The sequence below is a fragment of the Sinohyriopsis cumingii genome, chromosome 5 (genome assembly GCF_028554795.1).
Source record: "Sinohyriopsis cumingii isolate HCF-2022 chromosome 5, ASM2855479v2, whole genome shotgun sequence".
Lineage (NCBI taxonomy): Eukaryota > Metazoa > Mollusca > Bivalvia > Unionida > Unionidae > Sinohyriopsis > Sinohyriopsis cumingii.
The window spans coordinates 79,808,010-79,880,098 of NC_142965.1; the positions used below are offsets into that span (position 1 = coordinate 79,808,010).

Here is a 72,089-nt window from a genome sequence, read left to right on the forward strand (position 1 = left end):
AAAGATTCAGGTCAAACTGAATTTTCTGGAAAATATCAAATTCATATTAAACCAAATTACATTACATTCACATGTAAAGAATATAAAAAGATTCCAAAACCCACAAACAATCAAATCAAATACAACACAAATTAAATAAAATATAAATTAAATCAAATATACGTAACAAGATGATATTAGGAACATATTTCGCACCAAAAATATCAGGAGTCCATGCATCTCTCTTCCTTCTAAAGAAGCTGTAATAAGTAGGAGATTAACTCCATGCTCGCTCATTTCTCAAGCGAGTCTATTTGTGGGTGTCAAAACAACCATATCAAAATTCCGAAATAATTCAATCATGTGTGTTCTTTTACCAGAAGCTCCAGCTCCATTGAGATGAATTGCTTATGTTTGGCCACATGATGATATACCGATGATGCTGATGAAAATTTTGACATCTGTTTATTTTTTAATATGTTTCCTTAGATTTTACGTCGGCGGAATCAGAATAACTAAGAATATTTTTTCGTTTTATTCTCCATTCGTCCCAAGATGGAGCGATGTCACTCTTCAACATCTTGTGTAAATTAACCAATTATGTGTCTGCCAAGATCTTTTGCAAATTTATTTTCGAGATCGGTATCCGGATTTTCATCAGGAGAATATTTCTTCTGTAGTGATAACCGATCTTGTTTCCGCGGACGATATGATATAATTGCTTCACTTACAACCAACGATATCACTATTTCTATATCAAGCATATATCGTAATAAAACTATTGGAGCCCAACCGCGGTCGATAAAATGTCTTCAAAACGAAAGTAAAAATCTGGTATGGGTCCAATTATTGCAGTTCTAGTCATCTCGTGTGTTGGATGTCCAAATGGCCTAAAATACTCAGAACACTCTCCCATTCCAAGAAATCTTCCAAGATAACATGCGACCTTATCAACTGAGATAACATCCTTATAATCGCGCATATGGAAAACTGTTATCCCTCTTTACCTAGTGGAGAAACTTTGGACATGGAATGTGAGGAGACCATGAAAGGAGAACCCCAAGACAAAGACGAAGAAGTCATAATGATGAAGTCCCGATGACCAGAACAAGAAGCACATTTAGTCGGCTGTTTTGCTACAGTCCTGGGAGATACAATTAAGGAATTGATCAAGAAAGATTGCTATGGATGTCACAACGATCATCCCAGTCAAATTCAACACGATAAATGTCTCATGCTCAATCAAGAAGAAAAATTGGACGAATATCTGGACGAAGCTTGGAGTCTCATCTCGGAAGAAGACGTGTTGCAATAGTGGTATAAAGACTTGCGTGAACATTCTTGTCCTCCATTAACAACTCAAGAGATCCATCGCATAGAAGCTCCCTTGGATCAGAGTTGGGAGACGAGGCGAAGAAACGGCTACTTGTCAGACATTTTCAAGCAAAAAGTCAGGATCGAATGGATCACTTATCATTACCTGTGAAGACAAAAACACACCAAAAATGGATACCTGGAAACTTTATTACCTTTATTGAATCACAGTTCGTACACTGCTTCTTGGAATCCTGTCGTATGTGCTAAAGATGAACTCTCTCATCGCAAACCTCAAGACCATCAAGCTTATGTAATCAACACGGACGACAGTCATCTCCCAGGAACCCAATGGGTAGCTGTCTACGTTCCTCAAGAAGGATGTGTGGAATATTTTGATTCGTATGGATTTCCCCCTTTGGAAGACGATATCATTGACTTTATGGGAAGAAATACTCAGACCAGACGATTCAAAAATGTGAAATTACAAGGCACAGATTCATTGTTGTATGTATGTTCTGCATCATCGCAGTCTGGGATATTCTTTAGAACATTTAGTGACTTATTTTGATCGTCATTCTTCTAGAAACGATGAGAAAGTAGATCGATGGTTTTGTGACCATTATACTTAACTTTTGTCTTTAGCTAGGAAACGTAGTGTACATCAGTGACCCAGTGACTTCCAATCACAATGTTGTCAGCCATGTCCAAAATAGATAGTTAGTTGGAAAAAAATGTTTATAGTTGATTGAATGGTTAATGTTAAAAAATGTTTGGGAATTGTTAGTGGTAAGTTATTGGAATAAAAATGTTGTGTTTTGAAGAAAAAAAAAATGTGTTTGTCGTTTGTTTTGCTATGGGTATCATGATTCATGCTCTTTGACTTCTCTCTATTCCTCACATGACACTAGCGTTCAGACTCGAAACTGTGTAGGGATGTTTTCCTTTGCGTCCGCGCTTTCACAATAAAAACGGGGTAGTCTCCAGTCTGACCATCCACTGTCGACTCATCCTCCTACGAAGATGTGCTCAAGATTAGCCAAGGTGAACGAAGCCTACTGAATTTTCATAGGGTCATAACAAGTCTCATACCGAGACCTGAAGAGAGAGACAATGTTAGAATGTTGAAAGTCACTGAAGACCTGATAGAAGAGCTCTTCAGCGAGGAAATCAAGAAGGTGAAAGAAGAATGGACGGAGAAGTACAGACTTCAGAATCAGCAGAGAGAGTAGCAACAGCAGCAGCAGCAGCATGAACCTGACAGAGGTTTTGTCGACTGTCGTGTCGACACCAAAGAGTTCTCCTTCTCTTTCCGAAGAAGCAGACTTTATCCTGTGAGAAAGCCTGTCGCCAGAGGAGGTCGCACTCTTAGATCCTAAAAGATTGCCATAGCTCCTCGTTCACACAAAAACAGCCCTTTTCAGAGCTACCCCATACTTTCGAAATGAAATAACATTCCATTGCCAATGATATGTTAGTCAGTTAGAAAAAACAACAGAAGTGAGTCTATAAGCACATGATTTCTTTATGTTGGTTAGAACGTGTGACTCTAAGCCGTTCGTTTCCGTCGCTAATCAAAAATTTTAAAATAGTGATGGTCAGTAAAACGTGAGTGAGTGTTTCTTGTAGGTCCGCGCGTTTTTAGGTGATAATATGGATAATGTAAGTTCAGATACAACGAAATAAAAAAGAATTAGGCCCAGAACTCGGCGTGAAGGGAAGAAATATACGCAACAGCAGCGGGAGCAAGAAATGCAAACCCAGCCAGTTAGTACCCCACCCACCTCGCGACCACAAATAGCATCTAGCCAACAGCCGACTATACCTAACAAACAATACACTCCGAAAAGAGTGGTGGCAGAACAAAGGGCCAATTATGTTAGATAAGCGGTATGGCAAACTCAAACTCAGTTATTGGAGGCGCTACGTTCTTTTCTCACTCCGATACTACAGCAATCCCAGCTGAAAGAACAACCACAACAACAATAACAGCGACTGACACCATAGCAGCGGATTTGGAACTATCTACCTCAACTGAAGAATTAGTATCAGAACGAGAAGAGGAAATAGAGGCGGCTGAGGAGGAGAGGGACACTGACCCCCTCGTTGAGAAGTACACCGAAATGGGGCTAGATCAAGCATTGTATGAAGTCAACAAAGCAGGGCAATTTATAAGAGCCATACAATACATTGCCTACAGATCTCTACAGACCTTTAAACCAAGACCTTCTCAATGGGGATTTGGAGTCAGAGTTTTCCCCCAATTCTACAGACTAGCCTAGACTGGATAGCCCCTCAGTCAATTGGTAGAAGCCGCTGCTTACATTGCCGCCCATCATGGCTAAGCATTTCCTGTTATCAAGAATCATGAGACTAGGAGTGCGGAAAAGATCGTGAGGGCGGAAGAGAGACGTGATACCTTCTAGCAGAAAAAGACAGCCCTTTTTAGGGCTCAAAAAGATTGCCTTTTATTAAATAGGCAACCATATTTGGCTTGGTATCCCTCCTTGACTAAACTATTCTCGAAACAAACTTGACCCATTGGAACACCGCAACAAACTTAACTTGTTAAACCTAACAGTGACAAAATTTTATATGTCGCTTAGACATATTAATTTAAATAGGACCAGTATTGCTATTTTTATGTACACTAAGTACTAATATTAGATAGATACGTTAGGAAGTAAGAAATTTAACAGACTCGTAAGATTTGAACTAATTGCAGAGGTGGCTAACACATTATTGGTACTTTTTATTGTCCATTAGCAAAAACTGGACTTGATTTGAAATAAGTACGGGCTGGTGTTTTGGGGAGTACTTAACATCCATGGCTGGCTTGCTGAGCACCTTTTTCCTCTTTTATCACGTTCGGGCATCGTACACGTGGCAGAATGTGGAACGAGTTCTACCTGCCACACGCCCAGGTGTCCTAATGTGACGTCATCGCTGCCGACCAATCGTAGCGGCCGTAATATACTGCTTGGGTTGACACCTGGGGCATTTCAATCCAACTAAGAAAAATGAGTGTGTGGTGAGACTATTCCCACTCATGTTTAAAGCCTTTCAGTCAGGTTGTTAAGGGCTAGTTAGTCCTACACCTGAGTGGCTAAGTTTAAAAGTACTCTGTGAGTACATAAAAGCCTGGGGGATGAGGCTCTCTTTCCTTCCCCCAGGAGTAAGTAAAAAATCACGCGGTGCGTGATTAAACCAGTGATACATGTTCCATTGGAGCGAAAATCACTTTAATTCAAGTAAGCAAGCAAGCAAGTTCGGGTACTGTCTCTAGCACTCTTGATGACACCAACTGTCTGGGTTTTTCTTAGCCCCTATGTTCCGCTTCTGTTTGTGATAATAACTTGTGATACTTCACATTTTCTAAAGTGGAAATCTTTACAAGCCGTACAAAATACAAAAATTATATGACTTTGGCTTTTGACACTTGCACTAACTCTTTCACTTTATAAGTGTCATGATAAAATTGTATATCCAATTTTTACCATTTTCCAAAACACAAGTTCAAGCATATATAGGTGGTTAATAACGTTAGGGTATTTCCCCTCATTTTTTCAAGGAATATCAAAGCTTTTATGTGTATTTTCCCTTTTCCACTCTATATTAGTGCTTAGATCTGTTCCAAAATAGAAAAAAGAAACGAAACAATTTTGAAAAAACTTAATTTTGAATTCAGGTTTTTCTCTGTTTATAATTTTTTTCAAGTTGATGGTGCATGGTTAGATTACATTCGCCTACCTTTCCAAAGTGAGAGTCATTTCTTCACATGTCATTGCCTTTGTTAAATTCAGTTTTGTTGGTTAGTGATCGTTAATCTTTAATTGTATTTTTTTATGTATTTCTTTTTGCTAGAATATTTAAAGCTTTCTATTGTTGTAACAGTATTTATGCTGTATAGTCTGTTGCTGCAAAAGGAAATATCTTGAGCAAAGTGCTTAAGTTTGTTCAGTTTTTTATTTCAAACCCTAAAAAGGATACAAGTTTTTCTTGAAAGAGGATTGAAACTCGAAGTTACACCGACGTGAAGGAAAACACCCCCTTTGTTACTTCAGTTAGCTGTCGTTGTGTTCATTCTAATCATGCTTGCCGTGTATCTTTGTGTTTCAGAGGTCATATTTCTTCTTAAGTAAATACACGCATCAATAGACAGTCAGCTTGGGTCATCATCCTTGAGGTTCACTGTACTTTATTTTTTTTTACTTCATAAAAATCCCCGAGTCACAATTTTTCAAAACAAAAACAAACAAAAAACCATGCCACTCAATACTGTAACACTTCTGACTCTACCCATGTGAGTGTGTATGTCAAAATGTGTAAGTGAAGTAAAAATAAGTTGACAGTTTCAGAACGTGAACCAGTACTGTGACCTTTCAGTAGTTGATGTGGTAAGAAGAAATGGTACATTACACAACACAGGCTTGCAAGTTCACACTCCAGTCAGTCTGCACTGCAATGGTAACGACGCAAGAGCGTAGGCATTATTTTGCCACACTAACTTGGAACAAAACAATGCATCACTCATCATAAACGATTTCATTGGCTAGACTTATTTTCTGACCGCGTTCACTACGAATTGACTTCAGTAGCTCTTCATTCTAATCATGGTTGCCGTATATCTTTCAAGAAAAACTTGTATCCTCTCACTGCTAGGCGATTTATAAAATAATTAAAAAAAAGTAAACCTAACGCAAGAACAATCGTACCCTGGGTGATCCCACAGAAATTGTGCCAGTTTTATAGTCAAATACATCAGAGCATATTTGGATGAACTATTCTATGAGAACTTTACATCCACGTTATCAAACAAGGAGGAATTTTTAGTTTCCATAATCTTCAGTTCACTCTGATGATATTTAATAATGGTGTATTTTTTCTATGGCTGTGATTATCTAAGTGGAATATGTGTTTCTTTGAATCTTTCTTAAGGAAAATATACCGTAAAAACAAACGTAGGTGTCGTGATATGTTCTACAGTGGAAATAACACTCTCTCTCTCTCCGTCATAGTAGTTTTGATTGAAATCCTAATGGTATCTGTGCCTGTTTGAAGATAGCTCTCCAAAATTGTGATCAGCAGTCACCCTATTTCTGTGAACTGTTCGTTTGTCATGTAATTTTTTTCAAACACTTACATCCTTACAAACTGTAAATCAGTAAATCGTTGGATGAAATAAAATCTTGAGTTGACGAGCTTGTACAATTCAGATATCGTAGCTTTCTCTTTATTTTGGCACGGAAAAAAACTCTAACATTAGATCTACTGTTTTTCAAGAAAGGAAACAAACAGAAGGCTTTTTCAAGAATGACGCTAGTGACATTGCTCTGTATAACCCTGCCTATGGTTACCACTGAATTCTAAAACCAAAACACATGTTCGGAAAAAATGTAACAATGTTCAAGAATGACGCGAGTGGCATTGCACTGTACAACCCTGTCCACGGTTAACTCTGAATTGTAAAACCAAAACACACGTTCAGAAAATATGTAACAATATTCGGCCTATTTTCTCCCAGTTTAGACTGTGGATAGAACAAGGAGCGTTATGGTGCTGCTTTTTTTCTCTGCCCTTAGATTTGTGAAAACTTTGCAACATTGTTTGTAGCGTGTGCTGCTAAACACAGGACCAATCTTAAATGTGAGATATGTTAAGCAAATGTTAAGCAGTTAGTCGACAAAAATATCACATTACCTTTTTGTGAAATTGATGAATGAATGAAAACAAGGAACATATTTTACATGGAATGTATGGTTGTCTCAATAATTATTAGTCCTACACTACCTCAAGAATAACGGAACAAAAAATGGTGTCCTACGTTTGTTTTTTCTTTACCATTCTTTGTTTCTTTCTCTCTCCACTGTAATGTTAAGTCTATCTGTCCATCTCTCAAAACACTCCAAACTAAATTACTGTCCTGTTCTACTGTCACCCAATGCAGTAACACTTGTATGAGTGTGCGTGCGTGTGTATTAGCTTTTGCTTACACACATATCGTTTGTACGAACATTTAATGACAAAGAAATAGCAACTATTGACGTAAACCATTTAATGTGACCGTGTAGGTGTATGTCATCGTTCTAAATTTTTCTATAAGTCACTTTTGGGTCTACTAGATTGTACAAAGTAATCTTCATGAAATATCAAACAAATTTATTTCTTCACTGGACGTGTTGGTTCTGTAATCCTACTGGATTTACCACCGTTGTTCTCTCAATCTCTCGGTCTCAATGAGTGATGCATTGTTTTTTCTAAGATAGTGTAGCAAAATAATGCCAACGCAAGAGTGTTGTTACCATTGCAGTGCAGACAGATTGGAGTGTAAACTTACAATCCCTTTGTTGCGTATTGTACCATTTCTTCTTGCCACATCAAATATTAAACGGACACAGTACTGGTTCGCGTTTTGAAACTGACAAACATTTTTAATCTTACTCAAACATTTTGACAAGCACACTCACATCAATAGAGACAGAAGTGTAAAATATCGGTTAGCCAATGAAGTCACTTACAATGTGTAACACATTGTTTGGTTGTAAATTCAGGGCAAGTAGTGTAGCGGCCAGTCGCAGAATAAAAAACACGTCCGATCTTGTCCCTCTGCGAAAAGGAACTGAAGTTAATTCGAAGCGAACGCGGTCAGAAAATAAGTCTAGCCAATGAAATCATTCATGATGAGTGATGCATTGTTTTGTTCGAAGGTAGTGTGGCAAAATAATGCCAACGCAAGAGCGTTATTACCATTGCAGTGCAGACAGATTAGAATGTAATCTTACAATCTCTTTGTTGCCTATTGTACCATTTTTTCTTGCCACATCAAATATTAAACGGATAGTAAATGTGTGTTTAGCTGTATGCTTCTCCGCGTGTGTGGATAGTAGAATCTGGGTTTAATTTGGCTTCTTCCCGTGTGTAGATAGTAGATTATGGTTATAATTTTGCTTCTTCGCGTGTGTGGATAGTAGATTATTGGGTTTTGTAACCGCTCACGTACGTTTGTATGGATAGTAGAGTGTGTGGTTATTTAACCTTCCCTTCTGTGTGGATGGTATATTTTGGGTTTGATTTGGCTTCCCCGCGTGTGTGGATAGTAGATGAGTGTTTAGTTTTGGCTCCTTCGCGTGTGTGGATAGAATATAATGGGGTTTGTGGATAGTAAAGTAAGAGTTTGTTTTGCTTCTTCGCGTGTGTGGATAGTAGATTATGGTTATGTTTCTGCTTCTCCAGTGTGTGGATAACATACTTTGGGTTCGATTTGGCTTCTCCGCGTGTGTGGATAGCATATTTCGGTTTGATTTTGCTCCTTCGCGTGTGTGGATAGTAGATTATGGTTATGTTTTTGCTGCTTCCCGTGTGTGGATAATATATTTGGGTTTGATTTTGCTCCTTCGCGTGTGTAGATAGTAGATTGTGGTTATGTTTTTGCTGCTACCCGTGTGTGGATAGTAGATTACTGGGTTTGATTTTTGCTGCTTCCCGTGTGTGGATAGTATATTTGGGTTTGTTTTTGCTGCTTCCCGTGTGTGGATCGTAGATTTGGGTTTGTTTTTTGCTGCTTCCCGTGTGTGGATAGTATATTTGGGTTTGTTTTTTGCTGCTTCCCGTGTGTGGATAGTATATTTGGGTTTGATTTTGCTGCTTCACGTGTGTAGATAGTAGATTATGGTTATGTTTTTGCTGCTTCCCGTGTGTGGATAGTATATTTGGGTTTGTTTTAAGCTGCTTCCCGTGTGTGGATAGTATATATGGGTTTGATTTTGCTGCTTCCCGTGTGTGAATAGTATTTACTGTGGTTAGTTATTTGTCTCCTCATCACTGTGTGGATAGTAGATAATATGTGAAGAGAAAAGTAGGGGATGTTTTCCTTCACGTCCGTGCTTTACATATAAAAACTCACAGCGTTCGTCGTTCGCGCCATTCTATGGAATTAGCGCAAAGAAGATACCTTCAAACCAACTTGACAAAATGAAAATATTGCAAGACGTCCTTGACAATTTGGGTATGATTGAGCAAATGTTAGTTAACCTAAACGAGGATCACTATTCTTATAGTCCCCATCGAGTGAAGATGGAGATCAACAACTTAAGAAAATCAAAGGAAATGATAAGTGATCTACTTAAGGAAGAAAAGGAGGATGAAGAGGAAAGAATAAGAATGAGGGTCTGGAACGAAAAAATTGAAAAAAGAAGAAGAAAATAAGAAGATAAAGAAAGAGGAGGAGAAGGAGAAGAAGGATAAAAAAGAGAAAGAAAAATGGAGAAGAAGAAAATAGTGTTGGAGAGAAAATAAGAAGTTGGTTGGAAAAAAGAAATTAGAAGAAGAAGAAGAAGCCAAAGGTCCTTTTCACGGCCACTCCTATATCTCGAAAAGAAATTGACTTTCTTGCCTAACTCCCAAAAAATGTTTTTTTTAAATGTTGTATCAGTGTTTTGTCTGTTATCTATTGCCTGTGTTATATCAATCTCCCATGTTAAATTTCCCTTGACGCTATACAGTCCCACGATATATTCCCATGTTAAATTTCCCTTGACGCTATACATCGATGTTAAAATTCCTCATGTTAAATTCCCCTTGACGCCAGAGTGCCTGTTCAGTCTTCCCCATGTTAAATTCCCCTTGACGCCAGAGTGCCGGTCTAGTCTTCCCCATGTTAAATTCCCCTTGACGCCAGAGTGCCGGGAAACTGTTTGTAATGGTAAGTCCCATTGACGCTAGGGTGCCCCATATTACTACTCATAATGCCCCAACTGCTACCACATGAAGAATACCAATTAGAAAACACGAGTCAAAAAGCAGCTACTTCAGCAGAGAATAATCTCACTCATATACCTAATTGTAATTGCAGCCTGGCTGGGCAAAGCATTATTAATGCCATTAAACAAACAAACATTAAACAAACATCAGGTCTGATGATACAGCAGATGATGTCAACAACAACAAGGCCATTGAACTCATCAAGACCTCTCTGCAAAAACAAACAGAAAGTATAAGAGACCTCACAAAAACCGTACAGGAAGTAAATGCGAGAATTACTATGAGTGACCAGACACGAAGACGGTCACGGTCTAGATCACCATGGGACGCACCACGCGCCATCACCAGGGAGAATATGAGTCACAAAACTGAAAGAGAGGGCAATAAAACGATATAGTGTGAACGTGTAAAAGAAGAAATTTAGTTTATGTTCGGAGTGCTATAGTGTCGCCAATAAATAAAGAAAGAAAATTTACAATGAAAGGTAAAAATTTCCTTTTGTTTATTTTTATTATTAGAGCACAGTTTATGCGAGGACGCTTCACATCAAGCAGAGGGTAATGTAACAGTTTTATAGTCTTTACAGTAATCGATGAAAGTTCGCGAAATACTATAATCAATGACACATAAAACCACCAGAATTACTACACAACTGATGTTTGTTATTCAGCAAAAGCATTTTTCAATTAGGAAGAAAAATAATTATCAATACAAATATCATGGTTGCTGCAAGTATCAGCTGATCACGGTGCATACTATGTGAACATATACGTTGACCTACTGACGATTTCATAGGATGCATTTGCATAGTTAGCAGGATAAAGAGAAGTTTCATAGACCTGGGGTATTTGAGGAGATCATATTCGATTACAGGAGATGATATTTAATAGATGTCATCCATCCTTATATAAATACAACTACTGGACTTCTTTTGATCCATCAAATTTAGCTTTCGTAGGTCGCAGCCATTGCTGTTTATAATTCACTGAGCATGCGCAAGGTAGGTCCAGTATAGTACACCCGTACGGAGAGGGATATGAGTTACCAAATTACGGTTCAGCGATGGATTTTGGATAAATTTTCAATAAAGTATTTTTTTGACGATAATTTCAACAAATATATCATTTTTTTTTAGGAAATGATCATTATTTTTGCGTAGATTTAAGGCCTCAAAACTAGTTGGGATTTTCCAATAATTTTCAACTTCTCCAACTTTCAACGCATTTCCAGCAAATTTCGAACTATATGGCATTTAAAGCCCGGGAAATTTCGAATCAAGGGCCAGAACGCCAGAACGCCGGTGTGCAAGCAAGGAGACAAGACACCATCCAAAGTCCAAATTCGTTGGGTTTGTACAGCAGTATGTAATAGACAGATTTAAGAGTCAATATAGCAAGACATGGATGTCTCCTTTACTTTATTTTAGCTACTTATAAAAGTTATTTAATATTTATTTTGCAATTATATTTAATTTCGTATGTTGAAGAATTTTAAGATACACATAGTTAATGTTGTAATTTCAGTATTTAAAGTAGAACTTAAATCTCTTAGTATTCTAAAATAACAATTTCTTCACTTCTAATGTTTCATCTAGGATCCATTTTCATGAGTTTGAAATATTTATATATGTGGCAGTTAGTTCCTGTTCTTTGAGAAGATTTGTTTGCAAATCCCAGCTGTGTAAATGTAAAAGAGTTCGCCTTGACGTCAGGATACATTGCAGTAAGAAAACTTCGTTTAGGTGATCATTGGTGACGTTTTCTCACCACATATCGCCCCGTTCTAATTAATCGTGTGTGGTTATTGAATGAGTCCAATTTCTCTTCACATATCACACTTTTGCTAATATTAATTATGCGTGGTCATTGAAAGAGCTTCTTTTCTCTTCACATACTTCGCTTTTACAAGTATACATTGTGTCATTATTGGATGAAAATAATTCTCTCCTCATATCACACTTATTCAATTCTATAAATGTATGTGTTTTCATTGAATGTATATATATCTATCTTCAAATATCACACTTTCTTAGACTAAAACTCTTGATCTGATGAACATACATACGTTCGTCGGGCAAACATAATCCCCCCCCCCCACCACCACCACCACATCCAACTTCAAGTAGTCGTCAGATGGACATAGAACACAATTAATTTTACTATATGTTCTCTACATTTGTTTCTCAGTACTGACCTTTCCACTGTGTGACAATCAATACAAATCATATGTTAATCTAAAATACATTCAAAGACGACTTCACGGTGAAGTTCTTGTCAAAGGTTGATGTGCTCCTTTTTGAGATGCTGGACTGTCAACATAGCAGCATGTAAACAGAACACAGATTTCACTTCTGGATCATCACCAAGGCCTTATTACTCACTGTGCACTGTCGCCGAAATACACACAGACAACAACACCCTGAGCTCATATTCTCAAGAATAAACAATTACCTTTAAATCCCTACCAAAAAAGCATAAATAAAACTCTTCTATCATCACCAAAATGAGAGAGGGAAAAATGTTCTAAAAATAGACTAGAACTACATTCGTGGGTACTGAACTGGAAGTATTAATTGTGACCCGATTCCAAATCGGACGCTGTCTAAGGGAAACAACTCTTTTCTGTCAGTAACATGACAAGTTGTCTCCCTTGATCTACTGCAGTCCCGTTATCAATATTATCTATTAGAATCACAAGTCGTTTTCTTCCCAAGATTGTGTATTATATGAATAAAGACAATCTTCTCAATAGTACCCCCCCCCCCCTTTCAAAGCCAGTAAGTAATAATAAGCTGAGAAGGAGTCAAGTCACACAGATAAAGAAAGTTGGTGATATTTTCCCCTGTATACCAGTGACTGCAAGCAAGGATAAAGGTCAACGGTGTGGGAAGGATACCCGAATGCTAGACCTGATGCCAAAGTTTTCATCTTCAACATTGCGACGCGATTCCGGGAATCTACGTGATTGCTGGATATCCATTATATTGCTATATAATGTGTTTAAATCTTACATCTTGAATACATATGTTGGATAAATATGTTTAGTATGCATACAAAAGTCTGACTCTGCCATGCTTTTAATCAAGTTTATTTCATAAGGCGTCTTTACCAAATAAAGTGTCAGTGGTGCCTAGGGTTGTCATATGAAAAAAAGGGATAGAGAACTAAAGTACTTAACGGTCATAAACCGTTACACTTCGCATCCCATCGGAAGACTCCGAAATAGCATATGATTGTATTTGCATGTTTACGGAAGGCTGCACTCCACTGACCGCATTGTAGAGAACATTATCTATGTGATATAAGACAGCCTCCTCATCTCATCGAACAAAATTAAATCATTTATATTTTGGATAATTTAACTGCATGCAAGTTAATTAATGTTTTCATGAATTAATTTATATTACATGGATAATATCTTGGAGGAATAAAATACCACACCTTGTGTATATCATTCAATTGTCTCTCTTACGCTATACATAACATTTCAAAAAATAAAAACTCACATTTTCAGAAATTGTTTACGAAAATAAAGAAAAGATGCGAATTTAAGTACAAGCGATTTAATAATTTCTCACAGTATTTTTGAAAGTTTTAAAATTTATAAACTGTGTGCTTGTTTGATTTGGTTATTTTTGCACCCTACTTAAGCCCATTATTGTTAATTTTATGGGTAGGAGACATATAAATTATTCACCCTTTTATTTCAGATGGAAATGCAGACTGCTTCACCTGAAATTTTGGTGCTCGCAAGGTATGTTATAGTGCACTATAGTAAAATACCTAGAAAATGAAATGAAAGCAATGTGTATTTATATTGACCCAGTATTGAGTGAAGCATGTATATGAAAAGCAATGAAATTTCGTTCAGTTTATTTGCTCATTTGTCATTCTACTGCATGTACCTGGACATACAATGTACATACTCGTTGTGCTGTAGAATCCATGATATGTTGCTATATATATATATATATATATATATATATATATATATATATATATATATATATATATATATGATAGGCTTCCTCTAATTGCATACAGAAAAACATTATAATTACCGATCTCGGTCTCTTCACTTTGAAGGCTGTCAATCTGGCTTTCTAAATCATTGCCGAAATTGCACTGTGCAATGTACGAGGACAACAAACTGCGACTTCATTGATGAAACGGTACAACACCTTATGGTTGCCCCATTACACTCAATGCCACAATCTCAACTTTTTGAAATAGGAAGTATCGCATTAATTTTTACCGTATGAATAACCACTTGTCAAGAACAAATTATAGTGGCTGTCGGTACCTCGTTTAGATCTTGGTTATGCTAAGAAAATGTCATGGGTGTTAACAAAATGCTATTAAAAGTATGCCACTAACAGCTACATTTCATCAGTAGAAGGAGCAAGGAACGCTTTCATTAAGTTATCCGAAGATACCACGCATAAACATGGGCTAGAGCAAGAAAACAACTGGGTTTTTTCTGTAGGTAACAGAGTTGCTCCTCGTTCGCTACGTAACATGCACAATAGCCGTTTTTTATTATGCTTGGTATACACTACATCTATGAATAACACACACATAGTACCTATCTCTGTGTGTGTGTGTGTGTGTGTGTGTGTGTGTGTTGCAACTGTTCCTTCTGTCTTTTCTCAGCGATGGAACTCTTGTTCGGAGATTGTCCCTTTCATTCAAACATGTAAGATTCCATATTTTCTCTTTTGTGCGTATTGTTTGTACTCTTTATGTAAATTGTTGCTTCCCATGAGACTGAATAATTAAAAACGTTTTAAAACTGTTTACTAATTGAACCGTTCCCAATTTTTGTGCCAATATGTGTATCCACATATATAATGTAACCAAATATTCTTCTTGCCGAATTGGAATACTTGATGTATGCAATGCAAGTAGTTCAATGTGTACAGTTCTCTTAGACTTTCTGTTTCGTATATTAGTACTAAATTGTATTATTTTAGTTTTTACCCTAACAAAACAGGATGTAAATACGGTTTGTTTACGTTTTAGTCTTTTTAATTGTTCTTCGTTGCGCTCACTGCCTTAAAAGCAGTATCAGTGGCTTTCGAAATCCTTTGTGTTAAATTTTTCTTACCTAATGCACATTGCTCTTCAATTTTGATATCTGTCTATAAATACAAGCAAATATATGCATTATAAAATCGTGCTTACTCTTAAACATAATAACCCAATGCTTTAGCAAATGTAGCAAATGTTGACTTCATTATGTAGCCTAACCGCATAATGTATGTATCCCATTCCTTCTTTTTTTTGGCATACAGAGTTTCAGATATTCATTCCCATCTGGGTTGTTTGGTATTTTCTGTATAGTTTACAAAAAAAATGCTTAGAAAAGCAGCATGTATGTGAAAAGTAGTTATTTTCTGTACAGCTTACAACAATCGCTCATAGTGATATCCATCTGCAACAATCCGGTGTAATGCAAAGGTTTTTGTGTGTCGTACATTGTTCTCATATTTCTAGGGATACCTATGTGAAAATGACTTCGCTTAGATTCCAGTTCATTTGCCCATTTCATCCTTTAAGTTCGTTTGTTTGTGTTTGTTTTTGACAAATTTGTTTTCCATCAGCAAGCCAGCTCCAGTGGTCCTTTTATTGGATCCTGTATGTATATGACCAAAGTTGATAACCAGGCTTTGTGGCAGGTGGGGTGAGTAGATAAAATCTTCGCTGTTGTAACCTTTATCATAGTTAACAAATATGCGCTTGAGAAATTTGATCATTTTTTTCTGGGCAGCTGTTATTGTTGGTATACCTCTTCTTCAAAATTTCTCATAGCAACGTAATCTACAAAGATACAATATATTACTAAGGTTACTGTGATATATATATATATACATAAGGCTGTTTTAAGGAATATTGACTATTTGACTATTCCTATATCAAACACTACTAGTTTTGATTTATTCCTGAGCTTCCGCATGATAACAGGTACCATATTCACACACACACACACACACATATATATATATATATATATATATATATATATATATATATATATATATATATATATATATATATATATATATATTAAATCAATGATAGCTACGGAACATGTATTTAATGATTCAAACTCTGGTGGAGGAGCATGATGCAGATTTTTACTATGCAATTTTTGCTGGTTAACCAGCAACACCCCAGGCCTCATCACGACGGTCCGTTTTAATCTGATATTACCGCTTCATCAAATCATTCAAATGATTTGAGACAGATCTGTCATGCAGCAGATTTTACACACGCGATTTAATCAACGTTTCATATAAAACACAATTTATAGAAATTATAAAAATTTCATCACGCAAATTTGAAACAACTTATGATCAGGAACACGCTAGATATGGACAATATACCTTGAAGTTGAAGATCCTACTTCTCAGAATTCCAATTTCATATATTAGAGTTACTTATTTAGTTTGGTCTTATGATCGGTAATTTTCTTACATTTCAGAATTTGCATCAAACCTTGGTTGAATCGTAAATAGTTACTAGTATTGAGCAATAAACTTTCCCTTGGCTGGGGTCTTCTTCCTCCTCGTGTGTTCTTGCGTGTGTTTGCTTGTTTGTCCGTGTGTGTGTGTTTCAAATAATTCTAAGACCGAGCCATTGCAGTTACACTGGATAGCACAAGTTTTCTATTACTAACACACAAGCACGCGCAAATCATGAACGGAATATGCTTCATTTGCGATTTATTTTACTTTTCTAATTTAACCACAAAAAAACGTTGTGTTTTTCTCTACATCTTCACAGAAACGTTTGCATCTATTAAAAACATTTCAACGATTTTCTTCTTGTTTTTGTTGGTTTTTAATATTTGAATTTGGTATAAATTTGTTCCCTTTTGGTTCTAAATTTAAGATTTTGATTTTAAAAAATCTTCCTTTATGTCTACTTTAGTATATAACTGAAAATTATTCGCGTTTTCTGTCCTTCTTATTTTACCCTTTATTGAATAGCCTGTCGAAAAAGGATGTAATATTGTATCTTTGTACAGTGTGTCATAGCTAACAAAGGCGAGGCTAAACATTATACATGGTATTATTCAGTTACCTGTTTGTTCATGTTTATGGTCATGCGCATACATCCAGGAAGATAATTAGTCTAAGGGTTTCTTTTTGTGGAGAAGTTGCGAATCATGCTGAAAAACTGAAGATTGGACCCTAAAGTACTGAAGGTTGAAATAAGATCAGGTACGCCTTATATAACTCAATTTTCATCGATTCTATCGAAACGCTATAGTTCTTTACATGCTTAACATGTGTCGAACCTTGGTAGATCAGCTGTGATAAGAGCATGAACTAGGTATCGATGAAAAGGAAGACAAGAGCAATTGTGCAATACCTTATTCAATCTGGCCGAACCCTTTTATATGCAGAAATCGTGAAAATGTATTGTTCCTCAGATCTATTTTGTTCATATCAGTTCAAATGTATATTAAGATACATTAGTGGCACATCGGTTAGTACATGTGCTAGAGAACTTGCTAGTTTAGTGGGGCCTATCATTCAGTTACTTTTACTTGCCGTAGCTAATTATGATGCGTGGGACAACTCTGTTCAAGCATGAAGGCACCACAAAAAGAAAGTGCAAATCTTGAACAATAATTATGACTTCTCAATATTAAAAGTATATGTGAGAGAGACAATTTCTCGATTTCCTCATTATTGTCCCTAAAGCACGTTTTATACGAAAGGCATTATAAATATTGTCTCTCAGTATCTGTGTATGTATGCATGAATGGATAGATGCATGCTTGCATGGATGAATGGATGGAAACATACATGCATGCATTCATGTATACATGCATGCATGTGTGTAGGTAGGCTGGTGTGCGTGTGTGTGTGTGTAAATGAATGGACGTGTCCTAGGTCCCAAAATCAAATAATATTTTGTAGTAGCCAATTGTTACGCCTTGGAGTTTAAAATTATGTAACAGGACATGACAACCCAAGAAACATTAAAGTTTCTAAAATATAAATGTACTTAAATTAGATAAATAATCAAACAAAGTGAAATAATACACAATAACATGCAGCATATGAATTCCTAGTATGTACACGATAATCTTACTAATCCTGAAATGTTCTATCAAGTTCTTAATAATCCGGAACCTTTTTAATGGATATCCGAACGTAGCTTGTACAGTGATTGTGTGTAACCCTGGTAACACTACTGATATTCAACAAAAATATCAAGCTTGTATAGTGCTTGTGTGTAGCCGTGTTAACAATACTGGATTCAACAAAATAATCAATCCAAATAATTTTGCTTCTGTGTAATATCATGAACGTAAACTATCACTGAAGTCCGTGAAAGTTAAATAGTAATCCAATAGGAATTAGATATTCAAATCCTTGTATAATTTTCACAGAATTCCAAATTTATGTCTGTTTAAACCAATGTTTATTCATTCTGCTTCGTCCAACACATATATTATCAATGAACCACAAGTTCGTCTCTTAACGACTCTTAATAAAGCACTCGTATAACTGCATAAGAATCCATATGGTGCGTGTATCTTCATTATAGTTTTGTTTTGCACTTCAAATAACCAATCGGATTCACTTTACTTATCTTAAATATAACAGGTCGGAAACAAAACAGTCATGTTCTGACTTTTAAATCTCATTCAACCAATCAAATGCTAGAACTGTACTTTCAATTCTCACGCTTGTTTATGCGACCTACAATCAATACTCGCGTATAATCTTTACATCATTCGGTTATTTATTTCACATTAGAGCCACCTTGTGAAAGAATTCTACTACATAGTATAGATATACTTTTGCGATAGTACTAACCATTGGATTAACATCAAATATAACTTCATAGTCTCAAGAGACTTACATAAAAATTATATTATAAACTCAAAAGGTGATTCCGTAGCACCTTTTCCTTAAAAGAGCAGAAATAGTTATATCATAAATCTTTCTCCTATGAAATATCCAATATGTAATTGATATTGCATAATAAAAAAATAAATGAAACAATATTGTGTAAAAACAATGAAATACTGAACTTCTATGAGCGTGAAAGTGCCTTTTCTATCAAATTTTCGTTTTCCCTGATGTGCCTAACTTTGATGTTATATGATTGTAACACCAGACTCCATCGCAATAATCTTTGACTCTTATTCTTCATTTTATTAATGAAATTGAGGGGGATGTGCTCGCTGAAGACAACGACTGAAGATGGAGCAGCACTAACATGCACTTCAAAAAGTTGCGAGGCCATCATCATGGTCAAACACTCCTCGTTCGTGGAATAATTTATCTGGTGCTTATTCAATTTCCTTGAAAGTATCCCACAGGATGATCCGCACCATCACCACTTCTAGTGACAGTACTTCACTAGCCCCTACGTCTCTTGTATCTACTGGCATTTTGAATGATTTAATTTAGCGAAATCTGGAGCTACTATAAATGCCTCTCGTTTGAGTATGGCTTTTAACTTATCAAAGCCTTCCTAATATTTGTCTGACCAGTAAAACTCGGTTTTCTTACTCAGCAAATTGGTCAGGGATGCAGCAATCATGGAAAACTTAGAGCAAAATTTCTGAAGCAATATTTCCGATAATATCCAGCAACACCCAAACATCGCACCAGTTGCATGTTACTGATAAGCACAGGGAACCCAGAGATAGCTTTAACCTTAAACTTAACTTCTACAAATTTTATTTGACCATGTCCCAACATGTCCAAAAATGTGAAGCAAGCATAGCAAAAGTCACTTTTACTCAAGCTCTTTTATCTAAAACCTTTCGAAGTCTTTCCAGTTGTCGTTGGATATGAGACGTCATCGATGGAAAGAACGTGTGGAACCTTGCGTCACAAATGGCATGCCATCTGGAATCACAAATGCTGAAATTTCTTTTGCTCTCTCGAAAGTGAAACTTGCCAGAATCCCTATAAGGGGTCAAACTTTGTGACGTACTTGGCATTTTCATTCTTAGCAATACAGTCATCCGTCCTATGAATTGGAGATAAATATGTCTTAGTGAAACTGTTATTCTTCTGTAATCAGTACAAATACAGAAGGTCTGGTCTGGTCTCAGCACTAGAATACAAGGTAGACTCAAGACACCTTTACTTGGTTCGATAAAGTTGTTTCTAGCAAATGGTGAACTTCTTTCTTCAGAGTCTTGTTTTGATGGATTCATCCTGTAATAATGTTGCCTTACAGATCTTGAAGTGGCTATTTCAAATACTACAACTCCATGGTCTTAAAATAATTTATAGAAAAGAGAATCAACCAGCTTTTTAAATCCTTATTTAGAATTTCACTATACATTCAAGTCTCTAATTTCAAGAACGTTATTTTCATGAACACTTTGTATTTCCAGTGAAAAAATAATCTGAATAAATAAAAGTCCAGCCCAAATGCCTGCTGACACAATATAACTGATTCCGCTAAAATCATTAAAGCACGAATAATTAATTTCTCCAGTAACAACATTATATAGCCCTCTACTTTACCTCAGGTCGCAATTATCATTTTCTACAAACAAATATTGCCTAACGGAAATGTTACTTCTATAAGGTTCGTAATGTTTACAAAATAAAATCTTAATCATAATTAGAAGTCAATTACTAAAATTATAATATAAAATATAGTAAACAACAGGTAGACCCGACATTCCATAAGGAATTTTCAACGTGTGTGGCTTCAGACTCAGTTATAGCCATCTGAAGAAATCTTCTTCCTATAAGACAACTATTGATTGTCTTTTATCACCTAGAATAGATTTAAGAGAATATGTGGCCCAAACATTCTACATTCTGTATTAGAGCACTTTCGCTAGGAAAAGACTTCGTAGAAACGAGTAAAGTACTCCACAAGAACAAAATATGAGAACCTGCTGAATCTTCTGATATCTTACTAAGGGTAGCCTCACCTGAATCACTAACAAGCATGTATATTTGGACGGGTCATATCAACTGATTTTCTTGACTTTTAGCCCTAGTAAAAATACAAACTTTTTCTTCCAGACGAATCCTATATCGCGTATCAAATGCAATGATACATAAAACCCTATCTCGTCTCAGGTCCACTTGTTGCTAGAGGAAAGAGCACGGTATTTCCGATAGATATAGGGTACAATATAGGCAACACAATTCTAACGGAATAGTTGCAGTTGCTCTTGTTTTTAAGAGGGTAAGGTCACTGTCATGTATTCAAAGGGATACTTGTGTGGGGTTAGCTTACCCCAGTCTGATTTTCTTATGGAGATTTACGAATCATTCGAAGTGACTTAGAAACACAATTTGGTCATTCACATTATTTGATAAATTGTTTGCAGAGGGCCAAATGCATGCAAGCAGGATATGCATATAAACATGCATCGCTAAAAGGATGAAAATAATCCATTCCTGAAAAATTAAACCTTTTGTTGGAGTCTTGTCGCGTTACAGTAACATGTAATGTATGTGATGGATAGCCACTGTATTGGAACATAAACATTACGACATGTATTACTACTTACTCATTAGTACAATCACATTAATACATCCGTTAATGCATACAGATTAGAACTTCAGTAATTGAAAGCTTTAAATGAATCCTGATTTTGACAAAGCTGAGCAGTATAGGGACTGTTGTCTGTATTACAACAGGAATATGTGAAAGCAAACCAATATACTGAATATGCAGAGATCAGATGTAATAATACACAAATGAAGAACTCATTTATGCACATACATTATATACATCTAACGGAGTTGTACAAATATTTAGTATGAAAATGTATAATATGCGTTTATATCTGTTTAGTTAAGTCTGGCTCGGTTTAAAAAAAAAATCCCGAGATACATTCTTCATAAGCTCAAGGTGACAGACGGTTATCATGTCGTGTCGCATTGTCACCTTAAAAATTCAATCATCTTTATGGGAATTTTTAAAGGCATTTGCGTTTCAAATTAAGTCAAATTTGGTCTCGTAATATTGACGTTAACTTGCTTTCAGGCAGAAAGGCTGTGTTGAGCACGAGATATTGCCTTTTGACCATCAAGCCTCAGTTCAAGTTACTAGAATCTGTTTGTGTGATTTTGAGGCGTCGCATTCGTGTAGCAATATTATATATTGTTATGTACAAATGGTGTCATGTATAGCAGTTCAACTCAACAACAAAGTGACAACGACTGCGAAACCGGTAATCAAGGAAGAAATTCAATAATGTCAGTCGGAAAACGGGATCATTTAAATGAATATACTATGTCAAAGGAAGCAGATGTTTATACTCATGGCGACACAGATACATTGTCATCAGTCAAATCATTATGTGGTAACCTTAATCTTATATGAAGTGAGATATAAACGTTGAAACAACTTAGGGAATTATTATTATTATTATTATTATTATTATTATTATTAGAACTGGTAGCGTATTTCAACGACAAAGCTTACATAGAACAATGGTCAATGAAACATTGTCATCTGAAAGTGGTTGCAGAATGTAAAGAGTAAAGACACTCCCTAACAGTCAGAATTTAACAGTGAGAGTAGTGAAGGGGGGCACTTTACGGTCAATGGGAATTAGCATTACAAGACCCCTTGGGCAAGATTACCGTCAAGGGAAAATTAACATGGAGAAAAATCGTGGGTAAGATTACCGTCAAGGGAAATTAACATGGAGAAAGAAAAAATCGTGGGGCACTTTAGCGTCAAAGGAAATTAAACAGGGTGGGCCTTTATAGCGTCAAGGGCTTTTACTAAAGTGGGCCTTTATAGCGTCAAGGGAAATTGAACATGGGATTTTTATATATTTTTTTAAAAAAAGGGGGTAGGCAATTCAAAGACTATCTCTTTTCGAGAAATATGGCTGGCCCTGAAAAGGGCCTTTGGGTTTTCTTCTTCTTCTTCTTCTAATTTCTTCTTTTCCTCCACCAAGTTCTTATTTTATCTCCTACACTCTTCTTCTCTTTCTTTTTTTTCTTCTCCTCCTCTTCTTTCTTCTTCTCTTCCTCCTCTTCTTTCTTCCTCTTTTCATTTTCTTCTTCTTTTTCAATTTTTTCATTCCATTCTCTCATCCTTATCCTTTCCTCTTCATCCTCCTTTTCCTCCTTTATTTCTTTCAACAGATCACTGATGATTACCTTCATTTTTCGTAAATTGTTTATCTCCATCTTCACTCTATGGGGACTATATGAGTAGTGATCCTCGTTTAGGTTAACCAACATTTGCTCAAACATTCCTAAATTGTCCATGACGTTTTGCAATTTTTCCATTTTGTTAAGGTGGTTTGAAGCCATCTTCTTTTTTTATTCTTTGCAGAATGGTTTGAACCACGAATACTGTGGGTTCTTATACAAAAAGCGCGGACGTGATGGAAAACATCCCCCTAAAAAACATAAAATGGATCTTACCTAGATCATGACCCAATAACGCGCGGACGTGAAGGAAAACATCCCCACTTTTCTCATTTCATATAATCAAGCCCAAACTATACTCTCCACATACTCTAAGAAACAATAAAGAAACCCATAATCTACTATTCACACAAACTTACTTCATCATTTACAAACACAAACACACAAACACTTACACTTCCACTATTAATAAAGAGTTAGTGTTTATATTCACACTTCTCTACCTACACACATTGGCAAATTGATGGTTATTTCTTTTCTAGAGTATTGGGTAGCCCTGAAAAGGGCTGTTTTGTTTGGAACTTCATGGGCACCTGGTTAATGGTGGCACCTTCCAGGCCTGGCGCCACATACGCATCTTATCCCCCAGTTACTTTTTACCTTTTGGGGGGAGAGAGCAGAGGCAGGATATGTCGCTTCAGAATCCCAATTTTCGCTCTCTGGGATTTTGAAATTTTTTCTTCTCTCCTTTTCCTCCTCCTCTTCTTTGTTTCTTCTTTCCTCTTTATATCTTCTTTCTTCTTCTTCTTTATATCTTCTCTCCTCCTCTTCTTTGTTTCTTCTTTCCTCCTCTCTTATCCTTCCCTCCTCGACAATGGCTTCCGCGGCCAGTTCATTTAATATGCGCCTGGCATATTCCAGATGCACATGAAGCTCCAACAGTTTCTCAAGTCTCGTGTTCATTTTTTTTGGTGTTGATCAATCAACAAGGGTAGCTGGACTGCCGAACGAGTTTCAATTTATACTGAAAGCGCGGACGTGAAGGAAAACATCCCCTAAAACATAAAATTCATCTTACCTAGATCATGACCAAAAGAACAACAACGCGCGGACCTAAAAGAAACACTCACTCACTTTTTTATGCTACCCATCACTATTTTAAAATTTTTTATAAATCACTTCAATAGACTATCCACATAAGCAAAGCAATCCAATCTAACCCCAAATATACACCTCAAACACCAAAAAAGACATAATTTTAATCTACTATCCACACCATTCTACTTTATCACTTACAAACACACAAACACACAATCCTATACACAAACACATACCCTCAAATTTTTTGAAAATGAGTTAGTGTTTATTTTCACACTACTCTACCTACACACATTGGCAAATTGATGGTTATTTCTTTTCTAGAGTATTGGGTAGCCCTGAAAAGGGCTGTTTTTTTTTTTTTTTTTGCTATGGCATTCATTTTTAGTTTCTAAGAATGCGATGTCCTCTGAGGATAGACTTTCTGGCGATAGGTCTGCTTCTTCGGAAAGAGAAGAAGAATTCTTTGGTTTCGATACGACAATCGACAAAGCCTCTGTCAGCTTCAGGTTGCTGCTGCTGCTGTTGCTGTTGTTGCTGCTGTTGTTGCTGTCTCTGAAGTCTGTACTTCTCTGTCCATTCTTCTTTCTCCCTGTTCATTTCTTCTCTGAAGAGCTCTTCTATCAGGTCTTCAGTGATTTTTAACATTCTCACATTCTCTATTTCTTCTGGTTTCGGTATCAGACTGTGTCTGACCCTATGCAGATTCACGTAGGCTTCGTTGAGCTTAGCTAGTTTGGAGCACATCTTCTTAGGAGGATGAGTCGACAACGGATGGCTAGACTGGGAACAACCCGGTTCTTAAAGTTAAAGCGCGGACGTGAAGGAAAACATCCCCCACACGGTTTTCGAGCCGCAACGTTCATGAGAGGGATAGTAAGAAATGAAAGAGCATCAATCCAACAGTCTTATAGCTAAACAAACCACAAAGGCATTTTTTTCAAAACACAACATTTTTTATTCAAAAATCACTTAACACTAAACAACAACTCTAACATTTTTTAACAATAATCCAACATTATAACATCAAACAATTTTTTTCAAAACACAACATTTTTTCTCAATGGACAATCTACTTTAAACAGGGCTGACAACGTTGTGAATGAAATTGTGATTTCCACTGTTGGAAATCATTAGGCCATTGATGGACACTACGTTTCCTAGCTTGAGACAAAAGATAAGCATAATGGTCACTAAACCATCGATCTACTTTCACATGGTTTCTAGCAGAAGAACGAGGATCGAAATGAGTCACTAAATGTTCTAAGGAATAGCCCAGGCTGCGATGATGAAGAAAATACACACAGTACTGTCCACACACCAAGGAATCTGTGCCTTGTAATTTCACATTATTGAATCGGGTGGTTTGAGCATTTCTTCTCATAAAGTCGATGATATCGTCTTCCAAAGGGGGCAATCCGTACGAATCGAAATATTCCACACATCCTTCTTGAGGAAAGTAGACGGCTACCCAGTGGGTTCCTGGGAGATGACTGTCGTCCGTGTTGATCACGTAAGCTTGATGGTCTTTAGGTTTGCGATGAGGGAGTTCATCTTTAGCACAGACGACAGGATTCCAAGAAGACGTATACGAACTGTGGTTCAAAAGGTAATAAAGTTCCCAGGTATCCATTGTTTTGTGGTTTTCTTCTTCACAGGTAATAATAAGTCGTCAATTCGATCCTGACTTTTTGCTTGAAAATGTCTGACGAATAAACGGTTATTCGTTCTGTTTCCTCACTCTGATTCAGGAGAGCTTCGATACGATGGATCTCTTGAGTGGTTAATGGTGGACAAGAATGTTCACGCAAGTCTTTATACCACTGGTGCAACACGTCTTTGTTCGAGATGAGACTCCAAGCTTCGTCCAGATACTCGTCCAATTTTTCTTCTTGACTTAACATCAGGCATTTATCGTGTTGAATTTGACTGGGATGATCGTTTTGACATCCATAACAATTTTTCTTGATCAATTCCGTCATTTTGTCGATCAAGTGTTTGGCAAAACAGGAGACTAAATGGGCTTCTTGTTCTGGCCATCTCGATTTCATTATGACAACTTCTTCGTCTTTGTCTTGAGATTCTCCTTCCATGGTCTCCTCACATTTCATGTCCAAAGTTTCTCCACTAGGTAAAGAGGGATAACAGTCTTCCATAGCTTCTAATAATCTAGAATGACTTCTCTCAAACTGTTGATTTCTATCGTATTATCAAATTCTGCATACAGGAGGACGTTCACCGTTACATCAGGGTCTCGGTTTGCAAACTGAATTTCCACACGAATCTGGCCTGATTTTATAGGGTGGAAATGTCCCTCGTCGCTGCCTTGGTCAGGAGTGAAATCGAAAGCCCACAAAGCATAGCCTCCTACATAATCGTCGTACGTAATACCGTGACTGGTGTTGGTTCCTAACTGGCCGGTGGCTTCGTACAGGGACAAGTACGATCTCAAGTAATTCTTCTTCTGAAAGTCAGGCTCAAAGGGTCGGGTACACAAGGTCTTGCCATCGCGACTGACTTCGATCTTGGACACGCCAAAGTGTTGAAAGTAGAAAGGATTTTTAGCCAAAGCTCCGTTGAAGGCTTCATTTTCGACGATACCAACGATCAAACGTTTGGGTAGCTGTCCTTGGAACAGATGATCTTCGATCATGGATCGCTGTCCCTTGGGAATGGTGAAGGTTTTCACTTCCACGCGTCGGATCGGATACTTAGCGGTCGTTCTGCTCAACGTCTGAATGACGTCGTTAGCAACTTTAGGTAACACTTCTACGCGTCGTACGTAGAGCCTGGCTTCCTCGATGACAGTTTTGCAAGTGGTATTACCTATCAAATGGAAAGCGGCACTGCTACGATTCAGTCTCAGGCGGACATTCACCCCGTTCAGCAAATATTTCTCTTGCAACCACATGTCCAAATGCAAACGATCCATCAGTTCTAAACTTTGTCCGTTTTTGATTTTGTCTCTTCGTTCTATAAATCCGTCATTGTTTGGTGTTTTGGTTGCATCAGTTTCGAATGTTTCAAACTGGCCTGCTTCGTCAGCTTCCCATAGCACACAGGCATTGAGATGAGTGTTCTTGGCGTCTATTCCGTACGTCAAGAGATTTTCCAGGTACGCTCGATAAGGGTAAGTATCCATGCTGCTGCTGACCAGTTTGTTATTCAAGTACAAGTCCACTCCGCTAAACAAGGAATGCATGAAATTGTTGACGGGAGCTATTACCTCATCACCTTCTAGGGGCGTATTGTCCTCATCGATAACTTTGACTTTCAAGTACAAGTAACTGCTATTCAGATCGATGTAATCTTCGGGCTGTCCTTTGATTTCAAACTCGATGGGAGCTGAGGCTGTCAATGAGGAGACGGGGTGAAATTCCACCCACTGGGATTCTTGCATCGTCATCATGGTGGGAGGCATGGCAAACAGATCCAGTTCCGTCTTGGAACAGGCGCATGACTCTCGGTGCATCATTTTTTTGTTGCTGTGTCTCAATAATCGAAAACGTCTAAGTCTCGAACGGTTCTTCTTTTCTTGGCCTTTCTCGCTTGAAGTCTGGTGAAAGGGTGTTTTCTTCGTCGTCGTCTCTTTCTGCCTTGTCCTTGCTGAATGCTTGACTCGGTAGCATGCAGGGCATTTATAGGTGTGTCTCGTCGGCCTAAAATGTCTTTGCCCGTTTGCAGCAAGACATTTTTACCTGCCCTCATGAAGGCTTCTTTAGGGTTTTGTTTGTCGATGATGACATTTTGGAGAAATTCTTTGCCTTGCGTCAGTGCCGCATCTTTCAAGGCGTGCAATCCGCGTGTCACCATCGGTTTCAACACCGGGGCCACCGAACGAAAAGCCGATTTTAACATGTCTCCTAAACCGTGTCCTCGCTGTCGTGCAACCCCTTGGTACACTGGATACATGACTTACTTACGAGTCGTGAGAGAACCGTTTTCGAAAATGGAGTTTCACCGTGACTTTTCCTTTGGTGAATGGAATATTTTGTCCCAGATCTCCTTTTATAGCAATGTTGACTGTGTCCAAATACGACTTGCTGACGGGTAAATAATGAGGATGTACAAATTCGCGGTGGACGTGGTAAGTGTTTCCACCTTCCTGGTCACTGGACGTGGTATTATCCACTTTGAAAGGAATGACACGCAGTAATGGCACGGAGGTGTGTCCCACCACGTTGTATTCCACCACATCGGAGTACACGAATATCAAATTCAGTCCTTGGTTCAGTTCTACAGGGAATTGAAAAAACTTGTAAAATTCCGTATTGCTGTTGATCTTCGGTTTAAAATTTGGAGCCATTTTTGTGTCTCCACCTAAAATATCAAACAAGTCACGATTAAAACTGATGGACAACGTTTGGGTATCCTGAAATTTCATCAGTAAGCGACGAGCCACTTTATGGTACTCCAGGGTGACACTTTTTTGACTCTGTTCAGGGCTTTGCCAAAGGCGAACTCGAACCTGTCCGCAAAGGTGTCCACCAAATGTTGGCCACTAAAATAAAACCCTGCCGGAAATTTCACGGTGTAGATTTTGAAGGCTGGATTGCTGGTGGATGTTGTTGTGATCCCTGAAAACCCGATGTCATTCATGGCTTCTTGTAATTGTTGGTTCAGGATTTCGACCTCAAAAGTGTTTTGATTTTCGGTGATGTTTTGGATTTGTGTAGGGTGAATCATTTCCACTAAAGCCACTTCCCAATGGGCTTCGTGATCTAAGGGGATGGCCTGAGGTAATTTGGCCGTGTAACAGCACAACGTGTTGTTGGGAAACACCTCCATGGAACTGTCACTGGGTAAGGTTAAGTAAAATTGGTTTTCGTGACTCATAATTCCAGAGTTCTGTGGCTGTCCGAGGGAATATTAGTGGATGTCAGAGGTGTGTCTCCGCCCAAAATGGGGTTCTGGTTGTGGTTGTGGTTGAAGTGGTGACTGGCACTGGCACTGGACACAACGTTCCCGTTCGAGGAGAATTTCAGGGAGGGATTGGGAAGCAGGTAACCGATGCAACTGCTCAATAAAATGGTCCACAATTGTTTGTCTCCTTGTTGCAAACTCAGATTGGCGATGGCTGCCCCGATGACGCAATACACCACGAAGATTTGGCAGAAAAAGACGATTTGCGTTTTAGGCACACGTTCTCCGCACCACACCCACAAGGGTTGTTTTTGTAAATCTTGCACAGAAGAACTAGGGGAAGAAGGAGTGGTCGACGTAGCTGCGTCTGCTGTGTGAAAGGGCATGATGGTCACTTCTTCTTTTTATAGTCGATGACTTGCGAAGCGTCGATCCAAGAATCGAAACTGGGTGGATATCCTTTCCAACGTACTTTGACTTCTTTGACACGTCGTTTGCCCACTTTACGGGTTCTGCGTTCGAGAATGCTTTCGATGTCGTACACGTCGTCTTCTTTTTTGGTGACACGTTGTAGCTCGGGCAAATAAAACGTTCCTTTGAGTACTTCTCCGTTCATGTCTTCCAATTTATAGACGGCAGGGTGACGGCCATGCACTCGTCCAGTGACGCGAAACAGTTCGGTCGTCCAGTTAGGTAAGTAACCTTTGTCGAAAGTGCGTTTGGTTTTGCCAATGCGCACCCAATCTCCTACGGTCAACTCTCCACTTTTCTTGGGGACAGCCCTCGTCGGGGACGTACCAAACAGACGCTCAAACACCAACACTTCGTTGTCGGGAGTCACGTCTTGCGGGGCACGTCCGATGCTTCGATGGTAAGATTGGTTGTACGCTTGCACCAGGTGCGGTAAGATGTCGATGTACTTCAGAGTGTGGTGATGCGTAAAATATTTCCACATGCGTTCTTTCAAAGTACGTTGAAAACGTTCCACGATGCTGGCTTTGGTTTCGGGATTCTCGGTGGTAAAAAAATGAATGTCACGTTTCTTTAATTCTTTTTGGAAAGCTTGGTTCAGAAATTCGGTGCCTTTGTCCGTTTGCCATCGAAGAGGGTGACGACCGCTTTGTTTCAACACCCGTTGCAGGGCTCGCACTAACTCGCTGCTCGATTTGGAAGACAAGGGCACGACCCAGGAAAATTTGGAAAAGACGTCGATGACACAAAACAAATATTTGTAGCCACGATTGTAGCTGGCCAAATGAGAGACATCGGCTAAATCGGCTTGCCATTGATGATCGATGCCTTCCACTCGGGTGCTACTTCTGGCAAACTTGCGTCGAATGGGTTTGTGTAAAGTGTAGGTAGCTTGTTCTTGTAACCATTGTTGCACTTGAGGTAAACGGAGACTTTTCAGTCGAGTTTTGGCAGCACGATACAATTTTTGAACTCCTGCGTAACCTGCAGGATGCGAGGGATCGTAGTAAATGCTGGCTAAGACTTTTTCCATTTTTTTGTGTTGATTGGTGTGTTAATAAGGCACCCACTCTTGGAAGAGGCTACTCTTTTTCTCTTGGGGTATTTTCTTGGATTGCAAGGCTTTGCGTGTGCGACCGGCAATAGGTGTCGAAGAGGAGGAGGATGTCTAAGCGGGGGATATCGGTTCTTGTTTCACTTCTGTCTTCACTTTCTTTTTCTCTTGTGAGGAAGAAGGGGTGGCCATCATCTTTTTAATCCATCCAATTCTGGAGGTAGGTGGTGTTGTTAACTTGCGTACTTTTTCTGGTGGAGTTTGAAACCCTTCTTCTTCTTCTCCTTTTTCTGTCTTGGTCACGGGTACTGGTGGTACTGGTACTGGTACTGGTACTGGTGATGGTGTTGGACTTTTCATCAAGGTCTTAAAATCTTTCAGAGTGGGTAGAGCTGTTTCGTCTAAAGCTTTCTGGTGAAAGAGTTGCAGTTGTTGCAAGAGTTGACCGTACTTTTGCGATTTTTCTGTTTCGGACAAATCTTGGCGATCCATCAAGGATTGCAATTCGTGTTGTAACTGGGACATCTCGCTCAAATTGGGATTGGGAGGTAAATGCGGGGTGCGTTGTTCTTGCCACCGATGGTATTCCATCCATCGTTTGTAAGGCACTAAAGCTAGTTTTCGTCCTTCCATGGGGTTGTCAGGGGTCGATTCTGAGATCTTGGGACTTCCGAGGGCCTTTTTATCTTGCTCCCACCAGTCCTCCCAACATGGTTCCCAAGACTCCTTTTAGTATGGGGCCTAACAAGAGAGGTAAAATACCTCCACGTTGAACCAACATCTTTTTTTGACGAATGGGAATTTTCTTTTGAACCATTTGGCGAAGAACGTGACGATGTTTGCCTAAGCATTGTTTCTGGTGTTTGGACAAAGGGATCGTGCCTTTCAAAACGTTCAAACAACATTCGAACACGGTATCGATGACCTCTTTGGAGGCCGTTTGAATGAGTTTTTTTCGTAGGGGTGGAGAAGCTTTGGACAGGACAGATAACAGGTCCCCATGTTTGGCTAAACGTGGTGGCAGTCCTTTCCTTTTCTTTCCTTGGGGTTTTCTGGAGGGTGACATCTTTGAGTCTTCAGGAGCACCAAAAGAACACTGATACCCTACTTGGTCACAGGCCTTTTTTATACTGGAACGCGTCGCCACTGATTGTCTTTACGGCGTATCAACTTCATGACAGGCATGACACGTCGTGCAGGGGTACGCAACGGACTAAATCGAGCCAGTTCTTGCTTGGACAAATCCAGTAAACTTTGTAACATGCCCGATCTTTCTTGGACTTTGATTTTGGGAGAAGGTACTTTGTGAGCAGCAGCCACTGCCACTAAATTGGAAGGTCCTGCCACTGGGGAAGTTCTTTTGGGGGTCATCAACGGAGATGTTCTTGGTGTAATCAACGTCTCCAAGTACTCTTCAGTTCTGGGTGTCATCAACGGAGAAGTGGATGAACGTGAGGATGCTGGAGACGCAGTCACTGCCGTGGCAGGTCGTGGTTTGCGAGTGTAAGGCTGCGTCCTGGCCGCAGTGCCTCTCTTGCGACTAGTTTTCTTCTGTGGACTTTTCTTTTTCTGAGGACTTTTTCTCTGTTTCTTTTTCTGGGGGCTTCTTTTCTTTTTCCGGGGTGGTGTCTGGTAAGAGGAGGGTCCCGCCACTGGAGAAGTTCTTCTCTTTGGGGACTTGGTCTTTTTCTTCTTGGGGCTTCGTTGGACTTTCGTCTTAGGGATAACTTTGGGGGCATTAGGATCCCATCTTAAGAGTGAGCGAATGATGACCCCTCCTAGAGTACCGCTCCCTCCAGGTTTCAAAATGATTTGTTTTTTGGTTTGAGTGTCGATGCGGGGATCGGCCAGTTGGACCAAAGCGACTTTGTTTCGATCGAAAAAGCGTTGGGTTTGATGAGGAATCTGAATGATTCCTTGGAGTAATTGACGTGCCGTCACCGTGAACCATCGTAAGACTTCTTTGAGACTAGCTTCTAAGACACGGGCTCGTGTTTGTGGATCTTTTTCTCGACTGATGCCATGCAAGGCACGAATCAATTTGACGGGAAGATGCGACTGAAGGGACGTCATGTTCACACTGTGTGAGACAGACGAAAAAGGGTCTGAGGTTTTTATAGATTTTTTCATGGGGAGTGAAATGAAGTCGAGGACGGAGACGTGTACAGGACAGGCCCTCCGTCTTGGCACCAGTGGTGAAACAAGTGGGTACGAAATCGCAAATCCTCGGGAGTCGTAGGTTTCAAATCGACGAGTAAATAGGCGTGTGGCGTTTGAGTGGCATCGTCGTACGCCTGAGTCAGCCAAGGCGTTCCTAACTGTTTGGCTAAGACTTGCACTTGCGATTTATCTCGAGGGCTTTTAAACAAGACCACGTAATGCGCATTGAGACTGATGGTGCGATGGGCTTTACTTTGTTGAAACAAATTTTGGGTGATGTAAATGACACTGGCATTACGGTGATGCCCTTTGCGCGTGAACCACAATTTAATTTCTTCTTCGTCTTCTCCTAACATGTCGTCGAAAATGACCAAATGGGTTTGACGGGAGTCAGAGACGATGCCGTCGTCTTCTTTAGGAATGCCTTCCACAAACACGATGGAATCGCCTTGACTTTCTCGCAAGAGGCTGTACGCCGATTGCCACTCTTTGTAACACCACACGATCCGTTGAGGGGGCCGATCGATCAAATGATGTTTATGTTCGATCAAACGTTTGACGAATTCGGTTTTGCCAGAACCGCTAGGTCCAGCAATGAGCATGTTAAAGGGATGGCGAAGATACAAAGCCTCCCAACTGGCACGATCTAAGTGTTCGTCGATGACTTTGACAGTAGAGGAAGAGGGAGCAGAGACAGCAGAGGTAGCCATGGTGTGAGAAATGTCACTTGTGACACGAAAAACAAACAAGACAAGAGTTTATATACTTTTTTCAGAACACGTTTATTGAATGTTTCAAATATGAACACGAAAGACAAAAATACATACAACCCAAATAGTGATGTACAGGAATATAAAACACAGCAAAGCGATCAAAGTGGAATATAAACAAGTGTCTGTACAACATGTTTTGGGTAACCAAGATGTCCTAGGGACAGTGTGTAATGTTCTTACAGTCTCTACATGAGGTATTGTCACACAAGTGTCCTCCCGGAATGACCTTTCAGGAATGTCCATGACAGTCCTGTCCTGAAGCGAGTGGTTGTTCTCGGTGACGGGTTCTTCTGGCACCGTCACTAACACAGGTTGAAAAGTAACTTTTTTCCTTGAACAACTCTTGTGCATACTGGGCCACTTCTTGGGTCCAAGCCTCAAAACCCCCCTTTTTCCAGTCACGAACATCTGTCCAATGAGGGTGTAAGTCACAAGCTACACACACATCGTCATACACGTCTTGGGTAGCTAAAAGTTGACGAATCTTTTTTTCCCGTAGAGGTCGAGAAGTATCCAGATGAAAACGCAAGGCTTTGAGCAAAAGGAGTTTTTCGTGACCATTTAAGGCCATGGAGGTGGTAAGTACTGATCGTAAAGAGTCCACAAAGAATCGGCTGGTAAACGAAATCCCAAAAAACAAGTCACTAAGACACACACCACTTGTCGTCCCAAATTGAATGGATACAGTTCTTGTAATAATCGATGGTAATGATCCACGGTTTGAATATGGTCATTGAGTTCCTTCCACGGAATCTGTTGGATGACATGTGACATAAGTCGTGGCATGGCAGCCTGTTTTTATAGTCTCTTTGTTTCGGAAACAATACACGTACTTTCTAGCCAGAGATCTTTGTTCTCCAGTAGGGAATCTAAATCTTGCATACTGTAACCGAAACTTCAGAGTTCGTTTAGAAGTTTCCTCTTCCTCTAAGTAGATTCCACGTAAAATATGTTGATAATCCTTTAACTTGTCTTCCTCAATGTATTGCTGTAGGTGAATCTCGAAGTAACCAAAATAATGAACATTTCGATCATTCACTAACTCAAAGTGTTGAACAAGGTCTGACCACTGAAACAATTTCTGACGAATCAGTTCTCTTATACCATTCAGGTACCAGTGGTTAAAGATCTGGTGACGTAACGGATGCAATTGTTCTTTACGTTTGACTTGTATTTTCACCAGCTCTCGGTAAATGCGTTCTCTCAACTCCACAGGCAAAGCACGAATGTTCTCTAGCAAAGTATCCATGAATAGGTCATACTAAATCCTCTTTGGTCTGACACAAGAAATGTACTCTTTGCACAAACATTGTTTCACTTCAGTGTCAAATTTAAATCGTTGAATCACTAATCTACACATTACAATTCGTTCAGAAGTTTCCTCTTTCACTAAGTTGACATTGTGTTCAAGATGTTGGTAATTCGTTAACTCTTCCTCTGGAATTCGATGCAGTACGTTTACAATGATGTAACTACAATCGTCCATACCAAACCAATCCTTTTTAAAACTAGAGGATCGTTGATCAATGTCTGTCCGATGGAACACTTTCAATTGAATCAATCCTTGTATAGCCTTCAGGTACCAGTGGTTCAAACACCGGTGACGTAACGGATGCAATTGTTCTTTACGTTTCACTTGTATTTTGACCAGCTCTCGGTAAATGCGTTCTCTCAACTCCACAGGCAAAGCACGAATGTTCTCTTGTAAAGTATTCATGAACAGATTATTATGGTAAGAAGTTACTTCAATGTCTCGGTCCCACTAAGGGTAAGTAATGACAATTCGGTGACCATCTAGCATGTTCTACGTAGGCCGAATCTTGCGGTTCCCAGTGGTGAAGTGTCACATCGCAACTGAAGCACCTGACTTTATCTCCTTCACCCAAGTAGAAAAATCCGGCTCTGGCTAATTCTTCGGGGGTCGGTCCTCCCAGATACTTAGGCCATTTTCCTTTGAACGATTGAAGACGATTTTCAAAGTCGCAGTATTCCGACAAACGCACAGGAAACGAATATTCGTCTTTCACAGGTTCGTTTCGATGAGGGTTGAGTGACATGGGTAGGAGTTTGCTCAGGGCTGGATGACATCCGTAGGGAGGTAAACGTGAAGGTCGACATTCCCCTTTAAACCCGGTAAAATGTCTAAGAGGACGAGCGGCATCGCTTTCGCATCCCTCAGGTTTGACACGCACAGCATCACTTTCCATGATAGGGGCAGTGAGAACAAAGTTCCCATGATGCTTTACGGCATCGCTCAGGTCACAAGGTACAGCATCGTATCCATCGCAAGGCTCACAATCGCACTCGTCTGCAAACTCCGTTACGCAATTACAATGGTAACCACATGGACAATCGCAGTTTCCTTCCGGACATTTTCCGTCGCAATGCATGGGTCTTATCCATCCAATATTAGTCACACTAGAGGAAGATACAACTTTTTTACAATCCCCAAACTGGAACGATGTCTTTTTCAAAGTATTCATCTTGTTCGCTCGGTCTTGGTAGTCACAATGAACTATCGATCTTGACCATAGCCCCCTTTTTATACTAGTCGCAATGCAGTCTCCAGCTTGTACATCTTTCCTTTTTTACGTTTTTTATGTCTTGTTTCGGAAGGTACCGTCTCTAAGGTACCGTCAACATTGTACCGTAGTGTAATGGGTGGAAAGGCCATATAAAGGTAAGGGCAGTGCGGAGACCATCGAGTATGTTCCAGAATAGCTGAATCTTTATAGATACATAGATCCATTCGTAACTTCAGTCCACAAGCGAAACACTGTACCTCGTATCCCAATCCTGACTCAGGTCCCAAGTAGACAAATCCTGTTCTAGCTAAAACATGCGAAGAAGGTAATCCTTCCCTATCCGCAGGCCATTTCTGAAACGTGTCCAATCGACGGGCACAATCACAATAGTCAGGTAAGAAGACTGAAAAATGGTAGGGTTTGAACTTGGAGTTCTCATCGGGTTTCTCACTCGATTCTTGCTGTGGCGAAGTCATCTTTCTGGTGAGTGGCTATCCTCTTACAACCAATGTTTTATACCAACGTGTCCATACGGTAAGGTGAAATGATTGGGAAGTCGAACTCGCTTCTGGTACACGATTTGATAAACTTTTTCCAAAGGTCGACTGACGATGTGGTGAGTGGATAAACGTACAATCTTGTTCGGTTGGTGAGTGGTCACTTTAAAGTTTCCATCCTCTCCCGATTGCAAGGCTTCTTTCAATACCCCAAAGTTGACCACTCGACTGGTACGATAATTCAGAGTCAGTCCTTTCACTTTGCACGTCGTGTGCACTTCTCCTTGTTTGTCACGGTATTCGTAGCCGTAATTTTTGGGACCGCCACTGACGAAACTTAGAATCTTGTCGTCGGGATGCTCGTCTGTCCAGGCTCCTAAACGGTCTCCTTCGATGTTAGGGTGATGTTGAATCGGGTGATGGATGTAAATGCAACTGTCCGTGTCAAAGTACAGGACACGTTCTTCTAACAGTTCTAAAGCTTCGTACAATTTTAAGCGAGCATGGGCTGTCACGTAAGCCGCAATGATGACATTTCCAAAAGGGTCGTCTTGTACAAAGTCCAGATCTTCTTCGTAATTGACCAAGATCAAATTCTCTCGAACGACGTCCACGTGTTTCATGTATTTGGTTTTGTCGTGAATCATCTGGAAGTAGCGGGAAGGTTCTGTCAAATATTCCGTCTTGGGTAAACACGGTCGTTGTGCCATTTTACCCCACAAGCAATTTAACATCACTTTGGCAAACGATCGCCTGCCTTCGTTTTTCTCGATGTGGTCTAAAGTGATGCCTTCTTGTTCGTAGTATTTCTCTTTGAATTGTATTTGGTCTTCGGGAGTGTGACACCAGGAAGGATAGCCACTGGCTTCTTGCTTCAGTTTCAAAAAGGCATCCACGTAGTCTGCGAAAATGCCTTTCTGCGTGGGGTCACCCTTGCGGTATTGTTGTGTCTTGGGAAAGTGGCAAATTTCGTACACTTCTAACAGTTGGTATCCCATGTCCAGAGCTTTGAACAATTCCACGCTGACCCAGGTTCCCGTCAAGGCCCGTTCTTCTTGGGTGTGCTGACAAGGTTGGTCTTGGTTGCACGTTTCGGCACAAGTACGGCACAAGGGAAACATCAGTTTGCCTTGACAATGGTGAGGTAAGACGGGATGGTATAGGTTCGTGGGAGGCAAAACTTTACACTTGATCAAGCCTTCGTATTGTCGAATGTTGACCAGGTCGATGTGTTCCGTCAGCAATTGCGGGTGGCCTACAGGAAAGCGACAATATTTGCACACGTAGGGATACAGCGAACACACGTCCAAGTATTTGATTTCTTCTCCTTTCTCTTCGTCGGCTTGGTACAGCAAACAGGTGGCATTGGTCCTTCCTCCGTACAAACTATCCCTCGGGTTCAGCGGGTCCATGAACTGGTAACTTTCCACGAGGCGTTTAAACTCGGGATCGGTTTTCATACGGTGATCGTACTCGTGTTCCCACATTTCCACCACTTGGTATCCTTGCTGTTCTAACTTTAGGCGTCGCTGACAAGTGTCCTGGTACAAGTCTTCCATGGTTCGTTGTAAAAACTGATTTTTAGTGCCACGGTCAGGGTAACAGACGGGACATCCGTGAAATAAGCAACCGTTAAACTCGTACACGATCTTGGGGTTTTCTAAGTCCCAGCCATCGACCGAATACGTTCCGATGGTCTTTTCGCCCCCTCCGTTGCGGGCATGCTGAATCCACTTGTCTTCCTTGTCGCACAAGTAATGTAACCAGCGTAGGGCTTTCACCGAGTATTGACGTTTGACATAGTGGGTCGTTTGAGGGCTGATGACAGCCACGGTGTTTTCAGGCATGAATCGTTGTCGATACACTAAGGAACACGCTTTGGCAATGGTGCAAGCTTCTTTCAAAGGATCGACCCCTCCGTGTTCCATGAACAGTTCTCGAAATTTTCCACAGCAACGCCGTAAAATGTCCACGTCGGAACGACAATACTTTAGCATTTCTTCCTGAAAGTCGAAAGGGTCCGAGGCGTGAGCCTGGTACCAAGCGTAGAAAGCTTCTCGTTGTTCGGTACGCATGTTGTCGGGGTCGTAATAGTGAGCCTCAGGCAAATGGGGTAGAACGGCGTGTTGATTGGCTTCCGTATTGAAAAAGTGTGGAAAGTACCCTTTAGCCATTTCTGTCATTCCAAACGTTTTAGGCATTCGACTCAAAGGCATGGCCAAATAGCTCATCGAATCTTTAAACTGCACTTGTCCCACTTGCATGAAAATGATTTTGGCTCCGTTCAAAGTCACTTTAGGACGCTCGGTGCCTTGTTCCGTATAGTACCTCAAAAGAAACTGTCCATCGTATCCGGAGAAATTGTGAGCCATCACCGTGGCATGACGATGACAATCTCCGTAACGTTCGATGTCCTCTTGGCTCCACGTCTTGTCGATGGGGTCTAAGACCCATTGGGCAAAATCGGCTAACGTGTTCGGTCCCCGAAAGATTTTTTCACGCCCTCCAGGAATCTTGCTGCAGTGAGGGCAATGACTGAAGATAGGTTCTTGAATGCACTTCTCGCACGCTCGATGAGCCACGCAGAAATTAGGGATGTGAATGCCGGTCTCTTGCATGCATTCGAAATCGAAAAAGATGAAATTGCCTTTCTTCTTGTGACCGTCCTCTTTCTCTGGTGGGGGTTGGTATTTTTGCACGTAACATTGGTGTTCCAAGTCCACGATGTGGTGACAAATGTGACATTTTTTCTTTCCTGAACATACGTGTGCCTTGGTATTATTGGTACGTATGACTTGTTCACACGTAGAGCACAATCTCAGCAGTTGACAAGCACATTTCTTCTGTGAACCTTGCGTCTTCAGATGTTGTTGGTAACAGGTAGGGCTGACAAACGTGCGCAGACAAGTTGAACAAGGCACTGGTTCTTCGCTCAGACAGGGTGAAGAGGCCAAACATCCTGTGCATTTCGATCCACAATGCTTGTGTTGCTCTCGATTGTTATAACCATGGTCACATTTCTCACAGTAATAACTGTATCCCAGGAATCCAGTGATAGTGGTAATCGTATCGAAATGGTCATCGTGATAATAGACGTGAATGTATTTTCCGTCCTTAAAGTCTTGCCCTCGAAACAATAGAGGTCCGCGCACTTCTTGAGGGTGCACTTTCAAGGTGTATCGTGGAGCTAGGACATCTTGCAATTTTTGCATCTCAGGAATGCCACAGGGTGTGTCTTTGGACAGGCCAGCTTGTTGCAACAGGAGTTCTGCTTCGTTTCGTTGTTTGGCTCGGTCGGATTGTTGAATAGTGTTCCAGGTTCTTTTCCATTCTACCGTGTCGTTCTTGTTGGCATAGGTTCGTCCCACCACGATGGCACGGGCTAAACACATCTGGTCATGAGGGTTGCGAATTCGGACGAGACTCTTTTTGGTGTTGCGAAGGTCGTCCACCAATAACATCTTTTTGCGTCCAGTCCCTTGAGGAGGAGAGACGTGGGTCATATCCAGTGTGGCTTTACCATCGGTGATGTCAAACTGGTCATTAGATTGTTGCACGTGTTGAATCTTGTCCATGACTTTGGAAGCAGTCAATTCTGCCGGGGTGCTAAACTCGATCCAAACAGGGGATTTCAAACCGTCGTGTTGTATGGAAAGTCTCAAGCGATCGTCTTCTTTGGGTTGACATTGTTGCTTGAGTGAAGTGAGCAAAGAATCCCACACCCCAGTGATGAACACTTCTGCTTTCTCTAACGGCACTTCAGCCTTGAAATCTTTAAACTTCACCGTGTATTTGTAGGCCGTGGTTCTAAATTTTCTAGAGGAGCGCTTTTCCGTCTCTCGAATGGAATAGTACTTTTCAGGGTTGACTAAGGGTGGTGAACTTGGTTTAGAGGGTTCGGATTCTGGTTCACTCATGTCCTCTTCAAAATCACTGGCATGAATTTGTGCCAAGATTTCAGCCCTGGTACGAGGCGATAGATCACGTTTCTGCCTCTTACTTCTTTCTTCTTCTTCTTTCTTCTCGAATGAATGGGATCGTTTCATCTTGAAAGCAAAAAGTCAAATGACTCAAGTTCAAACACCATAAACTACTTTATAGTCATGGCAGACCAGCGTATATAAAAGGGTGTGTGTCTTGTCCTTTCACTATTCATTTCACTCTCAAGCCGAGCACAACGATGGAAGAGACTAACCAGATGGAACGTTTCGTCAGAGCTTTGCGAGGGGTCATTAGAAAATTCTCTTCAGACCAGCCTACGGACTACTCTCCTTCCTTTAGAGATAAAAGTCAAGATACTTGCTATATCTGTCAGAAGAAAGGGCATTGGTCTTCAGAGTGTCCAGACCGTGAAAAAAGAACAAAAACAGGGACTAAAAAAGACAAAAGTCAAGATACCTGTTATTATTGTAAAGAAAAAGGACATTGGTCTCCAGATTGCCCAAAAAAGAAACAAGAGGAGTCAGAAGAAAAGAAGGATTCTTCAGAAGAAGAGAGGGATTCTTCGAAAGAAGAGAGGGATTCTTCAGAGGAAGAAGAGGAAGAAAAAAGACAATTCTATTTACAAGAGGCAAAGAAACAGGAGAAGAAGAAAAGAAGAAGGGAAGAAAATGAGGAAAAGACGGTGAAGAAATTCAAAAAACAGAGAGACTAAACAAGGAGAAAGAAGAAGTCAATGAACTTTTAATTAAAGTGTTGTGTTGTGAATTGTGAATTGAATTGTAAAAAATGGAGAAAAGAATAAATGAATGATATAAGGTAAGTGTCTTTGAGTTATGATTTTAAAATAAGAAGCTACACTCACGCACTCATACACAGACACGTACTATAAGGGTAAAATGGGTGGGGTTTTTTGAGTTATTGGCAAATTGAAATTGTATTTCTTTTCGAGAAATGTGGGTGGCCCTGAAAAGGGCCTTTTTTTCTTCATGGTGAAGGGGTGAGTTTAAGCAATCAACTTTAACTGCCTTATGCCTTTGCCACGGCCAAGGCCTACTTCTGGACTGCGTAATGTTGATGATGATAATGATTGGGTTGAAATCACTAAGGGTGGTACGGTAGGCTTAGTCACAGGGTTGACGTGTTTAGCTCGGGAAGGTCGTATTCTCTTCGGTCGTGATAAAGAAGTCTGATACATTTGTTTCAGACTTCTTAACTCCGCTAAAATGTCCAACAGTACCGTGGCCGTTTGATTTTCACCCTCTTGTTTCTTTGCTGCTACTTCTTCTTGCTGTTGCTGCTGTTGTTTTTTTCTTACCTCTTCTTCTTGTTGCTGTTGCTGTAGGAGAAAAGCTTGTTCCGCTTCCTTTTGTCGTTGCATAAATTTCTCCAATTCTTCTTTCTGTCTCTGTCTAAAATTCTCCACTTGCGATAATGAAGAAGGTAACGAAGGTTCCGGAACAAATTCTTGCGAGGAGAGAAAATCCACAAAATCCCAATTCACTTCTTCTGAAAGTAAGTCCGAGTTCCCTTGGGCAGTCTCCCCTGCTGGTGCACCCCAATGGATCGTTTTCTGAGTTTCCGTCATGTTGAATCACTGTCGCATAGATTGACTGCACACAAGCGCTAGCGAATCTATATTGACTACGTGACGTCACAGACTGCTCTCTTCGGATTGGATGCGGGCTGACTGAATTCTGTAACGCGTGTTCGGATTGGTGAATGAACTCAATCCGTTTCAATCCTTCCTGTCCCTATAAATAAGCGCCGTTCAATGCATTGATTCACCTGTTCTCGTCGCTTCAAGATGTGGACTACAGTTGAGTCATCCACCCTTGTGTCTTCCATGATGTTTCGGACAGACTTGCTCATGTATGTCCGATCGAAGTGGACCGTTGTCCACAGGACAAACACCAGCCTGTGGATACGTAGGATCTACGTCGAAAGACAAGGATGCCTGAAAAGAGTGCTGATGTACGGACCAACAGTAAGACGCAGCCTAAGGAGAAGAAGAAGACCAATGCGGTGCCATTTATGTTTATGAATACATTAACATAAACCCAAAGGCCCTTTTCAGGGCCAGCCATATTTCTCGAAAAGAGATAGTCTTTGAATTGCCTACCCCTTTTTTTAAAAAAAATATATAAAAATCCCATGTTCAATTTCCCTTGACGCTATAAAGGCCCACTTTAGTAAAAGCCCTTGACGCTATAAAGGCCCACCCTGTTTAATTTCCTTTGACGCTAAAGTGCCCCACGATTTTTTCTTTCTCCATGTTAATTTCCCTTGACGGTAATCTTACCCACGATTTTTCTCCATGTTAATTTTCCCTTGACGGTAATCTTGCCCAAGGGGTCTTGTAATGCTAATTCCCATTGACCGTAAAGTGCCCCCCTTCACTACTAGTGAGTATATCATACTATGTTTCGTGATTTAGGATGTCGGTAGTAACTAGTCTACTATGCTACTAAATTCAACGAACGTTTGACTGTTGGAAAATTTGGATGGAGAGGGTTTGTTTGCTTGTTCATGTGATCTTTTTTGGACCCTGATGAGTCAGAATTGCGGCAACAATGGAATTCACTCCTATTGGTAAACACATTCAGGAAACTAAAAAGACATTTTTCACGAATATCACCAAATATGGAAGAAGTCGGAAAAATATGAATATGAGAGCCCTTGAGTGGAAAACCAAAGCCCAAATACACACAGAAGTTTAAATATGTGCCCAAATTTGAATTGCGTGTAAAACACAGGTTTCACGATAAGCTGCAAGCAGAATAAAAACTTAAATATGAATAATTGGATCGCACTGGTGAAAAATAATATGAAATTACACGAGTATTACATTAACACTAACGAAAACTGGATCAAAGTGTTTATTTCTCCATTCGGAGTGGAAGGTAGTTGTTTTTGTGTGTTTGACACCATTTTTTAGCACATGTTAGACCATACATGGTGACCAATATATCTTGTGGTGGAAGAACGAGAAAAAAAAAAACTCAGAAAGAACCACCGACCCACGGGAAGCTACTGGCAATCTTTCTCACATACCAACGTTGGCCGAGCCTAAGACTCGAAGCCACAATGACAGAGGTGAGATGCAGCTGATCTGTAAAAGCGAGCGACGAAGACCACTTCGGCCACCCGAGGACCTGGAGTAGAAGATAGATGAAAACAGTTTACAATATGATCATGTGCAAAGTGGATATCAGAAATATTTCCATAGATGATGAATATTTGAACAAATCATTTTCATATGTGATATGCTTATGCAAACGTTACATTCCTTATGCAGAAAAGTCATATTTCAAAACCTTTTACGTGCTAATAGTTAATATTCTTTGCATTTTAAATACGGGTAAAAACATTCCAGCATACGAGGAGTGTAAACAGAAGAAAATTTTATCTGTTATTTTTAACCATTGTAATAATAATGATATATGCACATGCATTTGATGAGTTAAAAAATATGAAAAGGAGATCAGGTTTGCTTCAGTTTTCCCCATGATTGTTTCACACTGAAAAATAAAAAAATACACATATTAAAGTGAGAAGTATACTATTATACTGATGAGGACCACGCGGTTGACTGACAAAAGTGTATGCTCACAGAGAAACAAAAAATACTGGATACTTACTATTTGGTATTAATGATTTGATTTAATCTCCTTTTGTAGCACAACCAAAGGAAAACCATGCAATATTTGGAATTCTTGTGTTAGCTGTATCATGGAATTAGATGATTACCCTTCTATATAGTGGAATAAAATACTTGCACTTCTAAACTCAGACATGTTCTGTTATGAATATAAGAACCGATGATGAAGAAAAGTGAATATGTGGACGCAAATATCGAATTAAACCCTTTGATTTATAAGCGCTTGACTGCGCCAAAGTTGTAGGCACCCTATTGTCACTCATAAGACACTGTACACTATCTTATACACATATCGTTCAAACTTATATATTCTTATGCATTTACTTAAAACATAGCCATAGGAGCATCTACTTTAGTGTCAACTGTTGTAATAATAAATTCCACAACTTTACGCAACTGTGTTTCATAATTTATTGCGGTATGAAAAGTTTCAACGCGCTTCCGTTGCTTCCTACATCATCAAATTTATTTTCTACTACTCCCTCCACATCTACTAGATATTTCGAACTACAGGCAATCGGATACTCGGACACAGTTCCCTCCACTTTCTGCATCGCTGTTTGCATTATTTGATAAAATAAAAATATCAGTTAGTTTTCTTCACGTCTGTCATATGATTAATATGAAACGTTCTCCTTCACGATGAATATGTATGTCCCCATCTTCATTTTGTAGCATCTTTATTTATGTGTGTCTACAACATCTTACATAAATACTCTTTCCGTTATATGTGTTATATACTGTCTACACCATCTAACATTTTCAAAGGAATGTTAACCATCATTATCCTAACTTTGATCTTGCGCCATATATTGACATTTCATCGAATCGAAAAAATTGCTTTATCTTCCATTTATTTATTTTTTATTTTATATTTGTGGATATATCAAATACTGGATTACTCGCATTATTCAGCTGTCAGAATTTCAATATTTTGCATTTAGAGGCATGGGTTTGGAATACAAGTACCTTGGTACCAATTTTTTATACCCATTGTATGATTGCCCTATAGAATAGTATATTCTTTTAATGTAAATCCTACATAATTTAATAGTATTAGCAACTACATTTGGTGATAAGAGGTTGCAATTGAAATAACATTTATCAAAATTAAAATTAACAAACGATATGTATTCATTAAATTCAGTTCATTTCTTGAGTACAAAATACAGCATATAGTATTATCAAGATCGCGCTATTTCAACGTTTGTTCTTCAAGCAATATTGTTTGATGCTTGTTTTTTTTATTTTGTTGTTGTTTTGGTGCGTGCGAGTGACTATCTCTCTCTCTCTCTCTCTCGTGAAATTAAACATTATACCTGGTAGTAAATTTTGTAGTCATACGATATGCGACCAGCAAGAGAAAGAGGAAGAGCAGCCAGAAGCACCCCGAGATTTGAACGAGAGACAACGTCCTCCATTCCCAGAAAACTTGTTGTGGCAGCCATTGACTATGGAACCACATACTCAGGATGCGCATACTCGTTCCTTCTCGACTTCATGAAAGACCCTCGTAATATATATACCACGACATGGAACTCGGACAGAGGGAAGGGACTGGTGACCGACAAAACGCCGACAACCATCCTTTTCAAGCCGAATAGAGACTTTCATTCCTTTCGTTATAAAGCGGAAGATTAATACGCAGAATTAGCTTTGGAAGATGCTCATGTTGATTGGTTCTATTTTTCGAGATTCAAGACAAAACTTCAGGGACAAACGGTATGATCTCTCTCTCTCTCTCTCTCTTTTCTCTTCGTCAGAAGGAGACTTGATTAAACTGAATTTATGTTGAAATGATACTCCCAATGAGGTAATGCAGAATAACAGCATCAGTAGGATGAGTTAGAAAACCACTTAGTCAAGATAATTTCGAGTCTTTTCCGGTTCATTTGCTCGGTTATTCTTTATTACTAGGACGAGTTTTAGAATTACGGCTTGAAATGTGCAATGAGATTTCGAGATGATGCTACGTAGTCACTTTTTCCACCGACTCCTTTAGACATGAGCATTGCTAAAAATAATAAAATTAGATTGTGGTCTTTGACGAGAGTAAAGACCGATAATAACCATGCATTTGAAAATAATAATTATCTTTTGAAGTCATACAGAAAGTTTTTGTGTGTTGGACCTATTCGATTTGATTCATTTATTATTTAATAAATTAAAGTGGGTGACGGGAACCTTTCCAAGACACAGTTGCGTAAGGCACTCATTTTGTTCAAGACATTTAGCAGATTGGAACGAGTGCGTGAATCATATTTTATCGAGTCAATGTCATATTCTCATAAATCCGTTTGTTGTATTCAAAGATAGTCATGTAATACCATGAGTTACTAAATTGATATGTTTTTTTTCTGTTTTGATGATGCAATCAGAAAATCGGACAAGAAATGAAGTTAAAAGATAATCAAGGACATGAAATGCAAGCGATGAAAGTGTTCGCTGAGGCGATCAAGTATATGAAAACACATCTGTTAAACAGTTTGCGAGTGACTGTTCCTGATATAAATACAACTGACATTCACTGGATCATTACAACTCCAGCTATCTGGGATGATGGCGCGAAACAGTTCATGAGGCAGGCTGGTAATGAGGTACTGTTTAGCGATGATATGTAATGATTTCATTTTTACGTGCAAAATTCATCAGCACAACATTTTTCTTTCTATCTGGGTTTTCTTCCGTCAATAATTGCGATGGACGATATAACATCCTGGGGGACTGTAATCTAATAGTCCCAAACAAACAATGCCTGTTGTGTTGGAAATGTGTCGCAAAAAATTGAAGTCTTTTTCTATCAGATCTACGTGATATATTTTATGACTGGAGATGCTATTGGAACTTGACTTTGCAACAATGTACAAAGAAACCGTGGATCATTTTACTCAGCAGTTGTATGGGCTATCTTCTTCCCAAACAATCATTGAAATATACGAACAGGAGCAGCAACGTAAACTTTAGGCACAACAAAAAAAGAAGCAAAGTTTCAGCAATCTCATGGAACATTTCGAAAGTAGTCTTTAAAACTCAAGTGATCAACAAGAAGGATCGAACTATGATTACTCTATTGTATCTGATTGTTGCCAACGACAGTTTCATGAATGTGTTTCTTACCAACAAGTTATGATGTTTCTGGACGAAATTATCTCTGTTTATACAAATAGAAAGCAAAACTCAGTGAGTAAATGAGTAACAGGTTTGGTAAAAATCATTCATCTAGCACCGAAGAATAAAACGCTTTTGTCCTCGAAATACTGGAAGAAAATATTGAAGTATAGATGAACAGAAACCTCTCTCTCTCTCTCTCTCACTCTCTCTCTCTCACACACACACACACACACGCACACACGCACAAAGAAAACACAGCCACAATTGCAGCCAATGCCAGATCGTATGTGCACAAAGTTCATATGGATATAAATTTAATGCTCGACATCTCGCCGACATGCTTTTCACTCTCTTCAATGGCCAGTTTAAAGAATCACTCAATACAATCAACAAGCGTATGACTATCATCTACCATGAAAACTCTCATCGTCTGAATTTTTCGACGCCAAACCACTTTCTATCAAATTGTATACATTTTTATTTGCTAGTTTGGGTAGAAACACTGCCTTTGCTGCTTACTCCAAAGATTTAAACAGCGACACCAGAGTCTTCAAGTAAGTTTGTTTCCCCTTGGAAATGAACGAAGGACTCAGGTATGTGTGTATGTACTCTGATAGCACCGAATACTACACCGTGGGAAACACATTCACACCGTTGCTGAGAGTGATTTACTCCAAACTGGATATAATCAAGAAGAAAACAAGTCACGTAGACAAGTATTTGTTCATCTTCACTCTCTTCTTGACAGCAAATCTTATTTTGACATTTTGAACATAAACATAAAAGGAGAACTCAAAATATTGTAATCACCAGAGGTAACTTATCCGTAACTTTTACAAGAGCTTCGCCTTGAGTGACTTGCAACATATGCATCCCGTGTAACTAGAAGTAGCCCCTGCAGTTTAGGGGATGGCCCGAGGAGTCGTCTTACGTGATATACCGAGCGACGGAGTGGATGCATATTGTTTGTTATGACTTGGGTCTTGTATCGTTCAAGGAGTATATTCGAATCGGTGTTTTGCACTGTCTTCCCAGTCTTGAAACTATATAGCTCCAAAGGAATGAATGAAAACATCACACTCTGTCATGAGGAAAATTATTCATCCAAAATGTGCAAAATGATAAACAGAATTCCAAACAAGCATCACTGAATGTGTGTGTGTGTGGGGGGGGGGGAGGGATATGGGAATGTACTGATCCAGACACAAACAATCCATCTGAACTCCAAGAAACGCGTCAGATCACACCTCTGTTGAGTCCGTTGATTGAACATGAGACCACACATGGCACGGCAAAATAATGGGAGGCTTACAGATTTCGAAAATTATATGTAAATGTGGTATATTATTACAACTTCATTCAAAAGTAAAAGAGGTGCACCTATCTGTTTGCCATGTCATTCACGATGATGAGGATGACATAAGCGCAGTAGAATTATGTCAAGTTATGATATCAGCTCCCATCAAGTTTAAAATGAACGGGTAAACCAAAGACCACACCGATCCGAATAACAGCTACCTGTATGTCAAAGTCACTAGTGAGTGGCTCATAGATTGGTACTTGAACAACAATGTAATCACCAACAGCATGGATACTTGCTATTGCCAAGCATAACTTAAGAATGTATTCACTTGCTGAAAAGAAGCGTTGAACACACACCATCTAGATTAATGTGATGTGGAAATTCGACACGCTAAGGAATTTCAACGACACAACCTTGATCAACCTTGATTGTGGATGATGACCTAGATCACAATGACGGATTATAAGGAAAATCAAAGAAGGTTATACATTACGAATGATGGATTGTTTGAACTTGGATATGTTGCTTTCAATACAACATTTTGCTGAGGGTAGCAGGTGTCCCTCTCATACGGAATCAAATTAGCACCGTCTTCTATTAGATGACCAACGCTAACAACATAATAAATATCATCGAAGGGTAAATATTGTACATGACACGTGCTTAAGATTTATCTCTGGAAGGAATCGAGGTTAGCCTCTGAGCAGAATCTCCTCAAAGTGTCCCTTATAACGAGTGAAAATCAAAACTTTTGGTATTACTCAAGATCGATGATCATGCGTTCCAGAGTCAGTTACCTAAATGAATGTTTATTAGCTTTGAGAGTAATTTAGCCCTCAACGGAACTACTGATCAAAAACCTTGTCCAGTTTTATCACTACATCATCCCCAAGATGAACCTTACCGCTGATGGACACACTTTGTGTATTAGACCATTTGAACCCATCTTTATTCAGAAGAATATATTGACTCTTTTTAAATCCACATGATAATTGAGTAGCAACAATACACATGACACTTCCTGCGACAAAATACGTAGCAGGGGACCCCGTTTTACATCAAACGAAAGGCATAATATTGGCAACTGCCACTGCAGTTGTGCTGTCTAATGGCACCATTATCACAAGAAAACGCCAGTTGATAGAGACTTTAGAGAGCACATTGCGGAATTGATCCACACATCTACATCATATAACAAAGGATCCGTCAGAGTTGCCAGCCTCTGTTAAAACCAAGGCATTGAGGTGGGACATTTCCACCCCATTAAATTGTACAATTGTGTACATTCATTTATTTGAATCCGTTAAGAACAGGGTCAGCGTGATCTATTTTGAAAGAGTTTGATAGTGCGACTGAAATTAAAAATTCGAGCGAACTAATCTTAGGCTTCTACGATGGAAATAGACGATCAACAACGGTAACAGTTACAACAACCACCACAAAGCAAACATGTAGATAAAAAGAATAAAGAGGCGAAGAAACATTATTGGTATGATGGTCGGAACAGTATAAAGCCTATGTTAAATATTTTGCTCCAAATATGATAAAATGTATTACACCACTGACCACAAACAATTGTAACAGATGTGAAGTCGATCATTCCAGTCAAGTACAATGAAATATACATTTGATGATGTCTACTGAAGGAAAGTGGAAGTTTTATCAGGGCTCTCTTTTAAAACATTTGCGAATTTGTTCATGAGTATATTACAAATAAAACGTAATATCCACACCTTGCATTCATCAGGCGTGATTGTGTGGTATGATCATACTCTGCTAATCATTTCGCCCTTAGTATGTGTGATTCTATGTGTGTATGTGCTAGTGATTATATAAGAATCTCCATTTTTCTCTTCATATAAGTGATTGTATATTGGACATTGTTAATTACTTACACTTAACCAATTCTTTCTCTCATCTGTTTATTTGTCTCTGTGGATGTATGTCACTTTTTCAGTAACCAGTGTATGGGTCTGTATAAGTTTAGTTTTAATGATCTTAGCCCTAACTCAATTATTCGTTCCCACCCTTAAATACGAGTTCGTATTTGTGTATTGGTCAGCAAGGACTTATGTTGGTCAGAAAAACTTGGTTTTGGTCTGAAAGAAAGTGCATTAGTATGTGATGTTTTGCTGCCACTTACCCAACGTTGTTTGGTCACTAAAATTTAGTACTTGTCGGTAAGACAGTTAGTGCTTATAAAGATCACATACCCTGTATATTTTACTCATGAGTTTGTACATGTATGGGTATCAGATAGTAAATCATGTATGCTAGACTGTTCAGATGAATCGTCCGAAATTAGATTCATCATCTTCTATTTCCATAGAGTGCTATACCGTTTCCAATACCAATAAGGTATCATAAACCGCTCATGTTCCTAACGGGTACTTTAAACCACTCAAGCTAAATTCCTTTTGGGTGATTGACCGTCCCATAAAGATTTTATTCCCGCAAGGTGCAATACCATTCCTGAAAGTTAAAATTCTACAGGGCATCATACTACCCCATCCATATTAAACTAGGTGTGTAAATATTATCTAATGTTAAATTCTATAATGGATATGATCATGCCATATGCTTATGCAAATTTCCATCGAGTGTCATTGCCTTAAGTGTTGTATTGTCCATCTTAATGTCTTACGTATATTTCAATACCAGTCCGCAACACAGTCTTTACAATGCCTGTCAATATCTAGCTAGGCATGTCCTGTGTTATATCAGGCACTATTCATACTATTCATCACTCAGTCAAGAGTATAAACCATTAAGTGTGATATTTAGTTATAGTGCCATTAGGTCTCACGGGGTCGATTCGGTGGAATTTTCATCTGCTGATGACAGAAAACAGAAAAATTATAATAATGCTACAATAAAGACATAATAAACCAAAGCCAATACATGTTTTTTTGGATGGACGTGTGTAAGATATTTATTAAAATATTTAGATTAAATTCAAATACAAGCGACAGCTCTTGTGCACAAATTTCAGTACCCAAACCAAGATTGGTTTCAACAGCAAATAATTATTTTGAATTTAGTTTTATTCTACCCAACTGGCTCGAACAAACAATATCAACCCAAAAAATCACCGAAGTTCATAGTTATCAGAAAAATCTGATGTTATTTTAATCAAAACATACTAATTGTGAGGTATTTGAAACGTTTGCAGATCGACATTGACATATAAACCAAGTTGGCCGTTCATTTGAAACCCAAGTTACACCTCTCTTCTCTACTGTGAAAAACACTCACATAACAATCCAATCCATTCTCAAGACTGACTCAAAAGAAATGTAAACCAAACAACAGATAAGAGTTTCTCTGATTCTTTGACTCTTGCCCTCTGCATTATTAGAAGATACATCTAGATGTATACTGGATGAAGTTGATGAAGAACTCGTGGACAAAAAGTCAATGAGATTTCTCAATTGCGGAATTATACAGAGTTTTAGTGTGAATCCTGGAACCTAGTGTGAAGAATCTATTTTTGCTACAACAATAATATTTGTCTAGAAAAATCGTATAAAAATATCTTGACTATAACAATATAAACTAAACATTGTTTTGATTGCTATATTTAGGGTCAAGTGATTGGATTTAGCAAATCATATGTGATTCTACCTTTTGAGATCCTATGTCATTGTTAGATATTTCACAGTCTAATATATGGAAATGTATATGTATGTGTGCCGGTCTGTACATTAATTCTTAAAAGCAAATATGTCCATTTTAAGGCTGGAATTCCAAACAACCAGCTGGATTTAGTTTCAGAGCCTGAAGCTGCCGCCATCTATTGTAAGACCTTCTCTGTGAAAAGCGGTGAATCTTCTTTTGAGCCGGGAGCTCAATTCATCCTAATTGATTTAAGAGGTAAACCATATCTACATTCTTATTTCAAAATTAAGATCGACTTTACAAGCTGTTTGAAAAAGAGAATCCAAAAGGAATTAGAGCTCCAGCTGACGACATTCTATACAATATTTTATACTTACACAGATTTAAAATTATATCATTTGTGGGAAACTAACATGATGTTTCATTACGCTTCCTTTTTCCAGGCACACAATACCAGTTAAGATATAAGCAATTTCAGTATTTATTTCAAACATACATATTTGGTTTTGGCCATGCGCATTGGTATAATTATGTACTATGTAGTAACGTTTTCGAAGAAATTGCCTAATTGCACATTATTAGAAAGGGTCACGTTATTCGTCCTGATTTGTCAACATCAAATACAACACGTTAACAGCTTTAATTTTCTTTTTTGTTTTGGTTATTTTGCTTTGTTCTTTTTCTTGTTTTGAAATTTACCAGAGCACAACAACAGTTCTACACCAGTTGTTTCAATTGGAGACACACATACCCTAAAATATAATATCATTTTTTCTATTGTACACTGATTTTCATTTTATGATAGAGCTATTGCCTTTCCAAAAATGTTTTGCTAACCTCTGACTAAATTCTGGAACTTAAAAGTTCTGTTAACAACCACTTATATGTTGTTATATTTTCGTCATGCTCTCGCAACAATAAATCATTTAATTTTTTATATAAAATCAAAATAGAGCGGCGAATCTTCATATGTATTCTCCTTATCCCAAAAGAAATGTTTGTTTACAATAATAGATGAAAACAATGTTAAGAAAATATAACATTCATTATTCATATGGCTTTAAGGGACTCTCTCATTTTGATTGAAACCGTAATGTTCAATGTCATGTTAACATTTCCGCTGATAGCTTATTGAAAAAAGTGATTTTATTTATAACGCTTGTGATAAGATTGTATTAAGCATCTTCCATTCTATGAAGGTACCTTTTCATTTTATATAGTTACACGTTCCAGTGTGTTTCGTCATTTTACTGACCTTAACTAAATCAGTTAAATATTCATTCACTCAGTTTCTTTCCATCAAAACATGTATTATCCGTATTTCATATTCCAAGGTGAAACAGCAGATATTAGCATCTGTGAAGTCGGAGAGTCTGGAAATTTGACAGATTTAAGCCCCCCTAGTATGTGTCCATGGGGTGAAAAAACTGTAGATGCTGCATTCGATACCCTGCTTGAAAATGTGTTTGGTACACGTCTTATTTCTTCTTTTAAGCAGAACAGAGAAACTGATTACTATGACATAAAACGGGAATTCGATTTGAAAAAGATGAAATGTGCTGGTGAAGACACAATTCTATTTAGATCTTTCTATGAACTTACTGAAACTTTGAAAGAAAATGGTCGAACATTAGAGCAAACATTATCAGGTACAATCTATGAAGGGCAGTTGACGAAAAAAAGAGACAAAGTGCGTATTTGAGGTTCTTTAATGTCTGAACTATTTGAGGATTCAAAAAACATTATTCAACAAATGAGGGAAGTGCTAATGCAGCATCCTAAAGTCAGCATGGTCCTTTTGATCGGGGGAATATCAGATGTTATTAAGAAGGCCGTTCAGGAAGCTTTTCCTAGCAAAACGGTAATCATTCCCCAAGATGCAACGCGAGCTTTAGTCATAGGGGCCGTAATATATGGTCACGACACCTCAAGTATCATATCCAGAATAATGCCTTTCACATACGGCATCAAATGTGAAGATAATTTCAAGATTTGTATTCGAGCTGGGGACACCTTTACTCTCGGAAAGACCACCATCCAATATGTTTGCAATGCCTCTACGCGGTCATCTGCTAACTTTGAAATATACCGCACAAAATCGAAAGATCCTAAATACATGGATGAACCAGACTGTTCAAACATTGGTTCAATGCAATTACAGTTGAATGATATAAGAGGTTTTGAGCTCAGGCCGATTCTAATAACAATATCTTTTGGAAGTAGTGAACAATGTGTTCAAGCGAAGGATGAAGAAACAAATAATGCTCTCATGGTAAAATTCAATTTTCTACATGACAATGAAAGACGGATCTTAAATTCAAATGAAACTGTTATTTAAGCAAAATTGTCCCTCACAAAAATGTGTGGACAACCTGATCCATGTAGCATTCCCTTAAAAATATAAACAAAACATAACAGAACAAACAACAAACAACCCAAACAAACAAAACGATTTGTTCCTCAAAATGAGCCGGCCTTGTTGAATCAAGAGATAGCTTCTAATCAATAATGCAGCTTCACACATTTCAATTCCGTCAGGAGAAAACAAATTTTTATTAAACCAGTGACATGACAGGCAGCATGTAATCAAAGATGTTGCAAAAACTGTTTTTTTTTTTAAGTTCTTCCATAGTGTGTCAACTCAAATTGCACAACATATACTCAAAATTTCACCCAGAATTCCACAAAAATGCATACTAATAACACGTGAGTTCCGATGAATTTCATGACTCACCTGCTGAATTGTGCCTTACAAAAATACATGCAAAGTTTAATACATCAAGAAAGGTAGGTCACAGTGACCTTAATAGTACGGCATTGAGGTTATTAATATTCTTAATATAAATATACTTGTCAAAGTTCATGAATCAGCGCAATCTGTCTCCCGATTAATCTGCTAAATCAGAAAAAAAATGTAATCACTCAAGAACGGCAAGAGTTACTATGACCTACACTTGCCCAATTATATACACCAATCAAATTTCTTGTCTGTACAACAGTATCTGCGAAACTGAGCTAATTACAAAAATGTAACATAATTGGTGAAATCCATACCAGTAACTGTAAGATACTTGTCTTCACTGCCAGTAGTATCTTCCAAGAGAATACATCCATCATATTTCGTGACTCTAAACATAACAGTGTCAGAGGAACTGAACTAAAAGAAAAGACGTAACTTATCAATGGAGTATGAAAATGATATTACTGTAATCTACTGTTGCCTGTGACGAATAGCAACATCCAAGATGAATGTACCCATCGAATATGCACACACAGTGATATCAGAGAAACTGAGATCAATTTACCTATGACGTTAACATTATCAGAATTGATGGAAAAGTCATTCTTATATCTCACCTATGCCTCACAGGTAGGACAACGGCTTCAAACCTTGGCTTTGTGCAGTAACCGTTGTGTAAGAACATGGGTGGAAAAAAGTTCATATTCTCTCGGAGTATCGCATTTCATTGTATAGTGAAGTGTGAAATATAGAAACTTGTTGTCGAAGTAATTTTCACATTTTCATTCCTATATTTTCACACGTGAAAAATATGTCCTTATATTTTCACATGTGAAAATATAAGATTTCTCATCATGTCACGTGACTCTTGATTTGTGCGTACAAAATATTGTTCCCGCAGCAACAGAAACGAGTATTTTGTGAGCTAGAACTAATAAATAGAAACTGTCATACATTAAAGGCAAATAAATAACACTTTGAAAAAGAAATTGGACCAGACGCTGATCGCGTCTCTCTGAAGATTTTGCTCCTTACTTCCTTGACAACGATAAATCCGCTCTGATGCATTGCTGAATACGACTGGCTATGTTTCAGGATAGGGTCAAATAGTTTACAAAATGACAAGAATATAATTTACTGCGACAGATAAAAAAAATCCCAATAATACCTCTAAGTCACGTATACGATTATTAAAGTGAGGTCAACTTACAAATAGAGGGTGGGGATTAGGGTGTTGTGCCAAAGAGTGAGCTTAATTCTCTAAACGTCGATTTTGGAGCACATTTGTTATATAATAAAAATAAAATTTTCTTTTCCTAAAAAATATTGGATATAATTCATCTTCTGGTACCATACACGATTTATTGGAACTCGTGGCTACACCGTTCGTTAAAATATCACGTTTTTGTACCACACGATAAAATAGATCCGGTATTAACCTAGGAAATGAAAATATCCTTTTGTATGCAGGCTAGCATTATCTAGCTGTATCTTTATTTCATTTATATTGATCGAAAGCATTAAGAACATTCCGTAAAGTCTAAAGAAATTTTACTAATTTCAAAATGAACAGAATAAAATCCACACAGCTGATAAACATGTCATAATTCTGAATACTCCATGACAAAATATGCAGCTGAAGTCATCCTGCTTCTAAGTTTGGTCATTTATGAATATCTCAGAATATAAAGATTTGTTTTTATAAAGTAGGTATTTCCCACTAGTGCTAACACAAGGTAATTGGGAAAACTAAAATGTGAAAACATATAATTCCTAGAAGAACATGAAAATCGAATCGGGTCGTCTATATCTTTATATAATCATCAATGCCGAATTTCACATGACAACTTAAAGTTTTTTGCTAAAATCATGCTAGCCAGTATTCTGTGAATAAAATGAAGGCTCACAAAATTTAAAAATGTGTAAAACATTAACTAATAGATTTAATTGCTGAAAAACCTCTCGCCAATGAAATTGTACACTTTGTAACAACAAGGTATAAGTGATTAAGGTGTAAAATATGTTAACCACTCCCTGCTTTCTCCTGTGGAGCGGGATCAGTTTTGTCAAATATTGTAAGTAATAGCTGGACAACATTTGTGAATTCTGACCCATTACTAAGTATTCAGTCCATCCTTTCCTGTCTCCCCCCGATTTCCATTATAGTGTCAAAACAATGGGGTGGTTGCCGTCATTACACTTATCACCTTAAGGTCATCCCCGGGGTTTCCATTATAATGTCATCATGTTTTCTGTACAAGTCTTCAAAACAATGAGGATGGTGGCTGCCATTACACTTATCACTTTAAGATGTATTGCTTGTAAATGAAAAAATACATCTTTGTATATACGTTTGTTTAAAGATTTGGACCAAATAACAGCATATTATAGCATAATACTATACCAGCTATTTCACATTTATTCTAATATATCGTCAAAAATAAAACACTGCGACACTGTATTTCATATTTTCCGTTTGTCCTAATTTATGGCCGAACTTTCAATATTCAATAATGGAATAGCTACCTGCGCTCGCAGATGTCAGTTCTGAGACTTTATCATAATTGTCATGTAAAACGTTAGCATGCATGCCTAAAACTTGTAACTATTAACTGTAGCTATTGACTTCTAATTTCTCCGTTCAAATTAACAGAGTTCAAGAACCCGAGCATTAGGAAAATTCATGATATGTTTTCAAATGAACTATAATGTGCAGAGCGAGATAAATGTATACATACACATCACTAACACCACAACCTCTTGCTATGCAATGATGTCTGATGCCTCTCCCTTCATTTCGTAAGAAGCGACAAAATGAGGGAACATAGTTGAAGTGGGATGCAACCCATGATGATGCTAAAGATGAGGTCTTGGACGTTTTAATAGAATACCTTTTATTAGCACACCTGACATTAAGGTCGTATGATCCTACTTCAGCCAAACGTGGTACATAGCATTCTGACGTAAAGCCTTCAGGGACAATGTGGGTGGCTAGGAAACAGTCTAACAGATGGGCTGATCCGGTGATGCATTACTGTGTAGAGATACGTATTCTGAACCTATTAATGCATCCACGATTATCGACACATATCTTATTATGGATATAATGGTAAAAAGCAGCAATATAATAAATATTCAGTTCTGAAGAAAACTTTTTCCAACGTTGTCATTTTGTATCGAAATTTCTCCGTGTAACGTTTGTGCATTCATAATACTTTTTATACAGAAAATGTAATTTCACTTACTTAAAATGAGACATATTTGACGATTCATGCTTAAATCTACAATTACAAATACATGATTGCAACTGGAATATAATTACGTTAGTCACATTATCAGATTGTGTTTACATCTATTATGCCAACATAAATTGTTTTTATTTAAAAGTTGTATTGATGATTACAGTCGCACGTTATCTACTCCATGAACATAGTAGTCAATATTGGACACTCTCATAGAAGATGTGAGGGGTTTTGCATAAACTTTTATATGGCATTAAATTTCGTGCCATAATTCTGTGTAAAACTTTGCTTGAAACCGTTTAAGTCTAGGATGCAGTTGATAGTTGAATACATGGGTATTGTATATTAGAAATGACACTTGCAACTTGATCTACGAATCATCGTTTTCACAAAGTCATTTCAACAGAAGATTCCCTATTTAATCCAGGGTTTGTGCGTTACAGTACATTTAACGTCTTAATGTGTGCTCACGGTAGTCATCAGAATCATTTGTTGTTAGTCCTTCAAATTCGAAGATTAACATGACGTCACTAACTGGATTAGTTTTGTTGAGTACTGATCAGGTCAATTTGTGCTCTGGTACGCTAGTCAGGAGCTGCCGCCTGGGGTTCCTTGATCAATAGTGGTTGTGCTGCAATTTTGGTATTCAAGCTGCTCGCGCTTCTGGACTGTCACTGCAATCCTCCTCAGTTGATAGTCTGTTGCTCCAGAATGGATTAGACTACACCAGGTGGAGGTCCTATTATATGCACTCTTGCAGTTACCTGTTCTTTGCTTTTAATGAAAGAGGATAATGACAATTGTACTTGAAAAGCAAACAACAGTCACAGTAAAAGTGTATGAAGATAGCATCACACTCTGGCAGACATAATGAGGAGAAACGTAAACTGAAAACTTCACAGGGCATCTGGATCTATTTGCAAAGTAGACCTTATAAAGCAAAGTTGTTGCGTTAACAAAATAATGCATAGAGGATATTTCTATTTTCTATGTTAATACCTGATATAATTCATTATGTTCCATAAACAACAAGATCTTTCAACGAGTGGAGAAGTGACAAACAATTACTTTATCCCACAGTTTCTTTATAAAGAAAGCATATAAGCAAGCACAGTCATGTGAAACCACTCAATATTTGAATGACATCTAACAAGATGGGGTAAGTTTTGTGTCTTTCACCGATCATTAACATCTCGCCTTTGTCAGCGTGGGTTTGAGTCTCGACTACGCAAACCTAGTTATCTGAGAAATAGTGTCTGTAGCTTCCACTGTGGCTATGGTTCTTCCCTGGATCTTGCTCCACCAAACCTAATGAACGCCCTGTGCACCCTGTCCTATGCAGAAAAATGACGTTAATTAAACCAACAAACCTACAAACCATAATACATATTCAGACGATCTGAAACAAAGTGCAAAGAGATCGATAAGGTCAGCGGTGAGATAAATGCCTCCTAAGGGTTGTCACCCCCCCCACCCCACCCCCGGACATGGAACGATAGCGAGTCAGTAAAATACATACCTGCTCTTAGTACAAAATCCTTAACAGGTAAGTTTCCAACTGATTTATAACCACTCCATACCGAGCCACTAACAAACCATGTACAAAAATAAATCTATATCCATGCTTAGTCGGGGTTTGGTTAACGAAGCTCTTGTCACTTATTTGCTATCACGTCATCATTTTCATATATTCTCCTTTCGTTATTGCAAAATCAAACGCATTAAAGTATAGTTGTTTTACGAAACATAAACTCTAAAATACAAATACAAAACAAAAGGTGAATCAAACTAGATCCACGGAACAGTTACAGTGGAAAAATAAAACAGCCAGAGATTGCAGCATATTTGTATTTCGTCAAAAAGCAGTTATGCATTTAATTTTGTTTACCATCGGCACATTGCAGTGCCAAAGTTGGGACCTTGGACTCACCGCTAACAATTTAAGATGAAATGGATATATGCCATATTTATGATATTGGATTAAAGGTTAAACTAGAAATAGTATATCTGTCTCAGGGGTTATCGAGCCAGAGAATGAGAAAGAAGGATGCAGAGTGAGAGAGAGGGATATATATAGAGAGAGAAAAAGAATTACAGAAAGAAAAGTTGGATACTCAGTGTATGACATATTATTTCCATATTCTTACACTTTATATATATATATATATATATATATATATATATATATATATATATATATATATATATATGGTTAGTTAGTTAGTTAGTTTACGCTGTGTTCTTCACTTTTGTCCTTAACTAAGGGTTATGAATGGAGATTTTGCATACCTGACTTTTTCTTATTACTGTAAGTTGTAAACAAGATATTTGCAAGAGTTTACCTTTTGTTCAAGGCGTAACCTTGTTTACCAGTTAGATTCATATTTCATCGGATCAGTTAGTTTTCCAGAACATTCTAGTGGGCATGTATATAAACAGATTGCTCGCGTTCCAGGTTATAACAAAACAACCATACCAAAATCTCGACAGCTTCTATTCGAATGATGTAAAGAAAAATCAATAGTAATTAAATGTATCATTTTGAGACGCATGCAATGATAAGGTAATATGCCCCTTTGGCTGGAATGTAGAGCATGTCAGCGGGATGATGCAAGAAATCAGATGATTATATAGCGTATACAATTTAGTGAAGGACGCCCTCAAAATAATTTACCAGACTTCAAAGGAGCATTTAGATTACATTGATTTTTACGCATAGATCGCTATCGGTTAGAAAAATCCAGGCGCTTGCTAAGATAAGAAATAATGTAATTGGCAACAATAAGTAGTTACATGATTTTGTTGAGACCAGTGTCTACGTGACGCAGTTTTGAAATTCGCGTTGCATTTTTATTTATCACTGTAGTTCACTTTTGCTTAGTAGACATCACCAGTGGACTTTAATCGTCGTACAGTGACAGCACTATATTTTATTTCTCACTCAAGTCAACTTTAGTAGCTGCCGTAAGTGGGAGTTCCAACGCTTTTATTTTGAAAGAAAGGATGCTGATATTTTTGGGCAGACATTTTCTTGTATTTATCAACCCTCATTGGGCTGGTAGTCCATTTGCATCTCTATGGCGCTTGAGAGTGTAAAATGGAATATTTGAAATATGTCTCAGATTGATATGGCCTTAAATAGCCCTTGCTGTACCTCCAGTATTTTACCTTCTCTCTTTGAAACCTTAGGCTCATTAGTAAAATGTCCGCTAGTTATTTTTGAGAGAAAAATAAAGTTGGAATAAAATCCAGTCTGAGGTCATTTTTCGATATAGTATAATTTTCTTAATGGAAGAGGAAAGTCTCGCATCTAGCTATTCCTAAAGAAGTATGCCTCAGTTTTTCTTGGTGTTTCAAGATCTTCCTAAGGGTTTGGTTGGTTGTGGCAGATCAAATTGTGGAATTCTTTCGGATGTGTTATAAACTATGGCTGTGAAATGTTTGCTTTCCTCTCATGCTGTGGCTTTTCTCCTTCAGGTATTGACTCAGGCTCGGGATGCGAAAGTTACGTTGCAAGCTCGGATTTCGGCTCAGGTTTGTTATTGTCGCACTCGCAATCGTTTTTTTAAGGCAGACACGTTATCTGCAGGATTGTTTTTACATCGTCATAATCCTGATCAAGTTCTCTGTAAAGGTTTCTCCAGCCGCTTGATCTCGTACTTGTTTTAATTATTTTTTATAGCTATTTGCGCCTGATCTTCCTTTTCATGCTGGTATCCTCGTTATCTTTTTCCTAATGCCCCATCATATCTTGTGTGTGTGTGTGTGTGTGTGTGTATGTGTGTGTGTTTCGTCCCAATTACTGTTAGTAATGAATCGTTATTCTATTTGCTTATTATATCCCTTACTGACTTCGCTATGATCTTAGCGAAACTAGCATCCTCCGTTTCGTTACAGATCGCATTTATCTTCTCATATCAATTGACTTCTTTTTGCAGTTGGTTCGCTTGAATGTTGCCTACTGAGAAAAAATATTGTTCATATTGGCATCCACTCTGATCTAGAATAATTTTGTCCACAAGTTTTTTTAGTTGTGTTGCCCCAATGTTATTATAATGACCTTTCAAATTCTATCTCATCATACGTCTTCTCAAACAATATCTTCAGTTCGCGATCAATCCTCACAAATTCTGTCATGATATATATTATATTGTCTACAAAAGGTTATCTAGTGTACAAATTTCAAAGTAACTTAATGTGAGGTTTGATGTGGCAGCGGAAAGAAATAGCAATCTGAAATTGCCATATGTTGAGGTTCATCGATTTGCAATATGAAATATGGATACAATTTATCCTAACGTGAAGTGCTGACATGAAAGTAAGTCCTGTTAGAAGCATCTAAGCACCAGTCGTTAATATTTTCGACTCATAGTGTTCTACCTTTAACATGAAAACTACCCACGGTAGCGGTACCGGACAATGATCCAAAAATGAATGTAAACTCACCGGATGGCGGTAAATGCGCTATATTATTTGCTAACGAAAAATAACCTTAATAAGAATATTCAGACGATGAAGAAGCTGAAAATAATTTGTGAATATAAAAATTGGATGACATGGATGGAATATAACCAGTAAAGAGTTTACGTGTTTGATATTAAAATATTGTTGTGCTCCTGATTATTGATATGGTAGGCACATAAAGAAATGACATTGCAGCCCCATTATTTAATTATTCGCTGCGACGAACAATCAACACACACCATGGCGGCTTAGGCAAAATAAAATTACCCAGAATGTTATCATCAACATACCTCTTATTTGCCTCTTTTGTATCAACAGTAGGAGGGACCATGTTTGTGACTGTTACATGGTCCATATTGATGTTGCCATCATTTATTTCGCCACAAATAGGCAGCGCACTTGGCGCAGACAGCATCATTTGATTACCAACAATAGATGCCAGTCAATGTTTTTTGCAAGTTGATGTAAAAAAAATTAGTCAGAAGAACATTCGCCCTATGTTATTTTTCCTCGTATTCTTTGTTGACCGCTTCTGAGTTATCTGTAGGTGCAAACACAGTTTGTATAGTTCTTTTGTGCTGACAATATTAAGTGACTCTGTCTTAGTGTCACCTGATCTCAGCTGAGTTGGCACTAAACTTGAGCTGCCATTGCCAAAGACGGTAAAAAATGCTGTACAATAAGTCATTATATATAGACTGATTATGAAAATAAGCATCATGAGCTTTCACTCAGAAGATATCAGAAAATCACGACACCACGTTTTGTTTAATGACTGCCATTATATGACAGTTGGTCCAACTCGTCACGGCAAAGAAAATTTGCTGCTCATAGTGCTGCAAGATAATGGACTTAGCTTTGGCGAATTATTATTTATACGCTCAGTATAGCTAAAACAAATACAAAACACTTTGACGAAGCCCTTAGCTGTTCTGGAGACTCAGCATTTTAAATATTAGAGTCGGAAGAGATAATGCATCTTGAAGAATTTTATGGTGGAAAGATTCTGCCATAGTATTTGATGACATAAAACTCAATAGAGGCAATCCGAATAAAATCAGAAAATAGTCTTCGCTGTCCGAAATAATTGCCGCAATTCAATATACTTAACGCAATTTTACTATGACGTGCTAAAATATATTAGGCGCAACGCGGACTACTGTTTTTAAATTTCTGGGTTAGACAACTGCGATATAGATTCGATTACCCTTGAACGCTGACGTGATAAAGATGCTGCTAAACGTAAGCAGTTTTGTCACGTGTCTATCGGTGTCAACAATCATAACTGTATTGTATTTCGCAATTCAGAAGCGATTCATGAAATGTATTGACCTGGATTTGATGAATATTATATGACTGCACCTATGGAATTAATTTTGAAATGTTAAATAATTAGCAGCCTGGTTTTTGACTACAAGGTTTTGACTCGGATTGCAGTCAGATCAAGAAGCGATTCATGAAATGTATTGACCTGGATTTGATGAATATTATATGACTGCACCTATGGAATTAATTTTGAAATGTTAAATAATTAGCAGCCTGGTTTTTGACTACAAGGTTTTGACTCGGATTGCAGTCAGATCAAAAGCATACAGTATCCCGAGCGCGAAGTCGAATGTAATTATAAAAATACAAATTATTAGAGAGCTGACTTTATGCTTCAAGAGGCTATGAAAATATCAGGACGTAGACACAAGGACTCAAGATCACTGAGCGAGATTGCCAGCTTGTATCCTGTATTTCACTTTGATGTTTCTTATCAAATGGAATTCACAAAAGGTTCCTTGAGAGATACTGAAGTGAAGTAGACTATAGGCAACAGCTTTCGCAGCAAATTATCACGTCTTTGCTGTTGTTACTACAGACAGTTTTTTGCACTGGATACTCTTAGCGGAAAAATGACCGTGATCATTGAACATAATGTTTCACAAACGTGACTAAGGGTAACATATAATGAGTTACATATCAGTTTGCGTTATTCTGGCACCAACGCAGAAGCAGTCAATTAAGGCGGCACAAAAACATAAATCTGGCGTGTCACTCAAACTTTGAGGCACTTTTTACACCCGAGTTTGCAGTTACCTCTGATTCTATATCATGCCCCACGAGACGTAGATGAAAATACATTATTTTTCCTAAGCGTGTTGTCTAAATACTCTAGAAATGCCGTTATCAAGTTGGTATTCTCTCTCTCCTTCCCCTTCTCTGCCTGTCTCTCTCTCTCTCTCTCTCTCTCTCTCTCTCTCTCTCGGAAGCTCAACATAAGAAAATTGCTCTGGGATCTTCTTGAAGAAGTGGCGAAGTAAATTATCAACACAACTTTCAGCATCACAGCTGTTTATCTTACAGCGACAAGTTTATGTTGACAAAGCGCCAACAAAATAAAGTGAGAAAAAAGCGGGAAAAGGCGTCGTGCTGAACTTTCTGCGCCAGCTTAAGAAACAAGGTGGCGTTTTACTGATATTGCTACTGTTTGCTGGTGATAGTGCAGGTGCGCTGTTGCCTGAGCGACAACGAAAGCTATTAGGGCGTGGCGTATGGAGAGAGAGAGAGAGAGAGAGAGAGAGAGAGCACAGTTTAACACTTTCTGGAACATATAAACGCTAAGTAATTAACACATTAAGAAAGCGGTCAGCAACATAAAATCATTTCGCTGCCTTTTCAAAGGACACTCTACCAACAAAAATGACAATTTTATGTAACGACAATCTTCGATAGCTGACGTCAGAACTATTTTGTGCTTGGTGTATCACTGTAACAGACTATTCCGTGCACATGCAGCTGAACTCAAAATGGGACAGTACGTTAGTTTGTGTGAGGATTCAAGCAATGTCCTCTATCAGGGATATTTTCTTATCACAGTTGAGTCCTACCATACAAGTCGTCGACTCAGAAAGTTCTGATACGGATGAAGGTAGACCCTAGATATGATGTCATCCATGATGTAGTATTCATTACTAGGAGCGGGTCGACCCATATTTTTATACAAATAATCCCGAACCCTTTCCTCCCAAAAATGAACTATTCGTTTCCTAAGATCCAGGAAAAGGTGGACACAAACGTGTACATTGGATTCATATTTGGCCATTTCTAACCTCTCTCTCTCTCTCTCTCTCTCTCTCTCTCTCTCTCTCTCTCCAACAAACGAATAATGCTTCATTCTCAATACAGAGCAAATATATATCTGACTGGGACTTGAGGAACCATCTAATTCATTGCCGGGACCGAAACCGGGGCAGTCATTTCATACTCAACCAATGTTTCTAACAAGCCTAAGATACGGGACGCATACGGTTACTGTCAAATGGAACACAGAGTTGGGTTTCAAAATTATTTAATAATTATGAATACCTACGTTGGAACAAAGATAAGTACTGGATCATCAAATCCTTAATATTTCATTTTTTCATTCGAAAACTGGTTTGAGTGTAAGTCTTTTTATCGAATGTCATATCAAACTTTCGTGATCTTAACATTAATGATCGATATGTTTCACAAGTTATCAGTCTACATATACCTTCATTTTTTAATTACAGTTAATTATTGCTTTCTTTTAATTTTTGGCGTTGAATACATAGTTTTTCTTTTCTTCGAAACTGCGTGGCAATATACATCGAAACTTGTCTCATGGCATTGGTCTGAATTATGTGACAGTCCAATTGTTTAAATCGTACGAGACCCTATTTTCCTCAATTTTCGGTATAAAGATCATATTTTATGAGAAAAGATTTATCCATCAGCTTTTACGAGACTGACTGTCTAATAAACTCTTAGTCAAGATGCTTTCATGACCTGAGACAGAATGAGAGAGAGAGAGAGAGAAGAAGAAGAAGAAGAAGAAGAAGAAGTTCGATCCTCTTGAACGAGGCGTCACTTGACAATGAAGATATGACTACATCTGGGGAATTTCGGCAAGCGGAGGTACGGAATCGACACTAAAGACAGAAGTCTCTTTGAGTTTCTGACGAAAGAACTCTTTATTGAAATACTTAACACATAAAATCACATTCCAATATCAATCTACATAAACTTAAATTACAAATATAAGAGATGCATATCAAACTACGACACTCCTTCACTTACCAACATCATACATTTGTATATAGAATATATACTGATAATTAAATATCGAATAGATTCACGATAGCTAAAGAATCTAAAATTCAATATTTCAGACTAATATCGTAATTCAAATATATTTTGCTGAATTTAATCTAAAATGTCATCATATTAAATTCTATTATTTAAAGAGTATTTTATTTCTAAATTAACTATTACTGAATATGAAGTTGGTAGCGAACGTTACTTTTTACTATCATCAATAATATAATTACAAAAGTTCTTCAAACAATTAAACTTTCCAATACATTATTTTAAAGAATAGTCAAGAAATATTAACATAATCTAAAGTTGCAACGTACTGATGTTAGATTAACGTTTCAATACTAAAAGTCCTAATGACGCTAAAAAATCCTTATACTATATGAAAAATTGTACATAGACGATAATCTTACCGGTAAAGACAGAAGTCTCTTTGAGTTTCTGAGGAAAGAACTGGCATGTCCATGGATTGACGCTTTTTATATCAGTTTCTTAGGACACGTCCAAATATGGACATGCTGTCACAGAATTAGGCAAAGAAATAACTTGGTTTTGTCTTAATTCAACTATTTCTCGTTGTACATACGTACAACGGTATCTAGGGTGAATGTGAGTAGTGAATAGGGGCGATATAGGGTCTATCGGAATTAGCATTAAAAACACCCCTGGGCCTGTATAGGGTCTATGTAAATTTAACATGGACAAAACCCCTGGGCCTGTATAGGGTCTAGGGGAATTAGCATTACAGACCTCCCCCCTGGGCCTGAATAGGGTCTATGTAAATTTAACATTAACCAGCCTGGGTCTGTATAGGGTCTATGTAAATTTAACATGGACAAAAACCCTGGGTCTGCATAGGGTCTATGTAAAATTGAAACAGGGAGGGTCTCCATGTTTTTTTTTTTAAATAATAAAATAGGGGTAGGCAATGAAAGTCAAGGTCTTTTCGAGATAGTGGAGTGGCACTGAAAAGGGCCTTTGGTTTTATATGAATATTAAGGTATATTAACATAAAGGGCATATGTGACTTCTTGTCCTTAGGCTTCGTCTAACTGTAGGACCATAGACTAAAACTCTTTTGAGGCATCCTTGCCTCTCCACATAGATCCTTCGTATCCATATGCTGGTGTCTGTCCTATGGACAACTGTCCACTTGGATCGGACATACATTGGTATGTCCGTCCGGAACATCATGGATGATACAAGCGTGGAAGATTGCACGTCGGTCCACATGTTGAGGCGCCGAGAACAAGTGAAGGAATGCAGTGAACTGCACTTATTTATAGGGAGAGGAAGGATTGAAACGGATTGAGTTCGTTGACCAATCCAAACACGCGTTACAAAATTCAGTCAGCCCACATCCAATCCGAAGAGAGCAGTCTGTGACGTCACGTGGTCTATATAGATTAGCTAGCGCCTGTGCGCAGTCAATTCATGCGACAGGTTTTTCAACATGACGGAAACTCAGAAAACGATAAATTGAGGTGCACCAACCGTGGAGACAAACCAAGGGAACCCGGACTTACTTTCAGAAGAGGTGAATTGGGATTTTATGGATTTTCTTACCTCGCAAGAATTTGTTCCGGAACTTTCGCCACCTTCTCCTTCATTACCGCACGTGGAGAATTTTAGACAGAGACAGAAAGAAGAATTGGAGAAATTTATACAACGACTAAAGGAAGCGGAACAAGCTTTTCTCCTACAGCAACAGCAGCAAGAAGAAGAGGTAAGAAAAAAACAACAACAAGAAGTAGCAGTAGCAAAGAAACAAGGGTGTGAAAATCAAACGGTCACGGTACTGTTAGACATTTTAGCGGAGTTAAGAAGTCTGAAACAAATGTATCAGACTTCTTTATCACGACCGAAGAGAATACGACCTTCCCGAGCTAAACACTCCAACCTTGTGTCTAAGCCTACCGTACCACCCTTAGTGATTTCAACCAAATCATCATCAACAGTACGCAGTCCAGAAGTAGGCCTTGGCCGTGGCAAAGGCTTAAGACAGTTAAAGTTGATTGCTTAAACTCACCCCTACACCAAAAAAGGCCCTTTTCAGGGCCACCCATGTCTCTCGAAAAGAGACAGACTTTCATTGCCAATAACTAAAAAGAAACATTTTACCCAATAGTACGTGTCTGTGTATGAGTGTGCGTGAGTGTAGGTTCTTATTTTAAAATCAAAACCCAAAGACACTTATGTTTTATAGACTTTCTATTCTGGTACAAATTTTGCAATTCAAATCACAATTCACAACATAACACTTTAAAAAGTTCATGCACTTCTTCTGTCTCATTGTTTAGTCTCTCTGTTTTTTAAATTTCTTCACCGTCACATTCTTTTCCTCCTCTTCCTCTTCACTTTCTTCCCTTCTTCTTTTCTTCTCCTGTTTCTTTTTCTTTACCTGGCTGCTTTCTTCCTCTGAAGAATCCCTCTCTTCTGAAGAAGAATCCTTCTCTTTTGAAGAAGAATCCCTCTTTTCTTCTGACTCCTCTTGTTTCTTTTTTGGGCAATCTGGAGACCAATGTCCTTTTTCTTGACAATAATAACAGGTATCTTGACTTTTGTCTGTTTTAACCCCTGCTTTTCTTTTTTGACGGTCTGGACACTCTGAAGACCAATGCCCTTTCTTCTGACAGATATAGCAAGTATCTTCACTTTTATCTCGAAAGGAAGGAGAGTAGTCCGTCGGCTGGTCTGAAGAGAATTTTCTAATGACCCCTCGCAAAGCTCTGATGAAACGTTCCATCTGGGTAGTCTCTTCCATCGTTGTGCTCGGCTTGAGAGTGAAATGAATAGTGAAAGGACAAGACACACACCCTTTTATATACGCTGGTTTGCCATGATTATAAATTAGTCCATGCTGTTTAAACTTGAATCATTTGACGTTTTTCACTCAAGATGAAACGATCCAATTCATTTGAGAAGAAAGAAGAAGAAAGTAAGAGGCAGAAACGTGATCTATCGCCTCGTACCAGAGCTGAAGTCTTGGCACAAATTCATGCCAGTGATTTTGAAGGGAGTGAACCAGAATTCAAGCCCAGAGAGTCTTCCTCTAAACAAAGTTCACCACCCTTAGTCAACCCTGAAAAGTACTATTCCATTCGAGAGATAGAAAAGCGCTCCTCTAGAGAATTTAGAACCACGGCTTACACGTACAAGGTGAAGTTTACAAATTTCAAGTCCTACGTACCGTTAGAGAAAGCAGAAGGGTTCATCACCGAGATGTGGGATTCTTTGCTCACCACACTCAAGCGACATTGTCAAGCCAAAGAAGACGATCGCTTGAAACTTTCCATACAACACGACGGCTTGAAATCCCCTGTTTGGATCGAGTTTAGTAGCCCTGCAGAATTGACCCCTTCCAAAGTCATGGACAAAATCCAACACGTACAACAATCCAATGACCAGTTTGACATCACCGACGGAAAAGCCACACTGTTTATGAGCCACGCCTCTCCTCCTCAAGGGACCGGACAACGCAAAAAGATGTTATTGCTGAACGACCTTCGCAGCATTAAGCGTAGCCTCGTCCAAATTCACAATTCTCAAGACCAGATGTGTTTAGCCAGGGCTATTGTGGTGTGACGAACCTATGCCAACAAAAACAACACGGCAGAATGGAAAAGAGACTGGGAGAACATTCGACAATCGGACCGAGCCAAACAACGAAGTGAAGCAGAACTCCTGTTACAACAAACCGGCTTACCCAAAGACAAACCCTGTGGCATTCCTGAAATGCAAAACTTGCAAGATGTCCTAGCTCCACGCTACACCTTGAAAGTGCACCCTCAAGAAGTGCGCGGGCCTCTGTTGTTTCGAGGGAAAGACTTTAAAGATGGAAAATACATTCACCTCTATCATAACGATGACCATTTCGATACCATTACCAGTATCACCGCATTCCTGGGATACAGTTATTACTGTGAGAAATGTGACTATGGCTATAACAATCGAGAGCAACACAAGCATTGTGGATCGAAATGCTCAGGATGTTTGGCCTCTCAACCCTGTCTGAACGAAGGGCAAGAACGAGTGCATTGTCCTGCTTGTCTGCGCACGATTGTCAGCCATGCCTGTTACCAACAACATCTGAAGACGCAAGGTTCACAGCAGAAATGTGCTTGTCAGCTCCTGAGATTGTGCCCTACGTGTGGACAAGGCATATGTACCAATAATGCCAAGGCACACGTATGTCGAGGAAAGAAAAAATGTCACATTTGTCACCACATCGTGGACTTGGAACACCAATGCTACGTGCAAAAATACCAACCCCAACCAGAGAAAGAGGATGGACACAAGAAGAAGGCAATTTCATCTTTTTCGATTTCGAATGCATGCAAGAGACCGGCATTCACATTCCTAATTTCTGCGTGGCTCATCGAGCGTGCGAGAAGTGCATTCAAGAATCTATTTTTAGTCATTGCCCTCACTGCAGTAAGATTCCTGGAGGGCGTGAAAAAATCTTTTGGGACCGAACACGCTAGCCGATTTCAGCCGATGGGTCTTAGACCCTATCGACAAGGCATGGAGCCAAGAGGACATCGAACGTTACCGAGATTGTCATCGTCATGCCACGGTGATGGCTCACAATTTCTCCGGATACGATGGACAGTTTCTTCTCAGATACTATACGGAACAAGGCACCGATCGTACTAAAGTCACTTTGAACGCAGTCAAAATCATTTTCATGCAAGTGGGACAAGTGCAGTTTAAAGATTCGATGAGTTACTTGGCCATGCCTTTGAGTCGAATGCCTCAAACGTTTGGAATGACAGAAATAGCTAAAGGGTATTTTCCATACTTTTTCAATACCGAAGCCAATCAACATACCGTTCTACCCCATTTGCCTGAGGCTCACTATTACGACCCCGACAACATGCGTACCGAACAACGAGAAGCTTTCTACGCTTGGTACCAGGTTCACGCCTCCGACCCTTTCGACTTTCAGGAAGAAATGTTAAAGTATTGTCGTTCCGACGTGGACATTTTGCGGCGATGCTGTGGAAAATTTCGAGAACTGTTCATGGAACACGGAGGGGTCGATCCTTTGAAAGAAGCTTGCACCATTGCCAAAGCGTGTTCCTTAGTCTACCGACAACGATTCATGCCTCAAAACACCGTGGCTGTCATCAGTCCTCAAACGACCCACTAAGTCAAACGTCAATACTCGGTCAAAGCTCTACGCTGGTTACATTACTTGTGCGACAAGGAAGACAAATGGATTCAGCATGCCCGCAACGGAGGGGGGCGAAAAGACCATCGGAACGCATTCGGTCGATGGCTGGGACTTAGAAAA

At 38.7% G+C, this 72,089-nt stretch overlaps 1 long non-coding RNA gene across 1 annotated transcript; it reads left to right on the forward strand.

Moving 5' to 3' along the window:
- The first annotated feature begins 17,202 nt into the window (after positions 1-17,202).
- LOC149799572 (uncharacterized) lies at positions 17,203-57,501 on the forward strand. Its single transcript, XR_016421190.1, has 3 exons — positions 17,203-17,278; positions 45,553-52,501; positions 53,581-57,501. It is a non-coding gene; the product is annotated as an uncharacterized LOC149799572 (long non-coding RNA).
- Positions 57,502-72,089: the final 14,588 nt, after the last annotated feature.